The sequence below is a fragment of the Cucumis melo genome, chromosome 4 (assembly GCF_025177605.1).
Source record: "Cucumis melo cultivar AY chromosome 4, USDA_Cmelo_AY_1.0, whole genome shotgun sequence".
Lineage (NCBI taxonomy): Eukaryota > Viridiplantae > Streptophyta > Magnoliopsida > Cucurbitales > Cucurbitaceae > Cucumis > Cucumis melo.
In genome coordinates this window covers 5091730-5163818 of record NC_066860.1, presented here as the reverse complement: position 1 = coordinate 5163818, position 72089 = coordinate 5091730, and the positions used below count along the sequence as shown (strand labels likewise).

At 33.3% G+C, this 72089-nt stretch overlaps 7 protein-coding genes across 9 annotated transcripts in view; 6 read left to right on the top strand and 1 right to left on the bottom strand.

The window, feature by feature from the left end:
* Positions 1-2138, top strand: part of LOC103504031 (uncharacterized) — a 3271-nt gene extending 1133 nt beyond the window's left edge. Inside the window, exons 1-3 of the mRNA XM_008468456.3 lie at positions 1-1075; positions 1445-1640; positions 1745-2138. The exon at positions 1-1075 is cut by the window's left edge and continues 1133 nt beyond it. Coding sequence (XP_008466678.3) covers positions 1-1075; positions 1445-1640; positions 1745-1996 — 1523 coding nt within the window. The 3' untranslated portion in view covers positions 1997-2138. The remainder of the gene's footprint in view (positions 1076-1444; positions 1641-1744) is intronic.
* A 17525-nt stretch (positions 2139-19663) lies between these two features.
* LOC103503934 (agglutinin-like) lies at positions 19664-22166 on the top strand. Its single transcript, XM_008468327.3, has 7 exons — positions 19664-19928; positions 20013-20195; positions 20291-20544; positions 20660-20882; positions 21005-21255; positions 21331-21535; positions 21659-22166. Exons 1-7 carry the CDS (start codon positions 19926-19928, stop codon positions 21914-21916), a joined length of 1377 nt encoding a protein of 458 aa, XP_008466549.2. The 5' UTR covers positions 19664-19925; the 3' UTR covers positions 21917-22166.
* A 4819-nt stretch (positions 22167-26985) lies between these two features.
* On the top strand, positions 26986-27900 carry LOC127148855 (uncharacterized). Its single transcript, XM_051083231.1, has one exon. It carries the CDS (start codon positions 26986-26988, stop codon positions 27898-27900), a length of 915 nt encoding a protein of 304 aa, XP_050939188.1.
* A 4671-nt stretch (positions 27901-32571) lies between these two features.
* LOC103503933 (jacalin-related lectin 3-like) lies at positions 32572-35536 on the top strand. Of its 2 annotated transcripts, none has more exons than XM_051083199.1 (7): positions 32572-32797; positions 32875-33090; positions 33168-33421; positions 33523-33724; positions 33819-34072; positions 34733-34973; positions 35110-35536. In XM_051083199.1, exons 1-7 carry the CDS (start codon positions 32795-32797, stop codon positions 35365-35367), a joined length of 1428 nt encoding a protein of 475 aa, XP_050939156.1. In that variant the 5' UTR covers positions 32572-32794; the 3' UTR covers positions 35368-35536. The 2 variants fall into 2 exon arrangements, with proteins under 2 accessions (XP_050939156.1, XP_008466548.1); XM_008468326.3 differs by having other exon boundaries at positions 32573-32800.
* A 6910-nt stretch (positions 35537-42446) lies between these two features.
* Positions 42447-43337, top strand: LOC127148854 (uncharacterized). The gene is made up of 2 exons (XM_051083230.1): positions 42447-42512; positions 42606-43337. Exons 1-2 carry the CDS (start codon positions 42447-42449, stop codon positions 43335-43337), a joined length of 798 nt encoding a protein of 265 aa, XP_050939187.1.
* A 10145-nt stretch (positions 43338-53482) lies between these two features.
* Positions 53483-56836, top strand: LOC103503932 (uncharacterized). 2 transcript variants are annotated; one of them, XM_017048051.2, is made up of 4 exons: positions 53483-55659; positions 56034-56229; positions 56311-56379; positions 56480-56836. In XM_017048051.2, the coding sequence occupies exons 1-3, from the start codon at positions 53636-53638 to the stop codon at positions 56356-56358; spliced, it is 2268 nt and encodes a 755-aa protein (XP_016903540.2). In that variant the 5' UTR covers positions 53483-53635; the 3' UTR covers positions 56359-56379; positions 56480-56836. The 2 variants fall into 2 exon arrangements, with proteins under 2 accessions (XP_016903540.2, XP_008466547.2); XM_008468325.3 differs by lacking the exon at positions 56311-56379 and having other exon boundaries at positions 53484-55659; positions 56401-56768.
* Positions 56837-57485: 649 nt separating this feature from the next.
* LOC103503931 (tubby-like F-box protein 5) lies at positions 57486-60759 on the bottom strand. Its single transcript, XM_008468324.3, has 5 exons — positions 60239-60759; positions 59548-59929; positions 59363-59450; positions 58338-58470; positions 57486-58234 (listed from the first exon to the last, which is right to left on the bottom strand). Exons 2-5 carry the CDS (start codon positions 59905-59907, stop codon positions 57580-57582), a joined length of 1236 nt encoding a protein of 411 aa, XP_008466546.1. The 5' UTR covers positions 59908-59929; positions 60239-60759; the 3' UTR covers positions 57486-57579.
* Between the last annotated feature and the right edge of the window lie 11330 nt (positions 60760-72089).

The window sequence follows — 72089 nt, the reverse complement described above, 5'->3', positions numbered from 1 at the left end:
GCGAGAAATTAGAAATGAAATTTGCTGGGTATGGCTGTTACGAATGCAATTACTTTACCCATCTGGATTGTGCTGAAACCCAACGCTTCGACCTACAATCTACTCCCATAGTTGATTCGACGATGGATCATTATTCTTCTAACGACGAACATGACAATGAGATTCAATGTTCTGTTCATTCTCATAACTTGAATTTGACGATGGGGATTAAGAGAAAAGGAGATAGAATTTGTGATGGGTGTTTAAAGGGTCTTTTAAGTTCATCTTATGGTTGTCAGCAATGTGATTTCTATGTCCACAAAGAATGTGCTAAATTGCCAAAAATTAAAACTCATTTCCTCCATCAGCATTTGCTCACTCTCATCTCAATCCCGAATTTCATCTTCCATTGCGAAGCTTGTCGTGAATACTTCCACGGCTTCGCGTACCACTGTAAAATATGTCTTTCAACATTCGACATTCGTTGCACTTCAATTAAAATCCCATTTAAACACCCGGGTCATCAACATCCCCTGTCTCTTGACAGAACAAATGAAGAACACAATTGTGAGGCTTGTGGTGAAGGGGTCAAAAACAGAGTATCATTTCGATGTGTTAGGTGCAACTTTTATTTGGATGCGAAATGTGCAACGCTGCCACTTACAGTAAGATACAGATTTGACGCGCATCCATTGAATTTGACATTTGTAGAGGAAGAGGAAAGCGATGAATATTACTGCGATGTTTGTGAAGAAGAAAGAGAGCCATGGTTGTGGTCTTATAGTTGTCGAATTTGCTGTTTTGAGGCGCATTTGGGTTGTGTTCTTGGAGAATTTCCGTTTGTGAAATCAAAGATTCATGAAGCTCATAAGCATCCGCTGAGTATGGTAATGAAAGGGAAAGAACAAAAGATCAATTGTGGGAGTTGCAATGAATGGTGTGGTGAGAATTTGGCTTTTCAATGTGGAACTTGCAAGTTCAATATCCATGCAATTGGGCGTTGTTACCAACAGCAGCTAAAACAGGGGAAGCTTGCTTATACACAGCGGTATTTTTACTCTCGTGGAGTTGAACTCTATGAGCAACCAACTACATAGTAAGCAATTTCACTTTTATGCAATTCTAAAAAATGCAATTTCAACTGTGCAATACGTTTAAGAAAACCAAATATTTTTTTTTAAAAAAAAGGTGTCCACATGTTGTTGTTTGAAGCGTTGTTCAAGACATTTTCCAACACTTTCAAAATGTTTATTTTAGTTCTTTACTTTCAACTTTAATTTATTTCGATATATTTAGAATGTCTATGTATAGACCAAAACGAACCAATGTTGAGAGTATAGAGACCAAAATGAACCAAATTTGATGGAGTAAAGCAGAATACAAGTTATTGTTATTTTTTTAACATCTTTGCATTGTTTATGTTATTAGCCAAACTATAGACTAATTAATGGTTATTTGGAACAAGCTCTCCTATTCGTGAAGGATCGAGGCTACATGGAGGCAAAGGGGGAAATCCGTGGGAAGAAAAGGTTTTCTCAACGATTAGGGCATTTATTGTTTATCATCAACGATGTGTCCATGCCATTCAAATTTATTATGAGAAGAATGGGAAGGCTGTTTGGTCTGCTAAGCATGGAGGAGATGGTGGAACCAAATATGAGGTCTAGTGTCTAAATTCTTTTTACTTTAAAGATTTGTTTGGATTCACTTTTCAAATGCTTAAAAATATCTATAGGATCTAAGTTATATTCAATTTTTGTTGCAGGTGGTATTTGATTATCCACATGAATATCTTGTTTCAATTCATGGCACCTATAACAATGTAATGGAACTTGAGGGAGTTGTTATTGAATCATTGACATTAGAAACCAACAAAAGAGTTTATGGGCCTTTCGGAATTGAAGATGGAACAAAATTTTCAATCCCAAACAAGAGAGTGAAGATTATTGGTATCCATGGAAAATGCAGTTCATATCTTGATTCAATTGGGCTCCTTACTCTCTCAACTCGAGAATAATTTCATGTTTTTTTACTTATGATGATGCCATAGGTTGTTGTAATTGTAATTGTAGGTCATACAAAATAGAAAAATACCACAATACTCGGTTCCAAATGTGTTGTAAATTTAGTGTTATGAATGAATGTCAATTTAGACATAACTTTAACTGCACAGGTTTAATGTTTTGTCAAAGTTAAAAAAATATTTTAAAAAAAAGTGTTAATTATATCAATGTACAAGTGTCTTAGAGCAAATTAATATGACAGAGACAGAGATTTGTGTGTGTTCGTGTGCAAATGTGTGTGCATGGGCGTGTGTGTTAATTATATCTATGTACTACATCAATTCTAATACACACTATCTACTTTCATCATATCATGTTAAATTACCAATCAAATGACTTAAACTCATGTATTAGAGTAGATTTAATGATTTTCTATTATCTATTATTATAATCTAGTTTTTAAAATCTAAATTTGAGGGGGTCGAGGATTTGGATATATAAGATTAAGACACTTTTGATTTTAGTTATATCTTTCTCACATATATATGGGTGGGAAGTTTAAATATTTGACTAAAGAAAATTCCATGTTTAAGTGAATTAATATTTGGAGCACTTGCAAGAAAAGCAAAACAAGTTATAATAATTAAGTTCATAGAACGCATATTTATTATTTGCAAAAATGGCAAAAACAAAATTCAGCCCACGTATAGAAGATATAAAATGTCACAAATACTCTTGTTACGGATATACATTTGATATACCTGATACACACTTGATACATCTAATATTTCTTGATACACTTGATACTCCTTGATACACTTGCTATACATTTTATACTTCTTGATAACCTTGAACCTTGATACTACTACAAGAAATTTTGTATCTTCCAATGTTAGATTAAACCGTCAAGAGATGAGGGATCTCCCAATGCAACAATAGGAGCATCGAGGCATTCTCGTTCTCCCGATGCATCACCTAAAGCATCGGGAGACAACTCCGAACACTTACCCTATAACACGTTAGAAAAATAGTGGGCCGGAAAGAATTATTTAATTAATGATGATGCATATCTCGACGTTGTGCATGTACACATCAAGGGAGTTATAAGTACTCCCGACGCTTTACCAAAAGAGTCAGAATTAATGGGGACCTCCCGACGTTTATTGGGGTCCGTTAGGAGTTTTCTTCTTAAGTACCCTTCTTTAGATCTGTATTTCACATATTTGAAGAAAGAGAATTAAAAATCGTTCGAACGTCAAATGTCACTAGATATTCGTTCTCGTTGTCCATCCACATTGTCCTATACAATGCCACCACTCTCAAAAGTTCTCGACCACTCTTCAGGGATGAAATATGCACGATATTTTTTGGTAGTCGATCGGGTTATTCAAAAGGTCTTAGTTGAGTCCCCAAATCCAAGTCAAGGAAGGGTAGTACCAGTTCTTCGAGTTCAGTGTCTCAAGAAATTCACGATAGGGAGGTGATGAAACTAAGAATACCCTTGAGACCTCACAATGCTGGATTAAAGAACTTGAAGAAGGGCAAAGAATATGATTGTAGAACAAAGATGTACGATGGGAGAACAAAGAAAAACGTCAAAGATGCATGTCCGACAAATGGAAGAAATGAAAAAACAAATGATTGAAGAAATGACACAGCACAAAGAGGACCCTGATCTTAACATACGTATTTTTTAAATTTCTAATTGTTTTTTATCGAGGATAGATAAATTTATTTCAAATGATTGGTTCTAGCTATCCTATAGCTATGACATCATTTAGTTAAATTTAGCTTTTGAACTTTGATTATTAGTTTTGGCTATCGTACAGTTATCATAGCCTTTAGTTAAACTTAGCTTTTGAATTTTGATTATTGGTTCTGGCTATCATGCAGTTATGGTAGCCATTAGTTAAACTTAGCTTTTAAATTTCAATTATTGGTTCTAGCTATCCTACAGTTATGGTAGCCAGTTAAACCTAGCTTTTGTATTCCAATGATTGATTATGTGTAAAGAGTTTGTATATTGAGTCTCTATTGTTGGTTATATTTGTAGAAAGAGTAAAAGTTGAGAGATTGCGTAGCTATGGGGTGTAGTTTAATCATGGAGTGAGTTTGTGGAGGGAGGGGGCATAAACATCATTTTAAATGTTTCAATGTAATTGTTACTCTAGGTGGCACGTCAAAGTGAGTTTATGTGTAAGGAGTCAATGTTTAGTGATTCTATTGTTATATTTGTACGTAGAAAAAGTCAAAGTTGAGAGGTTGAGTTGTTTAGGTAGTTTGATCATGGAGTAAGTTTAGGGGGGTGACTGAAACGTCAATTTGAAGGTCTTAATGTCATTGTTATCTTCGGTGGGTCACGCCGAAGTTAGTTTTTATGTAAGGAGTTAATATTCTACTATTGTTACATTTGTACAGAGTTAAAGTTGCTAAATTGGGTTCTTATGAGATAGATTGATATTGGAGTGAGTTTTATGGGTTGTTATGAAATGGTAGGTTGATCATGGACTTAAGTTTGATTGTTGTTAAGGAAAAAGTTTTAGTTTTTGGCATCCATTTTGGTTTATTTAAAGTTTAAATAACGTATTTTACTTTCATGTAATTGTAAGTGTGGATGTGTTCGAAGATGACGTATGACAATAAGAGATGATGTATTTTTCTTTTTTATGTATTTGTTTCAAACGAACATTATTGTAAAACTTTTTTTTTATGAAATATGTTCTAATTTTGTAAATTCAACTTTGGTATTTCAAAGTAGTTATTAATTTTGTGTTTGTTTCGTTTGAAAATTTTATTAAATTTAAATCGAATTGAAACTAAAAACAGTATCACAGGTTACAAAGAAATGAAGATAATAGTTAAAAAAATAAAAAAGAAACATCATCTCTCGACGTAGAAAGGCTTCGAGAGTTATTACTCAAACTCGACGCTTCTAATAGGTCTCGGGATGGAGAATCTCTCGACGCTTTCGAACCAGCATCGAGATAGAGACCTTTATGACACCATACTTAAGCGCCTCGGGAGTTCTTTACTTCCTACATGCTTCATCCCAGTGTGAGGATCAAAGTTATGAATTCTTGGCACTGCTTCATGTCTACATCGGGAAATACTCTCTCCATGTGTTTCTCCCGACCCATCTCCTGACGGGCCTCTAAAACGCATTTTGATATATTTCTCTATGATTTGATGCATCGAGAGAACCACAATTTCTTTTTGTGTAAACTTAATGGACCATGATACTCTTTGATACACTCGCTACAATTTGAAACACCTTGATACACCTAATACTCCTTGTTATCCTTGATTCTTCTTCATACACTTGGTACGCTTTACGCCTCGATACAATTAAAGGCATCGCAGATAAGTTTGATACACTTGATGCACTGCTAATAAACGTGTTATGCTTCATTGGTACACTCAACAAATTTGATACGTTTGATGCACGTGATATGTTTGATACACTCATGTACTGCAGACGCACTTAGTATTCTTCACTGATACATACATTTGGTTGATTAAATACACTTGATACACTATTGATATATACTTGTAAACTTAATTTTAATTCACTTTACTGATATGCTAATATGTTTTAATAATATATTATTGGTATACTTGATGATGATACACTAAGTTATATCATTTCATATACTTAATAATATTATAATGAACTACACAAAATTTGAAAAAAAAAATCACTTAGTAAGTATACCAACCAACTATACATATAATATAAGTACATCACAACATTGATATACAAAATTGATACAAAATAAAACCATAACAAAACCAATGTGTAAAAAAAATCATTTGACATCATATTCAACTTAAAATACACATCGATGAAAGTAGAGAGAAATCACAAACGAAGTTAAATTACTCCTATCAACAACCATAGATTTCATATTGCAATTAATGTACCATTGCTATCCTAAATTCAAGATTAAGACAGGAAGAACAAATTGTGTTCCCCATATAAGAAAAGATGATTAGGGTCTTAAAAAGTGAGAGAAAAAAATAAGGGATAATTAGGGCATTAAAAAGAGGGGAAGAAATAAGTTATTAACAGGTAGTTTGAGAATAATAACAAATTTAAGATGGTATTTTAAAAAGTGAGAATTTTTCCATATTTGCAAAATTCTAAAACAATGTACTATATTTTCTATATCATATTTTCAAAAGGCTACCCACTGCAATCTCCCTTTATTATTTTATAAAAAAATCAAACGGGTAAAAGTTTTTTGTATAAATCTCACTCCATGAACATCTCTAATAATACGTTGAACATGATCCTAAGAAAACATATGAAAAATTATCAAAAATAGGATAAAATTTTGGGGGTCAAAGAGTTTTGCGATAGGTTTTGAAAATAAAAAGTTTTAGGACAAATGAGGTGGTGAAATATCCAAATTACCCTTAAAAAAAATCGTACAATGTTGGTCATTTTCCTCCCACTTCTCCATCTTCACGTTTCTATATTCTCATACCACAGGTGACTTTGATGAACAATGATTGTAGGCTTTATTCGGCGACAGCAAGGCTTCAGACGACAACGACGAGACTTTAGACAACAACAACGAGGTTTTAGGTTTTCTCAGTGCATATCGGTGGGCGTTAGAGCGAGATTCAAATCTTATTTAAATTTTCAAATCTTTCCAAATCTTATTTTAATTTTTTTATTTTTCAAAAAAATTATTCAAAATCTTCCCAAATTTTAGACCAAATCTTAACTAATTTAACGCCTAAAAAATTGAACCAAGATATAAATGGTGAAGGGAGATTGATTGCAGAAGCTCTATTGTCTTTATCTACAGACTTTATAATCGATTCAAGTTGACATATAAATAGAACTCCATAGATGGTGAGGCATCTGGCCTTGGACATCTAGTAGATGATGGCCCTCAGAGTGATGATAGTCAAGAAATGGAGTCTAGTTCCAAAAGAGGTAGATCATTTGGATTTGTACTTAAGAAGAATAACAACTATTGAGTTTGCTCGTTATAATGAAGGCGATGACAATTTACAAAATTATAGATTGGCCTAGGCCATTCTCTACTACAATGAAGATTGCTAATGATCTAACAAATGGTGTACGAGTACGAGTTACAAAATCTTTAAAGAAGGAGAACGACCTTGGAAAAATAATGAAACATTTAACAACTAAGTCGATAGATAGGAGATACATACGCTCAACTATAGTAGGTTCATAAATAAGTACATATAGTAGACGTAGTATAAACACAGAGGTTTCTTAACCCAGTTTAATGACTCTGCATCTACGGTCTAGGGGTACTTGACCTATGATAGGAGATTTTATTATTAACAAACATACATCATAAGCAAGATCTTATGATTAATAGTACAGAGTTTACAAGTGTTCCTCACTCTATACAGAACTAGTATTGTTAGAATACTCACGACCAATTACACTTAAGTCTATGATTGTTCTAAAACAAACTCAAAAACTCCTCCTTAATCACTACTCCTTGAGTAAGTAAGCTAACGATGAAGATCTCCCCCTTGATCTTTTATCTCATTAATCATCTGATTAGGGTTCTATACATTCGACTTGGTTATACGGGATCTTCATAAGGATTTAAGCATTGCATACATTTTTTTCAATCAATTTCAACACAACTTCATGTTTTGAATCATTCCCAGTTACACTTACGTGCAGCATTGAGTTTCTGGCCTTGCCTGCGTTACAGGATAGTTTCTGCAACAACCAGTCAGAAAGTTTCAACTATCCGTATTAATATTTTATTCGTGCAACAAGCACTCGTGGAAAATCTCAACACCAACTCATCTGAAATATTCTGAATATTCCAAACTAAAATCTCAACAAACCTGTAACCGACAAAGTTGTTGCCTCAAGATCACGTGCAGTATATTTTGAATATATTAATCAACAAATATTCCCAACCCATAATTCTTAACAAACTCCCCCTTGGGACCAGGAGTTATTTATTCCAACATGCACTAGATCATGACAAAGATTAATTATAGACATACCACATCATCCCAACCATACGACAACCATTCCACATATGTACATATCAGTAGACATACTAACTGAGCTATCCACATCTTCATTCATTTATCACAAACATCTTACAAAAAATTCGAAAGTAGACAAAAAAGAAGAAAACATATCAAGTCAAAAAAAGGCAAGCCAACAAAAACACTACAAACAACTGATCAACTGTCACCAGCAGGATCACCAACACCAAAACTCTCCCCCTTGTATGGGAACAAATACTACTCACGGTTCAACAGAGGCCTGAGAGAAGGCTACGGGAGCGCGAAGAGCATGCAAAACAGAGTCTACCATCGTGCGCTTACAAGTTAAAACTAAGATGGCACCCTGCAAATTCGTGATAGACACAGTGAGAGCTCGTGACTCGTCGGAGAGCAACTGCATAACTCAAAGAACTAAATCCCAAGAAAATACAGGCCACCATCTGGAACTGACAACTCAACCCCTAAAGATCCTGCACTCTTATAAGGAGGACGAAACGCTGCAGGAAGGTCTGAGACATGAACTCCTTGAAAAGTTTTGTTGCTAAGAGAAATAGTACGAGGAGCCGATCCAACGACATCATCATTAGTAAATAAGTCTAAATGGTAAGATAACAGAAAGTCAGTGATCAATCGATGGAAGCAGATTGGAATGTTGATCTCATAGGTACACATGTCGAAGGATTTGTTGAAAAATAAACTCCCCCACATCTACAACATGACATGTGCCGATCTGATAAACAAGTTGTACAAGTGTTGTGAAGATAGTGGCCAGATGTGTAGACGGCAACCAATTGGCAATGCCAATCTTATGAAGGATTGCATACTTCACACTCAGTTTAGAGATCAAAAACTGACCATCAGTAGGCTAATTCCTAACTAACCCGTCAGACAGTTCTAGAGCAAGTTGCTCAGTAGTCGGTTAACTGTTCGTTAAGCTTGAAGGAGGAGACACATTCAAAAATTGATTAAGCAGAAGAGGAGAAATGAAGATAGACTTACCATGCACGTGAACCTTTCAGAAATTAGGATTGTGGGGTTCATTGAACTCGATAGGGAGATTAACAATAAACTCACGAACCAGCTTCGGGTAGAAAATCCTATGGTTATTCATGGTGCACATCATTCCAGCCTTAGCAATGAGATCAATAATAGTCGCACATGAGTAAAGTTAATCAGAAACGATCGACTCATCAATAATCCGATGCTTGATCACATATTTCCAACGAAACACACACTCCTTATAGTGGAAAGATATCTCATTGATAGGCACATCGAAAGGTAGTTTCCGATGACCTACCTTAGTGAAGATGACTCAATGCCCCTATGATGGAAGGCGAAACCTATGCTGAACTAGAGCAGGCGAAGGAACATCGTTTGTGCCCATATTGTGGTCAGTAGTCGTAACGGGTGGCACTGCTGAAACCTCTAATTCTGGACAAGTGAGGTCTCTACATTCCGAGCAAGGGAAGGAGGAGGAGGTTAGGAGTGACTTAGAGAGACAGATGGACAGTGAGAGGGACTGCCCACATGTGCAGGTTGAGTGCCAAACTCCCTAAACAACTCATCGATAACTTCATCTACACAACACTGTCATGGCGTGCGACTATTCATTTCTGAACACCGAGATTTTGAAGCACTGTTTAAATCTTGCATGTCCTTCTCAAAGACAAAGAGTTGTCGATACACCTCTACTCCAGTAGATAAATGAGATGGTCGATGTTTCTAGGATGATTCTCTCATACAAGTCTGAGGAGCTTTCCCTTTTTCGAACTTCCAGCGCATAACATCTGCAAGTGCGACATCATCGTCAGAATTCGACTCAACTACCACATGCTCAACTAGTTCAACTAGAGTCTTTGACTTGCACTTCTGGGAGCGAGACTTTTCTCCTTCCATACTTGGGGGGACTAAATGTGTGGAGTCTTGTGGAGCATTCTATTTAGAAACTGGACGATCATGGTGCGGAACAGAGGAAGTCATGGATGATGAGTCCCTGAGCTCTTGAAGTCATTGGAGACGTCGTAAAGGGTTACATACAGGATTCATCTTAATTCTTGGACCTTTCGATCGAGACTAGGGAACATAACGTAAAGGTGTGTTCATCATGGTTGAAGGAAGGCGATAAGTTTTGTTTCTTGTAGACACCATGGGTGCAACCTTGGAGATCATATGACTGCACGAAGAGTGACAATTCAAAAGAGGAAGACGGTTCAAATGCAATAGAGGAAGAATCAAACTTGAATGTGGTCACTTTACCTTCACCTGACTGTTATAAATTTTGAAAGTAATCTTATGGGCCCATGAGCTAAATGTAACATGCCCATCTGCAGTTAGTTGCCAGACTGACAATCTACACACTCCTAACCCTGCACGAAGATTTTCAAATAGAGAATCTTCCAAAGGTTTGGTTAGAATATCAATTAAGTGAACCAAACTTTGCACGTGTTCTAACGAGATAATCTTTGTATCAACCAATTCTCGAATAAAGTGATAACATATGCCAATGTGTTTAGTTCTACTATGTTGAATGAGATTTTTCGAGATGTGAATCACACTCGTGTTGTCACAATATAAAAGCATAGTATCTTGACTAATATCATATTCAGTAAACATTTGCTTCATCCATAGCAACTGAGTGCAGCTGCTTCCAGCCGCTATATACTCTGCCTCAACCATTGAGAGTGAAATATAATTTTACTTTTTACTAAACCACGCAAATAGATTATTTCTCAAAAAGAAACACCCACTTGAAGTACTTTTCCTATCATCAGCACACCCAGCCCAATCGGCATCACATTAGCCAACCAACACAGTAGTAGTATCAAATGAATACCAGATCCCCAAATCAATAATTCCTAATATATTTTAGAATCCATTTAGAATAACGAAGGTGAGATTCATGAGGAACATCTTGATAACGAGCACACACACCAATAGCATAGACAATATCCGAGAGACTTGCATTGAGATACAATAGACTCCTTATAATACTTTGATATAGACTTTTATCGACTTTCTTCCCACCATCAGCATTAGACACTTTGATTTGTATAGCAGCAGGAGTACGTTTTGCCTTGGCCTGATTAAGACCAAATTTGTTGATCAAATTTCGAGCATACTTTTCTTGAAAGGTGAATATCCCTGTTTCACCTTGTTGAATTTGAAATCCCAAAAAGAAGTTAAGTTTCCCAACCATACTCTTTTGGGACTCCTTCTTCATTTGATCAACAAAGGTCAAGATTAAGGAATTTGGGTATTCAACCAAAAACAATGTCGTCCACATATACATTCTTTTGTTTCTTAATAAACATTCTTTTATCCAAACCACCTCTAGGAAACCCTTGTTCTAAAAGAAACATGGATAAGCGATCATACCAAGCACGGGAAACCTGTTTGAGACCATACAAAGCCTTCTTCAGTTTATATACATGATCTGGATATGCATGATCTTCAAAACCTTTAGGCTGTGCAACATAGACTTCCTCTGTAATATATCTATTGACAAACACATTCTTTACATCCATCTAATACAAGGTATTTTGACGAAAGCAAGCAAGGCCCAATTCCAGCCAAATAGATTCTAGTCGTGCTACAGGAGTGAAGGTCTCACCAAAGTCCACTCTTTCAATCTGAGAATATCCTTGAGCTACCAATCGTGCTTTATTTTGAGTAATTTTACCTTTCTCATCAGTCTTGTTCTTGAAGATCCACTTTTGTCCTAATGATATTAACATTTCCAGGTCGCGGAGTGAGTTACCAGACTTGATTTCTTTCAAACTGATTAAGTTCCTCTTGCTTAGCCTCAATCCATTGATTATCCTATAGAGTTTCTCGAATGATACTTGATTCAATTGTTGATGTAAAACACACATTAGCTGATATCTTTGTGTAATCTGGTCTGGTTTTCTTCCTCGTGACAATTCCTCTGTCAATTTCACCAATAACATTGCTCACTGAATGATTCTTCTTCACATGTGTTAAAGGTGCCAACTGTTTAGAATTAGAATCATTATTTGCCGAGGTTACAGAAGAATCAACAGGTAAACATCTCTCTGAAGTATGAAGATTTGTGCCATGAGTCTGATATGATATATCAGCAGGACTCATGTCTGAAGACTCTTGCACTCTATCAGCCTTATCAGTTGGAGATTTCTCTATTCTGTCACTAAGATCTTCTGAACATAACACCTCTTCATCATCGAATACACTCTGTACGGTGGTATTTTTAGTGTTAGGAATACGAACATTTATGGATTTTATTACCGTCTGCGTTCTCTTGTTGTATACTCTATAGGCCTTACTGTGAATAGAGTGGCCAAGAAATATACCTTCATCTGGTTTAAAATCCCGTTTCTGATGATACACTGTATCATTTAGAATATAACACTTGGAACCGAACACATAAAAGTATTTAATGTTCAGATTCCTTCCATTTCACAATTGATAGTTCGTGATTGTAGTTCTAGGATGAAGAGCTATACGATTGTGTATATGACATGTCGTATTTACAGCTTCTGCCCAAAAATGGATGGGGTAGAGACTTTGCATGAATCATAACTCTAGCCATCTCTTGCAGAGTTTGATTCTGAAGGGATAAAAGCCCTTTACACAGCGGAAGAATTAATAGAGACCATAACTCAATTTAATTGGAACCTAAAAAATACCAATACATTGGCAAAAGAAATTACAAAACTAATTTCTAAGGCTAAGCATGCTTTCAAGAAAACACAGACAAGAAGTGCTTACGCTCGTTGACAACTCTGAATCTACCAAACACCAATTTGGAGCACCTTCACTTGGAAAACCTTCCTATTCTCTGATTGAGATGGTTTGTGGGAACCAAATTGGATTGAGAAATTTTTTTTTTCAGAGAGAAAATTTTTCTAGAGAGAATGCGATGTACGAACAAATTCACAGAACTCGCTTCTATTTTGTTACGCAAAGAATTCCCTCTTCTTCAGACGGAAAAAGTGGGAAGTTGAGAGAATAAGTGGGAATGTGAGAAAACCACCCACGTTCCCTATTAATTTAATATTTATTAAATTAATATATATTAAACTAATTAATTTATTTATTTAAATAATTAATTTATTTAATAATTAATTAATCATATTTAACTAATATTTTCATTTAAATCATATTTAAATGAATATCTCTCGCATAACCTATAGTTTTAACTTAAATAATTTAATTAAATCAAATTAAACTAAACTAGAATTAATTAATTTCTAAATTAAATATCTTTTATTTAATTTAATCCAAAATTTGAATCATATTTGAATATAAATTTCTTTCATATCCTATAGTTTTAATATGTATCCAATACACGTTAAATTTTAACCTATAGTTTTAATATGAATCTAATTCACATTAAATTAATATTTGAACTCATTCAAATATTTTATTCTCTCATAATATAATTTTGAATCATATCCAAAATTAAATTTATATAATAAAGTCTAATTAAAATATCAACTTTATATTATAATGTATGTTGATATAATGTATCAACATACATTATAATATAATGAATTAATATAATGTATGTTGATACATTATATTAATTCCCAAAGTAAATTTGAACATTTCAAATTACATCCAATATAAATAAATTTCATTATTCTTTGTGAGCTAGGAAGGGGATCTAATTGACCTACAGATCATAAGCTACAACGATATGAGATTAATTGGGTAAACTCATTAACCACATTAATCAATATTCGTTAACTGTGTGTACACTCCACTAAAGACTCACAGTTGAACTCTTCTCATTGTAGATATATTTTTGTATCCACGGATATAGACTAATACCAGTAAGTTAGTCCTTCACAAGTGTTCGTAACACCAGCTAGGTCAAATTACCGTTTTACCCCTGGGTTACTTCTAGAACAACCTGTTTATGGTCCAACCACTAAACAGAAACCCCTCTCATGCCATAGAGAGGGTAGGGTCTTTTGTTCATGTCTCGGAGACACCATTTAAGGGAAAACTTATCTACTTACTCTAAAGTCAAGAATGAGTGAATTCCATCTTGTGTAATTATGTTCTCAACTCCTCACTCAGTCTTGTCCCCAAAATGATAAGCATATTGAGTCGGCAATCTGGCCACTCTCACCCGTACAAATCAAAGGACAATCCCTCGCAAAAAGTAGTTCATAATACACTCAGGATTAAGACTAAGTTACTTAGGTCATCCTAATGAAATAGAAACTGAACTAGTTAACGGAGTTATGTCTAGTGATTACTATTTCGTGATCCAGTATTATGCAAACTCATTGCATAGGATACCCTTACTCGCATGTCGCATACATGAACGCATTGGATCAATTTTTTTGTATTAAATACAAAGTGAGTCGTATCATAGTGTTACCAAGATAAGGTACCCAACCTTAACCCTATACTATAGACCCTTTAAGCTGATCTTGAACGTTGATCCCCGTATGTCTCTACATATTGTTCAAGACTCATCAAACAGCTTAGGATGTTAGTTTATTGGATTTAGGTTATTAAGACAAAACTAATAATATAATCAATAACACTTATTAAAATTATAATAATAAAACACTTTATTAATAATGGTAAATGGATTATATTTACTATCTACGAGTTTTATGACATAAAATCCAACAAATTCTTCCTTTCAATGACACCATTTTACTGTGGAATCATAGGAGCCGAGAACTCATGAAATATTCCTTCTAATTGACAAAAGTCAGTGAAATACCGGTTCTCAAATTCTTTCCCATGATCAGTTCGGATTCTATGAACATTCTAATCCTTCTCTTGTTGAAGTTGTAAGCACGGTGTTCGAAAGATCTTAAAAGTTTCTAGCTTGTCTCTGATAAATCGCACCCAAATGTATCGAGAGTAGTCGTCTACAAATCACCAGCACATACCTTTTTCCTCTAAGACTATCTACTTGCATAGGTCCAATCAAGTCCAAATGAAGTAACTTTAGAAATTGCTTTAAAGACCCCTAATCATTTCCTTTGTGTGAAGTTTCTATCTGTTTTCGTACAGCACACTCTGAGTAGAATAACTCGTCACACTATTTCAACATGTTAATCCAAGTACAGCCTCTGCCTTTTATGTCTTATGAAGCTTTGTCATACTAACATGACTGAGTCCTTTGTGCGACAGTATTGTTTCAGCATAACGAGACAAGTTGCATTTTAGTTCTTGACTTGGTTTATCCCAATGATAACAATTATCTAAGAACCTGGTTTCTGACGTAAAAGTTTTCTGTTCATCATTCAAGACCATATTTTTCTTTGGAGAACTTTACTGAATATACATGGTCACACAGTTGACTAATACTGATAAGATTTGCATACAACTCTTCTACTAGTCTGACATTCTTCAATTTAGGAGCCTCGGGTAGATCGATGTTGCACTCCATCTCCGAAGGTCACTTGACCAGTCTTGCACTCAATTAGTTCAGTGAACAGAAGAGAGATGCCTATCATATGTCTCGAGCACCCACTGTCGAAATATCGATCATCTGACTTGGTAGCAAGGACTTTAGTAAAAGCAACACAACATTTAACACTTTCTTTTATTCTCTACACCAATTTCTTTAACGTTTGATCAACAAAAATTCTCTTTGCATCATGTCGAGTTAATGTAGTTCTTCGGTGCAGTTTATATCACTAAGGTCTGATATGTCCAACTTTTCCACAGTAGTGACATACTATCTTTCGTGTTGCCCGACAGTTTGTCTTTTGAGTTTAACACTTTGATGATTCACCCACTTCCTCCTGATATTTTTAATTAGTGGCCCTAACAAACGTTGGAGCCTTCTCTTTAGATATTGATTGCTTACAGTCATAGTCGAGACCATCACAATTGTTTCTCAACTTTTCCATACTCATGACATCCTCGAGATTCTGAGTTCCTAAAGATAGTAGTCAGACAGATTTCATGAGATTTTCATATTCTCCTCTAACTTTTCTGAGTTCACCCTTCAGATCACTATCTACATCATCAATTGATGATTGTCGTTGAATAGTGTTAGAAATCTTTCTTGGTGTTGTTCTAGTAATTTTTTGTCTTCCTTCCACAAGTATAACAGTTCTTTAAAATCAGTAGAGGGTATAAGTGGAGGTAGTTGATCTTCTGTTATGTCTTCTCTTTCTAAATCTGCATTTGGTCTTGACTCTATGACAGCTTGAAGTAGCAATTCATCGTTATTTGATAGTTCTGAACTTCCTTCTGCTTCACAACTGATTAACGCTCTACCATAGTCTTCATAGAGTCACTGTCTGACGATGTTTCTTCATCCAACAAGGTGATATTGAGAACCTTCTTTTGTCTCTTCAAATAGGTGGAGCATTCAGCTTGGAAGTGTCTGTATCCCTCACATTCATGACACCTCAAAGGCTTATCAGATTTGTTAGATTTTTCTTTGTATGATGTTCCTCGATCCTGATCACACCTTCGAAAAGGGAAGTCCACGTTTACCAAGCTCGAGTTGGAAGAGTTTAAACTAGCACTATCTTGGTTTTTCTATAAGCCATATCCTCCAGCCTTCTTGTAAAACTTGTTCTTGAACTTGGTGAACCGTTTGGACAACAATGCAACTGCTTCAGCGAGATTTTCATTTTCAGGAGATTTCAGACTTTGTTTAGAGTTGTCCTCTCATACACTTTGAAACGTAATTCCAATTTTTCTTTTTCTGACCTTGATCTTCAAATGAAAGTTCGAACATGTGCAACAATCCAAACAACTCATCTAACTTCATAGTTGTTATGTCGTTAGCTTCCTCAATAGTTGTCACTTTCATGCTAAACCTGGGAGGGAGAGACCTTAGAACTTTCTGCACCATCTTGAATTCAGTGATTTTCTCACCAAGAGCGAACAATTCATTGGCCAAATCCATAACCCAAACATTGAATTCCGCTGTAGTTTCATCGTCGTTCATCTTAAGTGCGTCAAATCGTGTAGTTAGAATCTAAAGTCTTGATATTTTGACCATAGAGGTTCCTCCATAAGCAACTTCCAAAATATTCCAAGCATTTTTTGTTGAATTACATGAATTAATAAGTTTAAAGACATTCTAGTCCACACCATTGAACAATGCATTTAGAGACCTCCAGTTTTCTAGTGATTCTTCATCTTCTTCCTTTGTCCAGGTGATCTCAGGCTTCAGAGTAGTTTTTCCAGCAGCATCTTTAATGGAGGGTGATTCCCATCCAGTCAGTACTGGTTTCCAACATCTGTTATCCATTGACTTAAGAAAAGCGATCATCCTTGCTTTCTAGTAGTTATAGTTTGCTCCATCCAACATTAGAGGTCTAGTCGTTGAGGTTCCTTCACGTACAGAATCCATTGCAATAACCCGCTTTGATACCAATTGAAAAAATAATGAAACAGTCAACAACTAAAGCGATAGATAGGAGACACGTACGCTCAACTATAGTAGTTAGGTTCAGCAATAAGTACATATAGTAGACACAGTATAAAGACAAAGGTTTGTTAACCCAGTTCTATGACTCTGCATCTACGTCTGGGGGGTACTTGACCCGTAATAGGAGATTTTATTACTAACAAACATACGTCATAAGCAAGATCTTATGATTAACAGTACATAGTTTACAAGTGTTCCTCATCCGACCAGGGTTTTGTACATTCGACTTGGTTATACAAAATCTTCATAAGGATCGAACGTTGCATACATTTTTTCAATCAATTTCAACACAATTTCCTGTTTTGAATCATTCCCAGTTACACTTACGTGCAGCACTGAGTTTCTGACTTTGCCTGCGTTACGGGATAGTTTCTGCAACAACCAGTCTGAAAGTTTCAATTATCTTTATTAATATTCTGTTCATGCAACAATCCCTCGCAGCAAATCTCAACACCAACTCATCTGAAATATTTTGAATATTCCAAACTAAAATCTCAACAAACTTGTAACCGATAAAGCATGCTGCCTCAAGATCACATGTAGTATATTTTGAATATATTAATCAACAAATATTCTGGGCCCATAATTCTTAAGAGACCCTAATTGAATGGATCCCTAAAAAGAGAGCATGTTGAGAATGTCCCAGTCTTTGTTTCCCTAGTTGAAAGATTTGTGATTTCTCGGTACAATTTTGAACCCGAGATCCATAACTTTTTCAAACGATAAAAAATAATTAGTTAATATTTGGGGTAAGATGTAGGAAGATTTGAATAATTTCTTTTGAAAAGGTAAAAAAATTGAGCAGAGTTGAAAAATGGTAGAATCTCTCATCGAAAAATCCAAAACAAATCCATATGTTGGAAAATTTTAATATTTTAGAGAAATATCGCTGTCAATTTCACTAGAGATTGGACCGAGAAAAACAAATTTACTAGTTTTAAAAAATGTGCTACTTTTAAAATGTAAAATCAAAATGGACTACTTTTTACCAATTTTCCAAACTCTAGTTCCGGTGAAATTGTTGTTGTCGTCCAAGTGGCCGAAACGGATCTCTTCGCTATTGCTGCGGAAGCCAACGTCACTCCGTTTGATGGTGTGTCGTTGTCCGTTAGTTGGGAGTTGTTCACCGTTATGCAGATGGAGTTGCGTGCAAGAAGTCACCAGCATTTAGTAGATGTTGACAAGGGAGAAATAGTGAGTTTCAATATTTTAGAGCTTTTTTTAAAAAATAAAGGGTAATTTGGACATGTTTCACATGTCCATTTCTCCCAAGACCCCTCCTTTCAAAATTTAGTCTAAAAAATCTTTAATGCCCTAAAATATGTCCTATTTTGGTAATTTCCCAAAACATATCTATGCCTAAATGGTAAGTGGATGTTTCATCCTTGGAGTAAAATAGAAAAGGATAGAAAGGTAACCGAACCACCCGACCACAACTTGAAAGTGACGATAACGAGGCTTAAATAACGGTGATCAAACCACCCAACTCCTACATAGACAGGGGAGAATTTATTAAGGGGTCAGCGGAGGCACGTGCCCCCCTCACATTATCGATTTTTTATATTTTACTATTAATTTTGAAGTGTTAAACTATAATATATATTAAACAATGCTTTATTTTTTCAATATTTTGGTTTTAGTGTAGTGGTTGTGTTCTCATTTTGTAACCTCTAAGTTAGATGTTTGAATCCTATAAATTATAATCATTTTTATTCCAAATATCAATATTTTTGTTTCCTAAATATCAAATTTGTCCCATGATGTCATTGATAAACTTCAAGAGTTGAATAATTGTTTTATTGAATCAAGTACTGAATTGCTTCTTTGTATGACTTGTTTGAATCCAAGTAATTCATTTGCTGCTTTTGATAGACAAAAACTTAGTCGTTAGTTTATCGGTTGCTCACATTGGTGTTGATTTTATTGGTTGCAACAGCTACTTTAGAAAGAACATTTTCTGCCATGAATATTGTGAAGACTCGACTGCACAATCGAATGGGAATTCAATTGATGAATGATTGTCTTATAGCGTATATTGAGAAAGATTTATTAGATAAGTTAGATAATAAACTTACCATGGATGGAGATTGTACTACGTATTAAATTAATTAATCTTTGAATCTATTAATATTTTTTTTTTAATATTTTTAAAGTGTTTATTAATGTAGTGTCACTTGTACAAAATTTATGAATGCCAACCTACATAGAATCATAGAACTTTACTGTGTTGAAGATGAAATGGCGGTGACAAAGTTTTGGATTCGAGGCTGCGCATCTATGGGACGTTGAAAGGATTTATTAGTCAACTTCTATATAATAATACAAGAACAGAGCCGCCCTTAATCCTCAAACAAGTTGCAACCAGTCGGCATTTCCCATTAATATTATATTATTTACTCGCCGGCGGTTGCCAGTTTCACCTACTCTCCCCATTCATATACATACAGATCGCACAATGTTCTTCTTCCCAATTCAAAATCGTAGCCCTTTGCCGCCACAAATCTACACAGCTCATAATGGTATGTTTAAATTTCATTCGTTACTTGTAACTCATGATGAACTTTCACTCACTCAGTTTCTCATTCCATTTTTTCTTACCGCAGGAAGACGACGGTTCTCAGAATCCGGTAGCATCTATCACTTGGGACGACGGAATTTATTCGACAATCAAACGGTTCGTAGTTTACGAGAGAGAGTGGATCTGTTCGATTCAGATTGAATATGATGAGAATGGAGAATCAATTTGGTCGCCAACACATGGTGAAAACGAAGGTTCTATATCGGAAGTCAGTCAGAGCAAAATCCTAGATTATTAAATTAACATTATCTATAATAATCAGTTTGCTCATTCAAATCCCTTCTTTAAACCAATTGATTGTAGGTGGTTTTAGATTATCCAGACGAGTACTTAGTTTCAATTTCTGGATACTATGGTTCTATACGTAATTGGGGAATCGATGGCACCGTGATTCGATCATTGACTTTGGAAAGCAACACTAGATTTTATGGACCCTTTGGAATTCAAGAAGGGAAAAAATTTAAATTCCCAAGTACTGGGGGGAAGATTATTGGGTTCCATGGCATATCTGATCGCTACCTCGATGCAATTGGAGTTCATGTACAAACAATTCAAAAGTATGTAGCGCAAGATGTTCTGCCCTTTTGAATCTATATATTTAGCATCAAATCAAGATATGAATGGCATATACTAATTCAATTTATTGCTTGAATATACTGACATAACATGTAGATTGGGGATCCAGCCTGAGCCTCCGCCGAAGCACTTGAACATGGGACAATATGGAGGCAAAGGAGGAGATCCTTGGGAAGAAACTTTTGAAACAATCAAACGGGTGAGGATTTATCATGGCCTTTGGATCGACTCCTTTCAAATACAATTTCAGGAAGACGATGAAGTTGGAACGTTAGTATGGACCGAAATTTATGGTGGTGAGGGAGGTTTTCTAGCAGAGGTTAGCCCAAATCTTTCATTAAGTTGTTTTTTAGCTAGTTATAGTTTCATTTTATCATGCGAGGAAATTTACAAACAAAAATGTTATGGGATTTGATAATATTGGAATGGAATACTATATAGGTTGTTCTGGAATTAGATGAGCATTTTATTTCGGTTCAAGGCTACTACAGTGACATACAAAAGTGGGGAATTGATGCCACTGTGATTCGATCCTTGACTCTGGAAACCAATAAAAGAACTTATGGGCCATTTGGGATTGAAGATGGAACCAAATTTTCATTTCCATTTCAAGGGCTAAAGCTTGTTGGCTTTCATGGTAGATCTGGCGTGTATCTGGATGCAATTGGGCTTTACTTACGACCAACTCAAATGTAGGCTTATCTAAATTTTGATGATGCCATTGAGGAGTTATGATGCTGAAATGACTAATTGAGTTTCTCATGCAGAAATGGGGTTTGGCCTGAGAAATTTAGCTTAGGAGAATATGGTGGCGAAGGTGGTGATCCTTGGGATGAGAATTTTAATACAATCAGGAAATTGGTGATTAATCATGGACAGTGGATCGACTCCATTCAAATGGAATATGAAGATGAGAATGGAGAGGTAGTCTGGTCTGAGAAGCATGGTGGAAATGGAGGTTCCGAATCAGAGGTTAGCACAAAAATCCCTCATTAAGTTACTTCTTTTTTTGGTTGTCTTGTTAACTTGCTTTTGTTCATCATTAGATAATGAATATTCTAGTTGTTTAATAATGTGCTGAAAATGGAAGTGTAGGTTGTTCTAGATTTCCCAGATGAGCATCTTGTTACAATTCATGGCTACTATGATAATCTACTATACTGGGGATTTGATGGTACTGTGATTCGATCATTGACTGTGGTAACGAACCTAAGAAATTATGGGCCATTTGGGGTAGAAAATGGAACAAAGTTTTCATTCCCTTGTGCTGGAGTGAAGGTCGTTGGCATCCATGGCAGATCTGGTTTGTATCTTGATGCCATTGGACTTCTTGCACTTCCAGTTCAAGACTAGTCCTACCCTCTTTCTACTCCTTGGCAGCCATCAGTAGTATCTTGTATTTGTATGTTTTCAAACTCAGTCTCTTTCATGTGGTTTTTTTAGCACAACAATTGCATAAGTGAGAGAACAACATCTAAGAGAGAAGGTAATGTCGATTATGTTTATCTTTTTGTTATGTAGTTATTAAATCTTAAAATGGCATTTTGATGTATTTGTGTTTTGGAAATATTTGAAATATTTTAACTTATGACTTGGGTTTGGGCATTTTATTGTGGAGCTTGAGTATTCTTTTATCCACCAATGTTTATAATTGGACTATAGTATATTTCATAATTTCTTATGTAATTTTCTTTTTCCAATCTAAACTAAATGAGATGGAAAGTCTCCAAGGGATCTAATTTCCAACTTCTTAAGGGACCAAAGGCCTGTTTTCATCGCATAGCTTTTCGTGGCTTAGCTCCTGGATAATCTTATTTTCATTGCATATCAAAACGAAGTAACAACAATAATATTAATTAAAAGATGGTGTTTTACTTAAAATCTAGCCTATAGGGTTTGTAGTCACCAAAACAATAAACATCTAAAAAGGTTGAACTTGGTTTAGACAAGGAAAAAAAAAATCAATAGTTTATGTATTATCTATACCTCAACTTTTTAACACTTAGCACAAAAAATATTTCTTCTTTTTTTAATTCTCACTATTTGTTATGCTTTCTATTTTAAAAAAAAAATGTTGCATTATTCGATTTTGGAACACATAGTAAAGTTTGAAATGTGCGAAATGCGTGGGATTTAAGAAAGAGAAATAAAATTGATTTTTAAATTTATAGTAAAAATTTGAAATGTGCAAGATAAAACACGAATATTTGAGAGGCTTTCTAAACATGTGTAAAAGCACTCCAAAGCAATAGATATTTTTAAGATAAAAAACGGTTGCCATTTGAAATTGTTAGATACTTGTGAGATAAAAAACAATAATTAAAAAATTCCTTAAAACATGTGTAAAAACCAACCTAAACCATCCTAAAATAATGATAATATATATTAAAAGTAAAAGCAACCTACATGACTCAAACTTTAGTTGCAGGGGGAAGCACACATCCCAGCAATCAATTCGACGAACTCAAAATTGTAAAATAATTATGAATAATATTATATATAACATATTTAAATCAATTGAGGCTTCACGTGGAATTGTTGATACTCAATCAATAAGACCCGAACTTTAGTTCCGATGAAATTGTACTGTTGTCCAAGTCGCCGAGATCAAGTCACTGCAACACCATCTGATGGATTGCCTCCGTTCGTTGGTTGCGAGTTGTTCATTGTTCTACAAATGGTCACATGCGAGAGGTCATCAGTGTGGAATATGTTTATGTGTTGCGCGAGGGAGAAATTGTGTGGGTTTCAATATTTTAGAGCTTTTTTAAACTAAAGTGTAATTTAGACATTCCATATGTCTATTTGTCCCAAAACACGTCTTCTTAAAATTTGGTCTAAACATTCTTTAATTTTGCCAAATTTACCTTGTTTTTGGAATTTTCCATTAAATTTAACTATGAATAACAATTATGACAACAAAATTTAATTTTCATAAATATAACTGTTTACACGAGATTTCAGGATAAATTTAATTCGAGGAATTGAACTTTGTATTGATTTATATAGTGTCATGGATACAATCTATAGTATTTAATCCTTTGATTCTTTCTCTCACATACAATTTAAACTTCGAACTTTTTGATCTTCGGTCTTCAAGAAGTTGTAATTACAAGTCAATTCGAGCTTCAATCTTCTGGAATTCAAGGAAGTTTGATCTTCCAAGTCTTCAATCTTTCAGAAGGATGATCTCGAGGTTGATCATAACTTGCACGTCTTGAGAGCCTTCAGAAGTTTTTGTCTTCAATTCTTTATAGCTTCGATTCTTCCTTCAACCAAAGATCTTCAAAATGAATGGGAAGGTCTCTATTTACAGAGAATCTCCATGGGCTTTAGGTGGGTTTGGGCTTAGGCTTGGACCCATCTGCATGTTGGTTTAGGCTTGAGCCCATCTGCTTCTTAGACCCATTTTTCTTGACAGACTTGGACTCGAACCCATTTGCTTGGTTGGCTCGGGCTCGGGCCAGCTTGTTTGCGCAAGCTCGCGTATATTATTTCTTTAGCCCAATTTTTCTTCACGGGTTTGAACTAGGTTGGATATTAGAAAACTTGACTATCCAAATCTAGTCAAATTATAATCATCTTAATTTTGTTGTGATGACGTGGTGTGATTTAATTGGCCAAAATTTATTGTTCAACAATAACAAACCGTCAAAATATTTACGGTCTGCGTAAAAAAATAAAAAAGCTATGAAGTTGGTCATTTTATTTAAACATTACAGGTTTGCCCTTCCTTTTCATTGTCTTCTTCTCTTCCTTTTTCTGCAATTTTTTCATTTCCATCATTTTTCTTCTCTTCTTCTTCAGTCATTTTCTTTTATATTTTTTTTTTTTTTGAAATAATGATGTTTTTTTAATCAATCATAAATCTTGTATTGTTTTTTTTCAAAGTGTTATATTTGGTTCAAGATCGTGTATCAAATATAAAAGATCTTGAAAAAAAATAGTTGAAAAAAATCCTTAGAGCTCAAAACACGCTCATTTAAATTTGGGTAGCCAAATCTAAACAATCGTGTAGCATAGAATCTTAAAAAAAAATTATTTAGATTTGGTAGCCAAATCTAAACGATTGTGTAACCAAATCTAAGCAATCGTGTACAACAAATCTCAACGATATTGCAACCAAATCTAAACGATCGTGTACCAAATAATCTTGAAAAAAATTCATTTAGATTTAGGTAGCCAAATCTAAATGACGAAATCTAAACAATGATATAGCCAAATCTAAACTATCTTGGTACAAGATCGTGTGCCAAATATATTACATGAGTGACCACCGTTTTTGAAATTGTTCTACCAGTGTAAATATTTTGTCGATTTGTTATGTTTTTTAAAAAACCTCCCAAATTTAATCTAAAATCTAATTAAATTCAATAAAATATTTATAAAAAATTTATAAATATAACAAACCACCAAAAAATTTACAATCCCGTGTAACAAAGCCTATGAATTTAGCCATTTTCTAAATATTCCAAGTTTGCCCTTCGTCTTTCTTCTTCTTTTTGTTGCGATTCCTTTCTATCATCTTTCTTTTTTTTCCTCTTTTTTTTTTCTTTCCATCTTCTTTCTTCATTTCCTCTTATTTTTCTTCTGTTGCAACTTCTTTCCATTGTCTTTCTTCTTTTCCTCTTTTTTTTTCGTTGCGTTTTATTTTCATATTCTTTTCCTTTAATTTCTTTTTTCCGCTACAATTTCTTTCCATTCGTCTTTCTTTTCATTCGTCTTTCTTCTTTTCCTTTTCTTTTTTACATCGTTTAAGCTAAATCTAAAAGATTGTGTATAAATAGTCTTGAACAAAATCAGTTACATTAGAGTAGCCAAATGTAAACAATTATGTAAAAACAAAAAAAAAACAAATCTAAACGATCGTGTATCAAAAGAATTAAAAAAATAGTTTAGCCAAATTTGAACGATCGTATACTAAAGAATCTTGAAAAAAATAAACTATCGTGTATCAAAGAATCTTAAAAAAATAAACGGGCGTATAAACAAATCTAAACGGTCGTGTACCAAAAAAATCTTTAAAAAATTCGTTCAGTCAAAATCTAAATTATCGTGTATCAAATTTTGAAGAAAAAAATCGTTTAGATTTGGCTGAGCTAAATCTAAATGATTAAATCTAAACGATTAAGTTTAAACGATCACCAAATCTAAACGATAAGTTTAAACGATCACCAAATCTAAACGATGGTGTACCAAACAATAACCAAATCTAAATGATCATGTACTGTGCGTTGTTGATGGCGTGGTTGATAGGGCATTTTTAGTATTTTTCATTATAGGTTTGTAACTTTTTCCATTTTCAGAATTGTTCTATACAGTGTAAATTTTTTATCGCTTTATTATATTTTAAAAAAATTCTAAAATATTTGACAAACTCAATATTTATAAATTTGTACTTTATTTTATAGTTGACTTTCAAAACCTGTAGAAAGAAACACGAAAAATCTAAGACAATAAATCAAAATCAATAAATTTTTCAAAAACTGACCCATTGTGACCCTTTGACTATGTGAAATATCACTTTTACCCCTTAATTAAATTTAAAACACGCTAAATGGTCCCCGCCCCCCATATCTTTCCTCTCAGGCGTTTGGTATACATCAGTTACTTTTCTCTTCATCGTTTTCTCTCATCTATTCTGCTTTCAATTCAACGTTCATCCTCATCTTCTTCACTGCTCATCGGTCCTTCGAGATACTTATTGGAAATGACTTATTGGGCTTGGCCCAAATAGCAAAGCTATTAAACTTTGTCCCACATGGATAAAACTTAAAATGGGATGAGGAAATATAAACTTCTATCATTGAAGGGGACTACAAACCAAGTAAGCGGTGATAGTATAACCTTGTCCCACACGCGCGCCATCGCCGCCGTCCGGGCGGGCTTGGGCGACTGTGTTTGTGCGAAAGATAGGAATATAATTTTATTTCTATTTTTATTCTTTGGCAGCTAGGACACGTGTAACCTTTTTAGACAGTCAAGGCATCGACATACGTGGCGCACATTCACGCAATTCAAACATTCGTGAAACGTGACCGACGTTCTCTCTGCCAAACTTTTGCAAAGATCACTCACGTCCTCTTCTTCCCAATAAACGCTCTCCTCCACGCACTGCCTCCCTCACCCCTCTATAAATTGAAGAGAACCCATTCCATCAAAACACACAGTTCACTTCAATCGTCTCCTCTCTTCCTCTCCTTTCGTCTTCGCCCTGTGTTCTGAGCATTTACATAAGTCCTTTGTTTCTATTCCATGTACTTACGAGTGCATGTTCATACTGGGAAGCTGTGTTAACCTTGGGGGAGCAAACGACATAACGATTAGCACCACGGTCAGCCCAAATTGCTTTCAGGGCAGTGGTTCGTCACGGCACAACAATAAATCTGATCGACCTTATCTTCTAACAATTTGAAAGCATTATGTCGATCAAGACCTCCAACAAAATCCTACCTGATCTGTCTAAACTTGAGCCACTTGACGGAACGAACTACCGCCATTGGTCCCAAAAGTTGTTAATCTTCTTTGAGCAACTAGAAGTTGATTATGTCCTCACTACAGATCTGCCGTCCTCTGACCCCCCAACTACCACTTCAACATATTCTAATCCAGAATCATCTACGGGGTCTCCTACTACTGTCGCTGTCGCTGATCAAGTAAAGAAGGACCAAGTGATCGATCCTGAAAAATATGCAAAGGATAACAAGACCGTTCGAGGACACCTGTTAAACCATATGTCAGAGCCGATGTTTGATCTGTTCGTAGTCCAAAAATCTGCCAAGGACATCTGGAGCACCCTGGAATCACGGTATGGAGGAGATGATGCTGGACGAAAAAAATATGTGGTTGGAAAATGGCTACAATTCCAGATGACTGACGACAAGCCAGACGTAGAACAAATACATGAGTACGAGAACCTGGTGACAAACGTCCTGTCTGAAGGCATGAAGATGTGCGAAATACTTCAAGCAAATGTCCTGCTGGAAAAGTTTCCTCCATACTGGAATGACTACCGTAATCATCTCAAGCACAAGAAGAAGGATCTAAAGCTCCAGGAACTCATCAGTCACATGCGCACGGAAGAAGCCAACAGACTGAAAGATAAGTTAGCCTCCCAAAATTTAAATTCAGATAATGCTAACTTAGTCAAATCGTCTTTTGTGAACAGAGACAGAACGAAGCAGGAAAAAGGGCATAAAGGGAAAAACTCAGAGAAGAGACAGTTCAAGACTACTAGGGGACAAATTAAGAAGAAAAAGCTGGTCTGTTACGTGTGCAGAAAGGAAGGACACAAATCATACCAATGCAACCAGAGGAAAAGGAGACCAAGTCAGTAACCAACACCTCAAGCCAATCTAGCAGAACAAGACAGTGAGATCATAGCAGCCATAATAGAGGCCAATCTGATAGAAAACAAGACGGACTGGATTCTCGATACTGGAGCCTCGAGACACTTCTGCACCAAGCGTGAACTTCTCCATGACTACGAAGACACTGCCGATGGAGAATGCGTGTTCATGGGAAACTCAGCCACTGCAGGAGTAATCGGGAAAGGGAAGGTTATTTTAAAGTTAACTTCTGGCAAAACATTATCTTTAAGTAATGTTCTATATGTCCCTTCCCTACGTAGGAACCTGGTGTCTGGGAATCTGTTGAATCGGGTCGGGCTTAAAATTGTACTCGAAGGTAACAAAGTTGTCCTCACCAAAAATGGAGATTTTGTCGGTAAGGGGTATCTGTCTAATGGCCTATTTGTGCTAAACACGATTTCCATGAATGCAAATGCTTCTAGTTCTACTTACTTGATTGAATCTGCTAACTTATGGCATGGTAGACTAGGACATGTGAACTTTGCATCAATTAGAAAACTTAAAGACTTGAGACTCATTAATACTTCTGAGTCGCATGAAACTGGTAAATGCCCCATTTGTGTAGAAAGTAAATTCCATAAGAAGTCTTTCAAACCAGTTGAATATAGAACTACTGATCTGTTAGAATTAATTCACTCGGATCTAGCCGACTTTAGAACCACTACTAGTAGAGGTGGTAAAAACTACTATGTATCCTTTGTTGATGATTACTTTAAATTCACTAAGATATACCTGATAAAAACAAAAAAATGAAGCTGTTAGTATATTTTTAAAATTCAAGGCAGAATCTGAGAATCAGTTAGGAAAAAGGATAAAAAGATTAAGATCAGATAGAGGTGGTGAGTATTCTGATAAAAAGATTAAGATTCGATCGGACGGGCTGGCTGGCTCGGGCTCGGGCAACTGCGCTTGTGCGAAAGATAGGAATATAATTTTAATTCTTTGGCAGCTAAGACACGTGTAACCTTTTTAGACAGTCAATCGTACGTGGCACACATTCATGCAATTCAAACGTTCGTGAAACGTATCCGACGTTCTCTCTGATAAACTTTTGCGAAGATTGCTCACGTCCTCTTCTTCCCGATACACGCACTGCCTCCCTTACCCCTCTATAAATTGGAGAGAACCCATTCCATCAAAACACACAGTTCACTTCACTCTCTTCCTCTCCTTTCGTCTTCGCCCTGTGTTCTGAGCATTTACATAAGCCCTTTGTTTTTATTACCTGTACTGGGAAGCTGTGTTAACCTTGGGGAGCAAATGACATAACGATTAGCACCATGGTCAGCCGAAATTGCTTTCAGGGCAGTGGTTCGTCACAACACAGCAATAAATCTGATCGACCTTATCTTCTAACAATACTTTCATCATTTCTTAAATGCATGTCCATACTTTCCTTCCTAAATAAAAGTTCAGGGTATGCTTAGGTTGTCGAAAGTAATATTTTATCTCAATGCATCTTCATCTAAACAATACTTAACATTCTATTAAGCATTCTCTTAACTATATTAAACAAGTTTTTAATGATCATTTATATTTTATTGAACGTTTAGCTTTATTTTTAATGATTGTTTAACTTTTATTGAATGATCCTTTAATTATTTTGCAAATGATCATTTAGCTGACTCTGTTTTTGTTAACAGAATGGTCCCACCTATTTTATTTCAGTATATTCTTTTAAAGAATTGGTTAAGGCATTGGTTAAGACCTTCCCTTAAAAGCTCGCCCACAAGTAGTTTATAAGATCTTCCCTTATATATTGGTAACTTCCTAAGGATAAATACCGATTACGGTAAATTCTTCTTTGTGGCTTTTGAGTAGAAAAAGAAGAAAAATTGATAGAAGAAAAATTTCAGACAATTGAAGTTGAAGTTGAGTACATCGTTGATTAGTGCTACAATGAATGGGTAGTTTCGTCACACCCTCTAATTAGTTATGATTATTATGTTATAGCATGGTCAAGTTCTGTTGAAACAGTTCTAGAACAGTACGGTAACAATAGCGTAGAAGTGTTGATCCTCTAGTCATAACTATGTACTCGACATTTATTGTATTCGTGATTAATACAATCTTCTATCCCAGGCAAACAGCCCCCCAGATGTAGATGTTCATTCATTGAATTGGGTTAACAAATGTTGATGTGTTGTTTGTTTCTTTTCACCTTACTGTAGATTAGTACTCTTTATGCAACTGTGTGCACAACTGTTATATATCACTAAAACCGTTCATATTTCAATTTTTAATGTATATCTCATGAAAAATATATTGAGAATCACAAATGACTTGTCTCAAGTCTTACAAAGAAAAGATCAGGATATTGTGAATGCAGTGGAAGAGTTTGGTTGGGATTCATTATTGGAAAGAGATAGTCATGACATTGAATTTCTTAAAATGGATGCTATGTTTTTAGTTCGAGGACAAAAAAGTCAAAAATCTCAACCAATTACAAATTTGTATCATTATCCTGATGAAGTCTTCTATGTTGTCATTGATATGCAACTTTAAGAGTTGAATAATCATTTTATTGAATCAAGTACTGAATTGCTTTTGAATCCGAGTAATTCATTTGTTGCTTTTGATAGACAAAAACTTAGTTTACTTGCTTAGTTTTATCCAAGAGACTTTTCGGCTATTGAACTCCCTATGCTTGAGGATCAACTTCAAAATTAGATGTGTTCAGAAATTGTTGAACTAAAAAGCATAGGTGATCTTGCAGTGAAAATGGTCGTTACAAAAAGAGATAAGGTCTATTCATTAGTTTATCGGTTGCTCACATTGGCATTGATTTTATCGGGTTGCAACAGCTATTGTAGAGAGAACATTTTTTGTTATGAATATTGTGAAGATTCAACTGCGCAATCGAATGAGAGATCAATGGAAAAGTGATTGTCTTATAGCTTATATTGAGAAAAATTCATTAGATAAGTTAGATAATAAAATTATCGTGAATCGATTTCAAAACATGAAAACTCATATAGGACAATTGTAATACGTATTAAATTAATTAATTTTTGAAGCTATTAATATTTTTTTAAACATTTTTTAGTGTGTTTATCATATAGTGTCCATCTATACAAAATTTCTGGATCCGTCATTGCTTTGGTGAAATGTTTTCAATCGAGTATATTTTTTTGTCTTCTTCGGAGGAATGCGTCTCTTAACATTTCCACCCTTTTACCAAAATAGTTTCAAAACCACTTTTTTTTTCAAGTTTTTTTCAAAACTTACCCTATTTTCCAAATAACCTCGTGAAATACCATTTTTACTCTTTAATATTAAGCTCTTCATCAAATTGTTTTTCTTATATTATCAGAGACGCATTCACCTTGATTTTTTTATTTTATTTTCAACTTTTCATGAAAAATCATTTCCTTAATCATTTATTTTTATTTTATTTTCAACCTTTTTACTAAAATCATTCCCTAATGATTTTTGCAATCATTTTCTATTCCTAATATTTTTGTTTTTGTTTTTTTTCCCTTAATTATTATAATTATTCTTCTATTATTAATAATATGTATTTCTCCTCAATCTATTTAGTAATATGATATTCGTCTAATGATTTCGTAAAAAATAATAATGACAATTACACTAAATATTTTTTTTATTTGATATAAATTTTAAATATTTGATTTAAGGAAAAAAATATATTTGAATTAATTAATCTCACCAAAATTATGAAAGATCAAACTAAAATATTAATCCAAATAAAGAATTATTAACTAACAGGGAATGGTAGAAAATTACAAATTTAACCAAATATTTACAAAATATAGTAAAATTTCAAATTCTATCAATCATAGATATTGATAGACGTTGACTTGCTTCTATGAATGACATTGATAAATAACAATAAAAATTTATAGATAGAATCCAAAACTTTGTTAAATTTTGTAAAGATTTTAATTTATTTTACTATATCTAAAAATATCTATTTTTAATAGGCTTTATAATTTGGAACTTGTTATCAAAATACATCAAATTTTAATCATTAAATAAAATAAATGAACAAATTGTACTCATCAAAATTTAATGATTTGGTATTTATTTTTTCAATGATTTCAATATTAGCTTTTTACTATTATTGAAATCATTGGACAAATATCAAATCACGATGTCATGAACATCGTTAGTAAATAAATCCAAGAGAAAAGCATACTAGTAAAAGAATAATACTTAAAATAGTTACGATATTTTTTTAAGAAAAATTACACAAATTCATTAAAGATAATAAAAAGATTAGAAATAATAAATGGATGATTTTAGTAAAAAAGTTGAAAATAGTAATAACAATAATAATAAAAAAGAATAAATGATTAAGGGAATCATTTTCGTGAAAAGTTAAAAGAATAAAAAAAAAAAAAAAAAAGAATTCAAAGGTGGATCGTCTCAACACATTCAAATTTGCACAGAATGAATCAGTTAGTGTGAGAAATCTTGGAAGAGAAATTTTCACCCTTAGTATCAAAATAGTTTCAAAACCACCCATGTGTTTTCAAACAACCCCTATTATTTCACGTAGTTAAAACTAAAAGTGAGCCATTTGATAAGTTTTTAAAAATGGATCAATCAACAAAAGTTAAGTTTAAGGATTTTGGATTGTTTTACGACATTTTCTCATAAACATCATCAGACTTAACATTTCCAAAGTTAATTCACTCTTGGAAATTCCATTTCTTCGCCAAGAAAGGAATCGAACCCACCAAATAGAAACGTCAAAATTTCACTCATGTCTTTGGAAAGATTGTCCCCACCCAAACGATCTTTCTAAACCTTCTGTACTGCGTTTGTTCATTACAACTAGTCTTTCCCATTTCTCTAGCAATTTTGAATTTTGCACTTCATCGCTACTCTGCAGAGGATGGTCGTAAGTGTAACTAATAGCTTTGCTCTATCACGGATTACCAACCACATTTGTGATTTCCCGTTTTCCTCCTGCAGGAAGGCGAAGAAGGTTACCCGCAGACGACGGTGAAGATTGAGATGTTTGGAGCCAAAGACGGTGGGCAACCTTGGGATGATGGAGCTCATTCCACCATCACACAGCTTCTAATTTATCACAACCACTGGATCTGTTCCCTTCAAATTGAGTATGATTACAATGGCCAATTAATTTCTCCTTCAAAACATGGCGGAAACGAGGGTTCCTCTTCTAAGGTACCACCAAACCCCTTAATTTTAATCAATTTTCTCATTCTCTTTGATATTTCTCGAACTGGTTTGATGATTCTCAGGTTGTTCTAGATTACCCAAACGAGTACCTAATTTCAATTTATGGTTACTACGGCTACATAGGTAAGTGGGGACTTGCACACAATGTGATTCGTTCCTTAACTTTCCAAACCAATAGAAAAACTTATGGCCCATTTGGGAAGGAAGAGGGAGTCAAATTTTCATTCCCGATTATGGGGGCTAAGATTGTTGGCTTCCATGGAAGATCTGGCTGGTACCTCGATGCGATTGGCCTTTACATACAGCCAATTCCAAAGTAATGTACATTACATACATATGATCTTCTACTTCTACTTGTTTGCTGCAAAATATGAACAGAAATTACTGAATGGATTCCATTGAGATTCTGTGATGCAGAATCGAACTCAAGAACTTCAGGCTGGGGCCTTTTGGAGGCAAAGGTGGGCATCCATGGGAGTATGTCTTTCGGTCAATCAGACGATTTGTAGTTGATCATGAACAATGGATCCACTCCATTCAATTTGAATATGAGGATAAGAATGGAAAGTTATTATGGTCCAAGAAGCATGGTGACACTAATGGAAGTTCCAAATCAGAGGTTATACTTATACCTCAAAATCCTCTTAATGAACTACTCTGCCCATAACTTGTTTGTTGAAATTCCTAACTTGGGCATTTGTTTTCCATGGTAGGTTGTGCTAGAATTCCCAGATGAGTATTTTGTTTCTGTTCATGGCTACTACAGCCACATACGTGTTTTGGAAGATTCTGCCACTGTGATTCGGTCACTGACATTCAAAACTAATAGAAGAACATATGGGCCTTTTGGAATTGAAGATGGAACCAGATTTTCGTGCCCAATTCTGGGGACAGATATTGTTGGTGTTTATGGCAGATCTGGTTTGTTCCTGGATGCGATTGGACTCTACTTAGGAACAACTCTAAAGTATGTCGCCCATCTTTATTCTTTTAATTTTCTGGATATCATATTCTATTTCTTTGATATAAACAAATATAATATGTCTGCCTTTTTTGCTCATTTCGTTTCATTCTGTCGTCTGTATCGTTTTTTTTTTTTTTTTTTTCAGTTTTCTCTTGTCTTTTTCATGTTCCAATTCGGTTTCTAGAACATCATTTTTTTAATCAATAGATATTCAACAATATATATAAACACGCACATATATTTATATAATGTTTATAGTATCGTTAATGAATTAAATTATTAGACATGGTCACGTGGAAGCATTGAGTTAGTAAAATTAAAAATAATGCATGATGTGGATTTTCAAACATGCTGGATTTTTAATCCAAAAACAGAAAACGACTGGATCTGACGATTAGCTTCTTTTGAGCTATATTCAAGTTCAACTTAACAGCTAATCAATATATAAGCAAATTAGTTCAGCAATATATTGAAATTATGGTTTATCATAGGTTACCTTACTTCACTTATAAAGATTTGCTGAAGTTAATTACTGATTTACCTGTCTTAAAATTTTGTTATATTTCCAATCACTTTTTTTTTTTATTATTAATAGTAAATATGTGCTAGTCAACAAATAAAACTTGTAACTGTTTGATAGTAAGAAGTCATTGCTTTATGCAGCATGAAGGCTGAGCCGGAGCCTGTGGCTCCACCAGCACCCCAAATCCAAATGGAGCAATCTAAACTGAGACAATACGGAGGTGAAGGTGGAGATGGTTGGGAAGATATGTTTCAGACAATAAGACGGTTTGTGGTTCGTCATGGAGTATGGATAGACTCCATTCAAATTCAATATGAAGATGCTAATGGAAACTTAGTGTGGTCTAACCAGCATGGTGGAGATGGAGGATCCAGATCAGAGGTTAACCCAAATCTTCCTTTTTATTCCTCTCCCCACAATTTGCTTCCCCTTACTGAAACTATCAAGTTGCCTTTGTTGTTGGGTTACTCTAAAAATAATTGAATGATGAAGTTATGGTGTACAAATGTAATTGCAGGTTGTTTTAGAATTTCCAGATGAGTATCTTGTATCGATTCGTGGCTACTACAGTGATATTCGTCGATGGGGACTTGCAACAACTGTGATTCGCTCCTTAACTTTAGAAACTAATAAGAAGAGTTATGGGCCATTTGGAGTTGAAGATGGTTCCAAATTTTCATTTCCAACTGTTGGGTTGAAGGTGGTTGGCATTCACGGTAGATCTGGTTTGTTTCTTTATGCCATTGGACTTCACGTTGCGTCGATTCAAGAGTAGGTTGTAAATCTTTGGATCATGGATCTACTACAACATTAACTCACCGATTAACTCAATCGCCAATTAATTCAAAAACTTAAATTCATGTATTTTATGTTTAACATTTTAGTTATGAAAAATAATTGTATTTGCATTAGCAAGGAAAAATAAATAATTTTCAATGGTCAAAGTCTGGACTTGTTTGTGATGCTTTTTCAAGATTGAGCAGCTTTATTAGCCAACTTGAATATAATAACAAGAATAGAAAGGTCCCAATAAGATTCAATTGCTGACATTTTTGGTTAAACTTTAGAAGTGTGTCAATATCTATTTCAATATTCTTTGTTTATTTCACTACAAGATACCAATTATTCTCAATTAATAAAATTTCTAAAATATCAAAATGAAAAGAACACGTTATAATCTAAAATACAACGTATGGTGTGGGAAAAACAAAACATATTTTTTCTAGTCTCAAGGATAATATTGAAACATTTTTCTTAAATTTAAGATTATTGGGGCTTTTGCACTATTATCTAAAAAGTATGTTACATTGGTTGAGATGTGGTTCCATTTCCTTTATTATTTATTCATTTAATTATTGATGGTTATATGCGCTTGAAGTTTTTTATTAGGATATTCCTAAATTCCTTTAATTAAGGATGGTTCGGATTTTGCAAAACAAACCAAGATATTCAGCTTTATGTAAGGAATGAAGATTGCTTAGTTGCCTGCGCACTAAAAAAAAACAAAGAATAGAAAGAATTCTGATTGAAGGTAACCATTTCAATATGCACATCGAGATCTAACGTATAACGAAACAGTATATTGGAAGTGATAGATTCATTTACGGGTTCAAGAAGGCTTGAAGCTGAAATTACCCATGAACATTAATTTAGGGGGAGTAATCCTTCTCAAGTCATGATAGTTATAGTTCTTTCTGATTATTGTATTAGTTCATCGTTAGCACAATAAAATGTGTTGAGTGCTAAACTCTATGTCATAACATTCTAATTATCAAGTTCTACAAGAGTAATATAATCTCTTATCATGGGTCTGAGGCGCCCCAGAAGTAAATGTTGTGTCATCGAACTGGGTTACCAAAGTTGCTTGTGTTGCTCTACTTGCCTGTCATGTTTCTATTGTTATTTCCTGTGTTATTAACTTAAGGTTTGACTATATTTACATTTGTAACTGAAGATTCATTCTCAATTGGTATCAGAGCGAGTTTCAAAGCAATTTATGGTAAATGGATCGATTATGTGAAGGAAGCTCAACAACCAGAACCCCTGTGCTTGATAGAGCAAACTATGGGTACTGGAAAGCACGAATGATGGCTTTCTTAAAATCTCTTGACTTGAGATGCTGGAGAGTTGTGATGGCTGGATAAGACTACCCCACTAAAATAATTGAAGATGGTACAATCACTCCCAAGTCTAAACGAAAGTGGCCAAGAGCTGAAAATGAATCTGCTGTTGGAAACTGTCGAGTCCTGAATGCCCTGTTCAATGGGGTTGATCAGAACGTGTTTAAATCAATAAACACATGTACGTCTGCAAAGGAAGCTTGAAACATTCTGCAAGTTGCCTATGAAGGAACCTCAAAGGTCAAGAAATCTCGTTTGCAGATTCTGACATCTCGATTTGAAGCTCTTAAAATGGCCGATGATGAAACTCTAGCAGAATACAATGTAAAGGTTCTTGATATTGTAAATGAATCTTTCCTACTAGGAGAAAAGATTCCCAAATTAAAACTTGTTAAGAAAGTATTGCAGTCTCTTCCTCAACGTTTTAATATGAAAGTAACTGCAATTGAAGAAGTAAATGATATCACCAAGATGAAACTTGATGAATTATTTGGGTCTCTGAAGACTTTCGAACTAACACTCGGAGAGGGTGATTCAAAATAAAAGTCAGGTATTGCATTATCTTAACTGTTAGTGAAGAAAATACACAACCTCAAAAAGAGCCCGTTAATGAAGAATCTCTTACTGAATCTATAGCTCTCTTAACAAAGCAAATGTCAAAAATCAGAATTCAATTTTACAAACATGTTGGAACTAACTTGTTGATGGTTTAAGAGGATTCATTGACTTATAAAAAGGCAATGAATGGTGTAGATATTAATTATCTGACATCAAGAAATGGCTAGCTATGGAATTTCAAATAAGAGATTTGGAAATGTGAAATGTGTTCTCAGTGATCCAAATTGTTTGGAAACACAAGAACCAATCACTAGTCATGACTCAAGCATCTTATATAGACAAAATGTTGTCTAGATATAAAATGCATAATTCCAAAAAGGGATGGATTGTCCTTAAGTATATTATAAAATAGTTTAAGAAATTAAAAGACTAAATACCGTGTATGGAGCTAAGGATATGATCCTTATTGAACACACTAATTCTGATTTCCAAAGATGCTAAAAAATCTACATCAGAATAAGTATTCATTGTAAATGTAGTAGTGTGATGAAGTGTAAAGTAAAATTGTACTACCTTATCTAGGTAATTTTGCATCATAGTAACATTGTAGTAACCTCGATACTAGTTAAGAAAATCATGGTTGTTTGGTTTACAAAGTCTTTCACGACTAAATTGTTTGAAGGTCACCAAAAGAGTTTAGGTCTATGAAGTTTGTGCACTAGGATAAGTGGGAGAAAATTTGGGTATATGCCTTAGTTTTTTGTCTTCATATGTTTATTGTACTCATATGAGTAATTCTCTCACGGTTAAATTCAACATTTTTTCTCACACAAAGAGTTTTAGTCCAACTGAGAGTTTATTGGAATTCATGTCCTAAAACTCGTAGTTTGTAGTTGAATTATATTATATTCAATAAAGTGGTTATTGAGGACTTATTAGTGAAAATAAAATACTATAATCTTGAATCCAATAAACTTAGGTCTTAAGGCTATCTAGTATAGACTTGAACTTTATGTAGAAACATAAACATGGATTAAGTTCGAGTATATAGCCCAAACGTCTATAGTGTATGAATAAGGTTGCGCGCTTTATTTTGGGAACACTATGGATGTGGCCTACTTTGTAGTTAGTACAAATAATGTGATCCTAAATCGTTCATGTAGAGACATGGAAGTGGGGGCATCCTATGTAAAGAGTTTACATAAAACCGAAACCAAGAAATAGTCACTTTTAAGTTATAACACCATTGACTATATAAACTGACTATTTCGATTATGATGACCTAGGTAACTTTATCTTAATCCTGAGCTAATTATGAACTTTTGTTCACACAGAATTATCCTTAGATCTACATAGGTGAGAGCAGCTCAACGGTGCTGGCCTAACAAGTCTCCCATTTCAGGGGTAAGATCAGGTGGATAGCTAGGGACATAGGGTGTAAGACGGAATTCACTCCTACCTAATTTAGGGTTAGTAGATAGGTTGTTCCCTTAAGGACTAAATCCAAATCTTAAACAAGGGTCCCCACCCTCTCATTGGCCCGAGAGGGATTCGGTTTAAAGGTTAGACCTTAAACCAATTGTTCAAATAGTGGATCAGTAGGACTTAAGGAACAAGATGTAATATCAGGGGTAAAACGATATTTTGACCCAGTCGAGGTTACGAACAACCTGTGAAGGATTAACTTACTGATCACGGTTGTATCAGATAAACAAAAATATATCTATAGTGAGGGGAGTGCAACTACGTGACTTTAGTAGAATGACTCGTTAGTTAACGAATGTTAATTAGCTCGGTCTAAAAAGGTTTAGCCAGTTAATCTCGGATCATTGAAGCCTATGATCTATAGGTTCATTAGGTTCCCCTGCTAGCTCATATGGAATTAACTTAGAACAATATGTTGGAATGATTCAAATTGTTCAAATTAGGTAAAGAGAGAGAAATCGACAAATATATTTTATATAACCGTCAGCTATATGTTAGATAGAGCTTTATGTTTAAATATGATCTAAATATTAAAAATTTGAATACATATTCATATTTGGAAGCTAAAAAATGATGGAAATGGTCAAAGTTGTAAAAAGTCAAAATGTTGACTTTTGACTTTGAAAAGTCAAACTTTGACCGACTTTATCCTCAAATGTGATTTGAACTTTAGAAAAAATGAATACGTATTGATGCTAGAGTGGTTGAAATTAGTCAAGACGGACAAAATGGTAAAAACTCGAAATGTTGACCTTTGACTTAAAAAGTTAAAGTTTGACTTGGAAAGTCAAAGTTTTACTTTGACTAATGGTCAAATGACCATTTTGCCTCTTGTGTAAAGTTAGTAGGAAAATCGAACATTTTCTTTGATAATCCCACCAACTCTTAGTTGGCTAAGTGGATGTTCATGGTGATGACACCAAGCCCACTAAGAGAAATTGAAATAGTGACTTATTCCACTAATTGTAAGTGGAAAGTGAGGTGTTGCATTTGATAGAACTAATTATGTGCAATAGTTGCATGTAATTAGGTTATTTAAATGGTTATTCGAAAATTGGAGAACTTTTTGGCAAACTTTTGTTTGAAGAATTTCAAAATTATACCAAATTTGTTTTGTCTCCCAAATCTCAAACCAAAATTCCTTCTCAATTTCCATATATTTTTCTCTTAGTTGCTTTACATATTTGGTTCTACCACCAGGTTCTAAGTTCGGAGAATAACGGGTCAACTCTATTGGAGGTCTCGATTCGAGTTCCTGAGGTAATTATTGAGGATTACTTTATTATGTACATCCCATAAGGACTAGAGTTTTAGTCCAAGTGGGAGTTTGTTGGGTTTTATGTCCTAAAACTCGTAGATAGTAAATATAACCAATTGACTGCCATTAATAAAGTGTTTTATTATTATAATTTCAATAAGTGTTATTGATTATATTATTAGTTTTGTCTTAATAACCTAAATCCAATAAACTAACATCCTAAGCTATTTGATGAGTCTTGAACAGTATGTAGAGACATACGGGGATCAATGTTCAAGATCAACTTAAAGGGTCTATAGTATAGGGTTAAGGTTGGGTACCTTATCCTGTTAACATTATGAATACGGCTCATTTTGTATTTGATACAAACACATTGATCCAATGTGTTCATGTATGCGACATGCGAGTAAGGGTATCCTATGCAATGAGTTTGCATAAGACTGGACCACGAAATAGTAATCACTAGATGTAACTCCGTTAACTAGTTGGATTTATATTTCATTAGGATGACCTAGGTGACTTAGTCTTAATCTTGAGTGCATTATGAACTCTTGTTTGCAAGGGATTGTCCTTTGATTTGTACGGGTGAGAGTAGCCAAATTGCCGACTCAATATGCTTATCATTTTGAGGATAAGACCGAGTGGAGAGCTGGGAACATAATCACACAAGATGGAATTCACTCTTTCCCACCTTTAGGGTAAGAAGATAAGTGTTTCCTTAAATGGTGTCTTCGAGACTTGAACAAAGGGCCCTACGCTCTCTATGGCACGAGATGGGTTTCTGTTTAGTGGTTGGACCATATAAATAGGTTGTTCATTAGAGGAGCACTGGTATTTAAGGACTAGAGGTAACCCAGGAGTAAAACGGTAATTTGACCCAGCTTGTTACGAACACTTGTGAAGGACTAACTTACTGGTATTGGTCTATATTTGTGGACACAGAAATATATCTACAGTGAGAAGAGTTCAGCTGTGAGTCTTTGGTGGAGTGTACACACAGTTAACGAATAATGATTAATGTAGTTAATGAGTTTAGCTAATTAATCTCATATCGTTGTAGCTTCTGATCTGTAGGTCCATTAGGTCTCCTTCCTAGCTCATAAATAGTAATGAGATTTATTTATATTTGTTGTAATTTAAAATGTTCAAATTTACTTTGGGAATTAATATAATGTACATTGATACATTATAATATAAAGTTTATTAGACTTTATTATATAAATTTAATTTTGGATATGATTCTAAATTAAATTACGAGAGAATAAAATATTGAATAAGTTCAAATATTAGTTTAATTTGAATTACATTCATATTAAAACTATAAGTTAAAATTTAATGTGTATATGATACATATTAAAACTATAGGTTATGAGATAAATTTATATTTGAATATGATTCAAATTATGAATTAAATTAAATATAAGATATTTAATTTAGAAATTAATTAATTAGAGAATTAGTTAATAGTTTAGTTTAATTTGATTTAATTAAATTTGATTTAATTAAATTAAAACTATAGGTTATGCGAGAGATATTCATTTAAATATGATTTAAATGAAAATATTAATTAAATATGATTTAATTAATTATTAAATTAAATTAAATTAATTAATTAGTTTAATATATATTAATTTAATAATTATTATTAATTTAATAGGGAACGGGGTGGTTTTCCCACGTTCCCATTTATTATCTCCAACTTCCCACTTCTTCCGTCTGAAGAAGTGGGAATACTTTGCGTAACAATCAAAGGTGTGAGTTCCGCGAAGAAAAGGACTCTCCATTCTCTCTGAAAAAATTCTCTCCGTAGAGAAAAATTCCCTTATTCCAATTTTGGTTCCCATAAACCATATCAATTAGAGAATAGGAAGGTTTCCAAGTGGTGGTGCCCAAATTGGTAATTGGTAGATTCAGAGTCGTCAACGAGCATACGCTTTCTTCTCTGTATTTTTCTTCAAAGCGTGTCTAACCATCAAAATTGTTTCCGTAATTTTTGCCAATGTATTGGTAATTTTAAGGTTCCAATTAAAATTGAGTTTCTGTAACTCTTCTGCTGTAAAGGGTTTTCATCCCTTCAATTGATATCAGAGCCATCTCAATTTTAATTGAGAAATTTAAAAATTTACATTGGTTAGGTGAGATCTCTGCATTATGAATGTGGTTTTTGCAATTGAATGTTTCTGTAATTTTGGCCATAGATTTACTGTTTTGATAAGATCAAAATGTAAAGGCCCCTGCATTTTTTGACATTTTAATTTGTAAATCTGTAATTTAGAGTCCAATTTTTGGATTCGGGGTGTTTTTCTGAGTTTTTTTACATCAAATTTGCCCAAAACGGACAACCAAAAGGCCATGAACGGGAGTTTTTTCGATTCTGTACGGAAACCGAAGCCCAAAACCGTGGCTGGAGGTTGAAGAAGGGATGACGTAAGCATGACATCATCGGCTCGTATGGAAGCTATGTTAGCACGGTCAGCCAAACTTGCTTTCAGGGCAATGGTTTGTCACGGCACAGTAATTAAGCAAACGATGTCGAGCTTGATGGAACGAACTACCGCCATTGGTCTAAAAAATTGTTAGATCTTTTTTTAGCAACTAGAAGTTGATTATGTCTTCACCAAAGATCTGCTGTCTTCTGATCCCCCAACTACCACTTCAACATCTTCTGATCCAGAGTCATTTACAGGGCCTTCTGCTACTGCCGCTACCGCTGACCAAGTAAAGAAGGATCAAATGATCGATCTTGAAAAATATGCAAAGGATAACAAGACCGTTCGTGGACATCTATTAAACCACATGTCAAACCCGATGTTCGACTTGTTCGTAGCTCAAAAATCTGCCAAGGACATCTGGAGCACCCTTGACTCACGGTATGGAAGAGATGATGTTGGACGAAAGAAATATGTCGTCGAAAAATGGCTGCAGTTCCAAATGACTGACGACAAGCCAATTGTGGAACAAATACATGAGTACGAGAACTTGGTGGCGAACGTCCTATCTGAAGGCATGAAGATGTGCAAAATACTTCAAGCAAATGTTCTGCTGGAAAAGTTTCCTCCATCATGGAATGACTATCATAATCACCTCAAGCACAAGAAGAAGGATCTGAAACTTCCGGAACTCATCAGTCACATGTACACGGAAGAAGCCAACAGACTGAAAGATAAGTTAGCCTCCAAAAATTTAAATTTAGTTAATACTAACCTAGTCAAATCGTCTATTGTAAATAGAGACAAAACCAAGCTGGAAAAAGGGCATAAGGGGGAAAACTCAAAAAAAAGACAGTTCAAGGTTCCTGGGGACAAATTCAGAAGAAAAAGCTAGTCTGTTATGTGTGCGGAAATGAAGGACACAAATCATACCAATGTAACCAAAGGAAAGGGAGACCAAGTCAGAAACCAACACCTCAAGCCAATCTAGCAGAACAATACAATGAGATCATAGCAGCCATAGTAGAGGCCAATCTGATAGAAAATAAGACGGACTTGATCCTCGATACTGGAGCCTCAAGACACTTTTGCACCAACTGAGAACTTCTCCATGACTACGAAGACACTACCGATGGAGAATGTGTGTTCATGGGAAACTCAGCCATTGTAGGAGTGATCGGGAAAGGGAAGGTTATTTTAAAATTAACTTCTGGCAAAACTTTATCTCTTAATAATGTTCTATATGTCCCTTCCCTACGTAGGAACCTAGTGTTTGGGAGTCTGCTGAATCGGGCCGGGCTTAAAATTGTACTGGAAGGTGACAAAGTTTTCCTCACCAAAAACGGAGAATTTTTCGGTAAGGGGTATCTGTCTAATGGTCTGTTTTTACTAAACACAATTTCCATGATTGAATCTGTTAACTTATGGCATGGTAGACTAGGACATGGGAACTTTGCATCAATTAGGAAGCTTAAAGACTTAAGACTTATTAATACTTCTGAGTCGCATGAAACTAGTAAATGTCGTATTTGTGTAGAAAGTAAATTTCATAAGAAACCTTTCAAACCAGTTGGATCTAGAACTACTGATCTGTTAGAATTAATTCACCCGAATCTAGCCGATTTTAAAAACACTACTAATAGAGGTGGTAAAAACTACTATGTATCTTTTGTTGATGATTACTCTAATTTACTAAGATATACTTGATAAAAACAAAAGATGAAGCTGGTAGTATGTTTTTAAAAGTTAAAGCAAAATCTGAAAATCAGTTAGGAAAAATGATAAAAAGATTAAGATCAGATAGAGGTGGTGAGTATTCTGATAAAACTCTTAAAGACTTTTGTGAGTCAAACGGTATTATCCATGAATTTACTGCTTCTTACTCACCACAACAAAATGGCATAGCATAACGAAAAAAATAGAACTCTTAAAGAAATGATGAATGTCATGTTATTAAGCTCCGGTCTATCTAATAATATGTGGGGAGAAGTTGTGTTATTTGCGTGTTTTGTTCTTAATAGGATTCCCCACAAAAGGCTAGACAAAACTCCCTACAAACTCTGGAAAGGACATGCACCAAATATTTCCTATTTGAAGGTCTGGGGATGCTTGGCTAAGGTACCATTTCCTGCATTGAAGAAATCTACGGTAGAGTCTAAAATCTTTGACTGTATATTTATCGGGTATGCTCAAAATAGTGTTGCATATAGGTTTATGTGTTTAAATGATAAAACTATAAACGAATCTAGAGATGCAGAATTCTTTGAGCATGTATTTCCATTAAAGCAATCACTGTCTATTCCTAGCCTATCTAAAAGAATGCATGATCCTAAAAATCCCTCAATCATTAGTGAAACACCTGTTTCTGAAACTGTTAATACTTCGAACTTAAGATGTGAATTAGAACTTAGGAGAAGTAAAAGACGGAGAACTGAGAAAAGTTTTCGGTCCAGATTTTCTAAGCACTTTCATAGTGGAAAGGCACAATGAAATTAACTGTAACTTCACAGACTTGTTCTTAATAGATGAGGATCCTAAAACTTACCAAGAAGCGCTGAACTCTGTAGAGTCAAGAATGTGGAAAGAGGTCATTAAAAGTGAACTGGATTCACTGGTCATGAATCATACATGAGACTTAGTGGACCTTCCTATGGCAAACAAGTCAATTAGATGTAAGTGGATCTTCAAAAGAAAAAACCAAATGGATCAATAGAAAGATACAAGGCTAGATTAATGGTAATAGGGTATACCCAGAAACAAGGCATTGATTACTTTGACACATATTCCCCTGTAACTAAGATAACCACAATTAGGGTCTTGATTGCATTAGCTGCCATACATAGCCTTCTTATTCACCAAATGGACATAAAAACTGATTTAGAAAAAGAAATTTATATGACACAACCAGAAGGCTTTAAAATTCCTGGCTAAGAAAACAAAGTGTGTAGACTGAGAAAATCCATATACGGTCTTAAGCAAGCTCCCAAGCAGTGGTATGAAAAGTTTAATAATACTTTGCTAAACAATGAATTTAAAATGAATTCATCACGCAAACACAAATTATTAATTTATCTAAGTTAAGACCTGTCTTTCCTCCAAGTTTTTGGAATGCCCCAAATTCTACTTGAGCGTCTAAATTTGGGTCATAGAAAAAATTTTCTGATTCATTTTGATTAAGCTTCCTTCCTATTAATCTGGAAGTTCTTCTCAGATACAAGGAAATGATTCAGTTCCAAAGCCAAAGATATCAATACTTTTGGGGGCTAAAGCCCCATCCCAATGGATAATTGTAACTCTTGAAAACGGAATCCGCTAAATTTTTTCTTACATTGAATCAGTCATTTATTTTATATATGATTGGATAAGATATCGATTTTTTTTTCTAGATCCAGTTGGTTCGTTTGATTTGTGCTCGAGCACATGTGTTTATTCAAAGGTGTTTGGAGTTGATTGCATATTAATATGTCTATATGTTGATGACATGTTAATATTTGGAACAAACATGGAGTTGATAATTGATACTAAGTTATTTCTCTCATCACACTTGGAAATGAAAGACCTAGGAGAAGCAGACGTAATCCTTGGTGTTAAAATCAGGAAAAACAAAACTAGTTTGTCTCTATGTCAATCTCACTACATGGAGAAAATACTAAAGAAATTTAATTCCTTTGATGTTTCTCTAGTGAGAACTCCCTTTGACGCTAGTAAACATCTTAAGAAGAATAAAGGAAATAGTGTGTCTCAACCTGAATATGCAAAGATCATAGGTAGTGTGATGTATTTAATGAATTATACTAAACCTGATATTGCATATGTGGTCAGTAGATTGAGTAGATATACACATAATCCTGATAGATACCACTGGGATGCTTTACGCCATCTATTGAGATATCTTAAAGGGACGATAAATTACTGTTTGCACTTCAACAAATTTCCTGCCGTATTAGAAGGATATTGTTGTGCAAACTGGGTCACAGATAATAATGAGGTTAACTCCACTAGTGGGTATGTATTTTTGCTCGAAGGTGGAGCAATATCTTGGAAGTCTGCAAAGCAGACTTGTATAGCTAGATCCACGATGGAATCCGAGTTTATAGCATTAGAGTTGGTAGGACAGGAGGCTGAGTGGATCAAAAATCTACTAGGAGATGTACCATTGTGGGGGACATCTGTACCTGTGTCCATACAGTGTAATTCGCAAGCTGCGATATATACTGCCAAGAACAGTGTTTATAATGGTAAAAGTAGACATATACGTCTTAAGCACGCATTCGTAAAACAACTGTTAAAGGAAGGAACCATTTCCTTGGAATTTGTTCGATCTGAGAATAACTTGGTTGATCCTTTAACCAAAGGACTAACAAGGAAAGTGGTCCTAGATTCCTCTATGAACATGGCTTAAAGCCCTTGGATATCCATAGCACTTGATAATTAGGTGGTCTATTGCGATAGACTTGATGGTCCATAGCCCATGGTGTGGACAGTCCTTAAATGGACTAGATGGATGATCCAAAACCTTTTATGGGTCCATAGTTGGTATGGATAATATCAAAGTCTCCATAGCTCTTTTTGAGTGGTTTGACTTGGCAAACTTGATGGAGCATATAACGTGATAATGAAGGTGGGGTCGCCTTCTATGAAAGAGTTTAAAGGTCTCTTTCTAGAGCTTTCACGTCAACCCAAGGTTCGGTCTATGTGCATAGCTATAAAGGCACAATTTTACATTGCAAAAACAAAGGCTCTTTCTAGAGGTAGAGCGTGTCGTAAGGGTCTCAACCAAGTGTTACAAGGAGTTCAAGATATAATTCACTCCTTCTAAACAAGGTTGTTGCCTTACTTCACTACGCATCAATTTAAATCTTCGGATATTGGTGTGTAAGCTTAATATCTCTTCTATGCTCAGAACAAATCTAATTCTTCTTCGCTTACCCAGAAACTTTGCTGCTACAGTCATTTGTGGGGGATTGTTGGAAATGACTTATTGGGCTTTGGCCCAAATAGCAAAGTAACAAAAATTGTCCCACATTGATAAACCTTGAACTGGGAAGTGGATATATAATCTCAAGTCTTTAAAGGGGACTACAAACTGAGTAAGTGGTGATAGTATAACCCTGCCCCACACGCGTGCTGCCGCCGTCCGTCCGGTCGCCCGGGCGGGGGCTTGCTCAACCGCGCTTGCACGAAAAAAGGAATATAATTTTATTTCTTTTTTCTTTTATTTTTTGGCAGCTATAAGGACACGTGTAATTCATTTACACAGTCAAGGCAGCCCGACTTCCTTGTTCTAAGGTGGCACACATTCGCGTTATTCAACGTTCGACGTGCAACATGTTTGTCTGACGTTTACTCTTTGCCATATCTTAACGATCTTCGCTTGCGTCCTCTCTTTGCCGATAATCTTTCTCCTCCACACTCTACTTTCATCGCCTCTCTATAAATTGGACAGAAGTCGTTCCATCTTTCACACACAAAAAACAATTCCTCCTCTCCTCCTCTCATCTTTCCTACCTTTCTTCATTCTGAGCATTTACAAAAGTCTTTGTTTCTATTCCCTGTTCTGACGAGTGCACGTTAGTACTGGGAAGCTGTATTAACCTTGGGGAGCAACCGGCATAACGATTAGTACCACGATCAGCCGAACTTGCTTTCAAGGCAGTGGTTCGTCACGGCACAGCAATTATCCCGATTGATAGTTTTAGCATATTTTCTGACATATTTTATCTGGAAACTGCAGTAGTCTTCTACCTGCTTAAATTTATGCTTTGGACTTCGGTAATTCCATAATTCAATATTATTATCATTGGTTTTTCTTATTAAAGCATCCTAGTTCTAGGTATCTGTAAAAGCTCTCAACACTATTCCCCTTTAGAATAAAATGAATTCAATAATCATCTAGAATTTCTTAGTGGGAAGAAAAGATATGAAAATGAGGCTCTAATCTCCGTTGATGCCAATTAGTGATTTTATCCATCTTCTTCTGCATGGTTTGAAGTGGGTTGTTATTTGTCTTTGTGTTTTCTTTTGTTCTCTCTTTTCTTTGTGTACCAAAAAAACGTTTATGACTTTCACCAAAACTATTTATTAAACAACTTAGTTGACCCCTTACCAATTAGTATGGAATACTATTAAATATATGACTTATTTTTTAGGGATGTTTTAAAAAATATAGCAAAGCCGCAAAATATTTACACTGTATAAACCAATTCCGAAAAACGAAAAAAAGTCAACAGGCCCATCGTAAAAAATACCAAAAATGCCCGTTAACTACGGTGTCAACAACGCATGCATAATATATTTGGTATACGATCGTTTAGATTTAGCTATTGTTTGGTACACGATCGTTTAGATTTGGTCGTTTAGATTTGGCTACAATTTATTTTTTCAATTCTATCGTTTAATTTTATTACACGATCGTTTAATTTGGTTACGTTTAAATTTGGTTACACGATCGTTTAGATTTGAACTCAAATCTAAACAACTTTTTTTTCAAAATTTAGTACATGATCATTTAGATTTGGCTAAACGATTTTTTTTTAATTTTTTGGTACATGATCGTTTACATTTGTCTACATGATGATTTATTTATTTTTACACGATTGTTTACCTTTTTTACACAATCGTTTACATTTGACCACTTCAATCTAAATGATTTTTTTCAAGATTCTATATACACGATCTTTTAAATTTTGATATTTTTTGTACATGGTCGTTTCGATTTGGGTTTAGGTAGCCAAATCTAAACGACATTTTTTTCAAATCTTTTATATTTATATTTAGTACACGATCTTGTGAACAATCAAATAAAAGTTTGAAAAAAATAGATCTTTTATATTTGATACACAATCTTGAATCAAATAACAGTTTGAAAAAAAAAAGTGAAAAAGAAGAAAGACGATAAAATTCGCAGCGAAGAGATGAAGAAAGACATAAAAGAAAGACGATAAAAGGAAAGGACAAACATGGAATATGTAAAAAATGGCTAAGTATATGGGTTTTGTTACACGTGTCGTAAATATTTTATGTGTTTGTTGTATTTTTGAAAATTTTCCTATTTTTTATAATGCTAAAAATAATTACATAAATTATCTTTATCGATTGGTTACAATGACACCATTAAATTTTAAAGGAAAATTACATCAAATGACATAAAAAATTAGAAAAAGAACAACCCATAGCACCTCTTTTTTGCATATTGTAAATATTACATGTAATCAGATATATCAGAGGGTATTAGAGAACTATCAAAAGATTATCATAGAGCTATCTACTTTTAATTTTGTTATTTTTGCAATTTAGAAAATGCAATGACATGGGCCCTATTATCATCAATTTTTTTTTTTTTTTTTGCAAACTTCTCAATTTTCAAATTAACAATTATGATTGGATATTTTAAATGGACATTTTTAAAAATAGCAAAATAAATTAAAATATTTACAAGCTATAGCAAAAATTTTGGATTCTATCAATGATAGAAACTGATAGATTTCTATCACTGTCTATTAATGGCACTAATAGAAGGATATCAGTGTCTATCAAACGTTTGTTATTGATAAAATCTGAAATTTTACTATAGCTTGTAAATATTTTATCATATTTTCTATTTTTGACAATTATCCTGTTTTAAAATTAATAAATAAATAAATATAAAGATTTTCTCAACATATCTCTTCCTCTTACTCTCCACCATTTTCTCAAAAACAACATTCATAAAAAATGGTAAAAAGTACAAAAAAAAAAAAAAAACAATATAACAATTAGGCTATTTTTTGAACAAAATTTTAACAGTTCTATTCAAAATCAATGGCAATGATATTTTTTAATTCATTTGGAAAGTTTTAAGGGTATTTTTCTAACTCTACCGGTATTTTCACACAACAGGTAAAATTTAAAGACATTTTTTATAATTTGACTCTTAAATCAACTTAAAAGAACACATAAAATCATTTTTCAAACTTTAGAGATTAAAATATAACTTCTGAAACTTCTTTAATCAAATAGACATTAACATTATACCCTACTGACTACATATTTTTATTCAAATAACATAAATCCTTTTTGGTCTACTGATTTAAAAAAACAAATAACCTATTTTTATATATATAAAAACCAAACATAAAAACTAGGAAAACGTCACAATATAATAAACGAATCACAAACTTAAAAACCAAATAACATTAAAAAAAACTTTATAAAATCACAACTAACCATAACCAAAAATTTAGGTGTGTACTCAATCTCCTAGGCAAAATGCTCAAACTCAAGTCATTGACATTTGATATGAAAAAAATAATTGAGCATAACTTACTTGGTTTTCACATGAAAACAGCAGAGAGAAGAGAAAATTCATACAAAATCTCTCTATCTTAACCATTTAAGAAGGATTTAGGGTAAATTATCTAATAACTCTCTCCCTCTCTTCCCTTCGACGTAGAATAATTTCTAAATTAAATCTATATTAATTGAAATGAGATTAATATTAATTTCAATAATATTATATCTCATGTAATATAAACTCTACATTATATTATATATAATATAACCAATAGTTTAGTTCTTTCGTATGATTTATAGTTTTAATACAAATTGAATCCATATTAATTTTAATCTATAGTTTATTTATGAATCTTATTCATATTATTATTATTATTTGAATCATATTCAAATATTAATTTCTCTCATAAAAACTTTATAATATAATGTATCAAATACATTATATTAATTGTATCATATACAATTTATTTCCTTTAGTCAATTTGAATAATTCAAATTAAATCAAAATAAATTTGTTTCTCATTTATCCTAGCTAACAAGAGGACCTTATATGGATCTATTAGATTGAAGCTCCAATGGTATGAGATTAATTAATTAAACTCTTTAATCAAATTAATCTTTATTTGTTAACTATCAGTCATTTCACTAAAGACTAACAATTGCACTCTTCTTACTGTAGATATATTTGGACCATGAGAGTGTTTGCCCTTTCGTTCTTATTTTCATTATGTTTGAAAACTCAATGAGTTGTAGATTAAAAATAAAAAAAGTTAAGCCCCAAAACAAAGTCAGATTCTACATTTTATCCAATTTTCGATCTCAATACATAAATTTTTAGAACTTTCTATTGAATGAATGGTGCATGATTCTACATTAACAAACACTAAGAAAAGAAGAAAGAAATTATATTATAGACTTGCTTCATTTTGATACTTATTGTGAAATTGTGTTGTTGCATCATAAGAAGGATAGCTATCATCTAAATTGGGAAATTTTCATAAATATAACAATTCGATAAATATTTACGACCCGTGTAACAAAATGAAAAAGTCCATGAAGTTGACCATTTTTTAAAATATTTCGCGTTTTTCCTTCCCTTTTATCGTCTTTCTTATCCTCTTCCTCTGCGATTTGTTTTTCCATCGTCTTTCTCCTCCTCCTCTTGTTCTTCTTTTCCAAATTGTTATTTGGTTCAAGTTCGTGTATTAAATATAAAAAATCATTGATTTGGCTATCCAAATCTAAACGATCAAATTTAAACGATCGTCTACCAAACAATAGCCAAATTTAAATGATCGTATACCAAATATATTACACGTGTTGTTGACGACGTGGTTGACATAGCATTTTTTGTATTTTCTATTGTGGGCATGTAACCTTTTTCCGTTTTCAGAATTGTTCAATACAATATAAATATTTTACCTTTTTGTTATATATTTGAAAAAACTCCATCTAAATTTGATAATTATTTGGTTTAGGGTTTGTTTTTTTTTTTTTTTAAGATTATGTCTATTTCATTTATATTTCTTGCAATGATTTGCATATTTCTCTTAAGTGCAATGATTGAACTTTTATTTTAAAAAACAAAAATAACTTTTTGAAACTATATTTTTTTTCTTTTTAGTTTTCAAAATTCAACTTGATTTTTTAAACCAGGGGTAATCAAGAAAGAAATTTAAATGTGAAAACATGATTTATAAGCTTAATTTTAAAAAACAAAAGTGAAAGAAGGATTCAATTCTTCAAATTTATGTTTTATAATAAAATTAAAAACATCTAAAATAGAGTATGTGTTTGGTAATAATATGTATTTTATAATAAATAGAGTATAAATTTATTTCGCTTCAAATTAGAACACATTCCCATCCCCAACTTAGGTGGGATGGGAAAACTCCATGAAATGAGAATTCTTAAGTTATATTTTGTTTATAAAAAGTTTTTTTTTAAAAAAAAAAAAAAACCTTTTGGACAAAATAAATTTTAAATTTAGTGATAGATAACCACCAATATTAATAGCAATTGAATGTATCGAAGAATAAAAGGTCATCATATATAATTAGAAGTCAACCAAGCTATATAAAAGAATTCATTATAACAAAAATAAAAGTAATTAGATTGATAATCATATGAAATGATTATCCCACAAGCCTAATCAAAATTCATGGGCAAGTTTCCAATTTTGTTATTTTTGTAAAAAAAATCAAACATTTTGATCATGAATTTAATTTTTTTTCAAATATTTTTTTTACAATCTTTCAATTTCCCTTTTTATTTTAGTACAACCGAGAGTAAGAAGATTCAAAACCGCAAACTTTACGACTATTCGTATTTCAATTGAGTTATTCTCGTTCAACATGTTCAAAAAATATAATTTGAAAAAGAAAATTTGGAACTTCTATATTCCCTTCGAGATAATGTGTGTATAAAATGTTTTAAATCTAAGTTACCTTTTTCAAATCAAAATCATCCTTCTTGGTTCATCATCCCCTAATAGAAGCATAATTATATACTTTTCTTGTTATAGAAGAAAGTATTTGTTCCACCAACAATGGATTGAAACCACTTTTGTTTTGAAATATTTCATATTTAAGTGAATGAGTTAATTATAATTAATTGATAGATAATATTTCATATTTAAGTGAATTTGAGTTAATAAATGATAGATTGCAACTAATAAGCAGTAAAGAATTGAGCTATGAAAGGGTGCCACGTGGCCTACCTATACACTATTTGCATAAAAAACTAAGGTTAAAAATATTTTTGAGGTTTGATCGGATTGGGAGATGAAATGAATGCATGAATTCAATTATTTCACTCTTTGGATCGTCACTCTCTTCTTTAATGGCAGCAACTGGAAGCCCTACTTTCTTTCATCTTGCTTTTGTTTCTCATTTCTGTGTGGTTCCTTCCACATAGTTAGACATGGATTTTGACCTTCTCAACAAACCCCATCCTCACCCCTTGTTCTTCTTTGAACAAGGCATGAATCATGAAGTGGTTTTCTGTACTAGATGCCGTCGACAGTTGCGTCCCCCGGCCTTCAGCTGCTCAGACTCCCACTGCAACTTCCATATCCATCAATCTTGCATCGATCTTCCTCCTCAAATCCACAACCGCTTCCACCCTCAACATCCTCTTTCTCGGACCACCAACAACTACCTCTGTACTCCCTGTTGGCAAATGCCGTCAGGTGATGTTTATGCGTGCTCTAGATGCGGTTTTCAGATTGACGTCAAATGCGCTATCGCCGACACAAAAGCCAGTGGTCTACGGTGGATGACCGGTAACCAGTTTCGCCATTTCAGCCATCCTCATACATTGACCCTTCAGCGAGAACAGAACAGAGAAACCGATGAAATTGATTGTCTTGTTTGTGGATTGCTTATAAAATCAGGTTCTTCTTATTACTTCTGCTATTTTTGTGATTCCTACTTTCATCAACAATGCGCTGAGCTGCCGCGTGAGATGTTAAACTCTGATTTTCATGAACACCCATTATTTCTTCTTCCCTCTAGCTCTCCCCAAACTATTTGTAATAGTTGCAAAAATGACTGTGGAGAGTTTGTCTATAATTGTTCCTTGTGTGAATTCAATCTTCATATCGCTTGCTTACAATCTTTCAAACACAAACACAGCTTCACCCAATATAGGAATAGGACACAGTTTGTTTGTCGTGCATGTGGTGAGAAAGGCAATGGATTCTCATGGTATTGTATCATTTGTCATCTTTCTGTTCATAAAAAATGTGCTAAAATGCCGTTAACTTTGAGGATATTTGGACACCGACTCCATGATCTTAGCCTCACCTATTTTCGAGATGCGGTTGATTTTGTTGGCAACAAGATTGACTGCAAGATCTGCGGGGAGAAAATAAGGACCAAATATGCTGCATATGGTTGCTACAAGTACAATTGCAACTACTTTGTCCATTTGGACTGTGCTCGAACCCAAAGTATCGACTTTAACTCGACAGTGGATGTTCTTGATTCTACCAATGATGAAAACGTCAAGATTGAAATTTCTGGCTCTGAGATTCAACATTTCATTCATCATCATAGCTTAAATTTGTATTCCCCTGAGGAGGAGCTTGGACAGGACAGAGTTTGTGATGGCTGTATGAAGCGCCTTTCAGATCCATCTTATGGCTGTGAGGAGTGTGATTTCTTTGTCCACAAAGAATGTCTTGAATTGCCTAGAAAGAAAAGGAACTTCCTCCATCAGCATAGCCTCCATCTCATATCAATCCCAAATTTCGTCTTCCAATGCCAAGCTTGTCTCAAATATTTCAATGGCTTTGCCTACCATTGCAAAACATGTCTTTCCACATTCGACACCCGATGCACCTCAATCAAAATCCCATTTAAACACCCTGCTCACCAGCACCCCTTATCTCTCGACCGGACCAACGAAGACCACAAATGTGAAGGTTGTGGGGAGGGGGTGAAGCACAAGGTAGCGTTTCGGTGTGTCGATTGCAACTTCCATTTGGACGCAGGATGTGCAACTCTTCCACTTGGGGTAAGGTACAGATTCGACCCACATCCTCTAGATCTGACATTTTTAGAAAATGAAGAAGAAGAAGAGTATTGTTGTGAAATCTGCGAGGAAGAAAGAGAGCCGGGGCCATGGTTCTATGGCTGCCAAAAGTGCAATTTTGCTGCACATTTAGACTGTGCTGTTGGGATGTTTCCGTACGTGAAGTTAAAGAAGCATGAAGCTCATAAGCACACTATGAAACTGGGAGTGAAAGGGAAAGAAGAGGATTGTGTGGCTTGTGATGAATCATGTGCTGAGGATTTGGCCTATGAATGCATTTCCAATTGCAAGTTCAAGGTGCATGCCACTGGGCCGTGTTACCACAGCCAGGTAGTTTTGGGAAGCCTCGCTTTCACCAACCGTTGCTTTTACTCTCGAGGAGTTGGACTCCCCCAACATACGATTCAAAAGTATACCCATAATCCCCTTAGCTCTCTTTTGTGAACTATCTTGTATTTATTTTGCTAATTTTTTTCAAGATCTTTATTCCAGAAGAAAGTAATTATGTTAGATGCTTTATCCATTGAGCCATACTCCGACAACTTTTTAGGTCGTTAGAATATGTAAATAAAGGTCAATAAACACTTTTGGTAAGGTGTTTTATCCATTGAGGCATGCACTTTAGTTTGTAACGATTTAATCTCTATAACCTTGAATTTTGTCATATCATTTTTAATATGTAACAATTTAATTCTTGTTTTGGTTTATTTTCTAACGTGAAAGTTAAAGGACTAATGTTAGTTGTGATGTAAAACATAAAATTAACCTTTGGTCAATTTGATAGTGAGCGCATTCTGATTACAATTGGACCCTATGGAGGTGGAGGTGGAAATGCTTGGAAAGAAAAGATTTTCACGTCAATCAAAGGATTTGCTATTGATCATGCAGCATGGATCTACTCTTTCCAATTTCATTATGAGAAGAAGGGTGAGTTGATATGGTCGGTGAAGCACGGTGGAGATGGTGGTTCCAAATCTGAGGTTTCCTCTAAACTCTTCACAAATCTCTTATTGTTAAATTTGTTGGCCTCAATCAGATTGAGATTCTAATATAACTTGCAGGAGATTCTTGATCTATCTCATTTTATGAAAATAGTTTCCAAGACTTAAAAGAGATGGAATCTGATTGAAGTAAGTGATGTGCAATTGCAGGTTGTTTTTGATCATCCAGATGAATATCTTGTTTCAATTCATGGCTATTATAGTTCCTTAAGGAATTGGGGATTTGCAGGCTCTGTTGTCCGATCACTGACATTGGAGACAAATAAAAAAAGTTATGGACCGTTTGGTGAAGAAGTTGGATCCAAATTTTCAATCCCAATGGGAAAGAACTTCTGTGGCCTCCATGGTAGGGCTGGTTCTTTTCTTGATTCAATAGGAGGCTACGCTATTTCAACACAACACCCTCATCCTCTTTAGAGAAAGTATATTGAAACTCAACACTTCAATTTTTTCTCATGCTTAATATGTTATACTCTTAACAAAATAATAATGATAATATAATAATCTCTGTTCATACATATTTGTACAACTTATAGTGTAATTTATAAACAAACATAATTTCTTAGTTTTATTCGTCGTGAAGTTATTTAGAGGTGCTCAAATAGAACATAGCTCAACAGACATTACGTGTTATCAACTACAAAATCTGTTGTTCAAATCTTCCAACCCTTGTTATATTTGGAAAAGTGTTATTCAATCATATTAATAAAATTTTGGATTAAAATAGTTTTTGAGTTAGTTGCAGATATAGCAGTAAGCCAGTACCAAAAGTTGCTATATTTGCAATTCGATAAAATTGTTGTTCAGCACCTCATAGCTAACTCATTCCAATTTTTCAATAACTTTACAAAATTTGAAGTCTAAAATAAATAGATAAAAAAAAAGATTATTTCTATTATATGATCTATTATTTTATTTAACAAGTATCATATGAATACTTTAAGTAAAACGATAGAATGGCTGAATAATAAATAATGTATAGAAATGACCAAATTTTTGTAAAACTCGTATGTTTGATTCCAGACAGTTGGAAGAAAAAGACTATTATATATCAATAATTAATCAAATCCTCTATTATTAATTATATTATGTTGTTTATTTTGTCATATCATATTGAGGAAACAGATATATGAAGATGAAATCTGGTGTATTCCATGAATTGGATAACGAAGATTTGGGAGCATGTGCTCATTTTCATAATTTACTACCCACCAACGTCACTAATCATTGCATAATTATTGAATATAATGTCTATATTACGAAGCTTCTTTTCCACGATAATAATATATACAGTTGGAAAATGTTGGAGCAAAGTTAAGCCAATGGAATTCATTCACAGGCTGGCTTCGTATCAAAGCTACTAAGACAAATTGCGAAGGCTTGGAAAGCTGAGAGAGGATACCGATAATCCATCGTAAAAATATCCTTCCCAATCTTACCAAACTGCAAAATAACTCTCTCTTGTTCGGCTGCCGATACGTTTTGATTCGTCTCCGCAGCAGCAACCAGCTGGAAGTTCTTCACTGAGGCGACCGTGACACGCCCTTTGAAGTTTAAGCACCAACACTGAAGCTGCTCGTGCCATCTTGGAGCTTTGTTCTTCAATATCAATGGAGCTACCGATTCCTGAGAGTCGGGGGACTCGGTTGGGGACTCGGTTATCGCTTTCTTTCCTTTGGAAAGTGGTGTTGAGGAATGATATTCATTGATACAGTCTTTAAACTCTGTCGGAGTTGGGGCAGTCCCACCCTCCTCCACGGACGCAATAGGTATTGAATGCATGGTGCATCGCATTCTTCTTGGACCTCTCGTACGGAGGACGTTGAGCTCGTAAGCTACGGCAGCGACTTTATAGTTTGTTGGAGTTCTACTTGGAGAAACCTGTTTCAAATGGATTCTTCTTTTTGATCTACTGGTTCGCAATTTTGGGTCATGAGGAGGCTGACTGTCATAAATTGAAAACTTGGTCCCCAGAAAATTTGACCTGATTCATCATTAACACTCAGCGCGTCAGTTAAAAAGAAAATAAACCCCCTGCAGTTCGTCAGGTATATAAAGAAACAAACCTAAATTTGGCCGTGTCTTACCTTAACTTTCCCAAGTAATTGTTGCTTGCTCGAGAGAAGTCGTCTGGAATTAATGATATAATGAACTCTGTACTCATTGCTCGTCGGATTCTTTTTGCAGTTAGCAACAGTTTACTAAGATTACCCGACAGGGCTGTAATTGAAGCACAAAAGATGTGAATTAGATATAGATTATATAAAATGGAGAGGCAAAAACAAGAAAAAAGGTTAATAACTTGGTCCTTGTTTGATAAACCGTAAACCATTTGGTCGTTCATCTTTTATTTTGCAAAAACAAAAGCCTGAGTTTCTTTTGCTATTCTACTGTCTAGCATGTTTTCAAAATCCAAGAGGAAGACTTGAAAGTTCAGACAGACTTTTTTAAAAGAAAATACAAGTTAAAAGAAAGTAGAAAAAAGAAATACTTGTTTTTGGTATGAAAGTTGGCTAACAATTTGAATATGTTTTTCGAAAAATGTGAGAATATAAAAAGTAGGAAGAAACAAGCACAGTTTTTGAAAACATAACTAAATTCGAAATCTTTATCAACTAGTTTGAAAACGAAATGGGGAAGTTTGGATTTTTTCAGTGAAGTGAGAGGCAAGTATCAAAGATCTATTAGGATCAACTTTCGAAGTGCTAAACTTCCTTTTTTTCACTTTGAAATACTTTTTTAAATAGAAAATCAATTCAAACAAGCCTAATCTGCCCCACTTTTATAATACAAACTTAAACCATGAACCAAAGACTCCTTATAATTCTAACAAACATTGGTCTCTTTTAACCGATATAGAATTAGAAAGTACTGACTTCTGCTCCAAGACTTTCTTCAAATTTTACTTGATAAAGAAAAAAGGGTTTTGAATATCAAAAAGAAGTTCTCAACACACTTTGATACCAAACTTCACAATGACAAAGAAAATTAGCTTTATTCTCTACATAGATGACTTTCACTAGAAGGACGCGTAATATCCACAATCTCAATTGACAAGAGCGATCCTTGAAAGTAAAAAATAGTTCATAGAAGAAGAAACAAAGAGTATTACCAGGGCTTAGCCCGAGATAGAGTCGAAACGTTGAAGTTGCCCTTTCTCTCTTAATGAAGCACTGGATCGGAGTATCTCTTGGTCCCGGCTAAAAATCGACCCAAATACAAAGAAGAACAGAGCAAAACTTAGATCCCTGTTTGTTATGGAATTCAAAAACGGCCATGAAAGCAAATTGAAAATACCTGCTTCAGAGAAATTGGGAACGTGATCCACCCACTCTGTTCAGGAGTCCTAACAACTTCCTTTGTAATCATCCGCCATGACCTGCAAACTGAAGCACAAGCAACAACATCCCGACGAGAAGGCCAAGAGGTTTCACTCGCTTCCACTCGTTGAATTACGTCCAATAGAAGCTCCGGAGGAAAATTCGCCCAACGGCTCTGTTCAACCGGAACCGGAGAAGATAAAGAAGAAGGCTGTTCTGGAACAATATGCGACTTCCCGAGATGACGCATTTGAACTCCCTCCCTAACTTTCCTCGATGAATTCCCACTGCTTTCGCGTATTTCAGTCTTCTCACAAATTATGCCTCTCAGAGGCATCGTAACAGCAGTACTCAATTCACTAAACACAAACACGATTGAAATTTAAAACTACGATTCAAATCTCCAACAAACTCAACGAAAAACAACGACAAATTCGCACGATACATTCAAATCATGAATACTAGATGAGTAGGTTCGTTGAGATAACAGATTAAACACGTAAAACAAACAAAAATGCTCATCAAACGATACGAAAGTAGAAACTAAAAATTCCAATCGCGTTCCGCACCTATTCCCGGTGCATTACGAAACCGAAAGGGAGAAAAAAAAAATCATTCGACGGAGAAATAAAAAGGTAAACAGACGAAGAAAAGAAGAATCCACATACCGCAAAAAATGAGAACAGCGAAGAAAATCACGAGGAAACAAAATCTCAATGTGATTCTAAAACTCGGAGGATTTTGATGGATGGAATTAGAGAAGATAGAGCAATTAGCGTCTTCCCTCCACCTTGAATCTCCCTTTTTTAAATCGAAAAGGCAGCAATGTCTCGGAAGTTGCAAACGGCCTTTGAAGGAAAAGAGGGAGGGAGAGAGAGAGAAAGGCTAAAAGATAAAAAGGTAGAAGAATTCTTTATTCCACAACAGTAGGTCGTCTACTCCCCGTGGTCACAGTTATCCAGCCGAACGCTGCTGCCGTCTGGCCGTCGCCGTCGCCGTCGCCTTCCCGGTCACGGCGAGAGCGAGAGCGAGAGCCAGGAATACGGCTCTTCGATTTTCGTCGCTTAGAATCTCAATTCCTCATCGTCATCGGATTATAGGATTATTTAACCACCCCGTTTCTCGGTTCTCGTCCGTTCAACTCATGGACGATTCTTCTCTGTGATCGCTCAATCATCCGAAACATCCGTGCTCGGATTGTCACCTGCTGATGTGGAGTCTATTTATTGGGCAATTGTGGTGAGGTCCACGTTTGGTTGTGGTGGTCTCTCTGCAGGAAGTGCGATGCACGTTCTTAGCCATTGCATTGAACCATGGCCCGCCCTCACGTGAATGCTTGCATTATTAATATCACAAATTCCACAAATTGGTCTCAAAACATATTTTTGGAATCACCAATTTGAATATTTTTCAGAAACCAATACTAAATTATTGTGATGGTTCCAACTATCTTACTGAGTTTCAATTTTCAATTTTTTTCTATGATTTGAAACCAATTTCTATTCTTATTCTAATTTTAAGGTTTAATTTTTACTATTGAACATTAATAGTATGACAGTTAGGTAACTTTTACAATTTTCCCTTATAATATTATAACCATTGATAACAGATAAGAGGAAGCATTGCATCATCTTTTTCTACCCTTCAAAATATACTAAGTATGGTTTTTTGTTATATAACAAAAAAAATTAAAATATAATCACATGAAATATTGATAGTTTAAGAAATTGGAATATATTGAACCACATTAGATTTTAGTTATTCAAATTTTAAAAGAATATGTTTGGTATTCTTTGTGATATTTGCTAAAAGAAAATCTAATATACTACTATAATATATTGTGTTTTTTTTTTTTTTTGGGGGGGTGGGGGGGAAGGGGAAAGAAGTTAAAAGGAACTTATAAATATAAAAGAAAAAAATAGTTGGGAATGTGTAGTGCAAGGTGGAAGGTGGAAGGTGGAAGGTGGAAGGAAGGATGTGGAAGCTCCCAAGGACATGTTTGTTACTACTTGTTTAGCAGCTTCTGCCAAATCACTCTCTCATACATATATATCTCTCTCAAGTCCACATCCATGTCTAATGTACCATAATTTATATACTATCATTCTTTTAATTCTTATTTTTATACTAATTCTTATATTACTTATTTAATCTTATTTTAACCCTACAAAAATATTCCATTTTAACTTTTAGTAGATAGCTCTTTTTTAAATCATATTTTAAATTTATGTTTTAAAGAGTGTGTTCTCCCACACATTTACTCGATTCTATTTTTAAATCAAATAAACAAATTTATTTAACATTCAATGTTTCAACCGGATTTTTCCACATACCCCCCTAAGTCAATTATTTGATTCAAAAACATCAATCTCATTCAATCTAATCCAAACTTATCATGTTAATTTCATGCATCTCTCTCTCATGACAGCTTCAAAATGTTGGTAATATTGTAAATTTCTAACCTTTTTTAAGGACAAAGATAATTAGAAAATCATTTATTTGAATAATTAACCATACACATCTTACCTTATTGAAAGTGTTTTTTGTTTGTACTTTTGATATTTTTGTGGAATTTTATTTTCGGATAAAAGTTTGATACCAAATTTAATATTGATTCTTGATCACTTGTGTTTTAGTAAGTAATAATGTGATTTTGGTTTCTATATACAAATTTGAAAAATTAAACGCGAATATTATATTTTTGAAGAGTTAATGATAATGTATATCTATTCATAAAGGAAGTGAATTACTTATTAGATTGAGTAGGGGAGATGGGAAATTTAGAGAGAATTTAATACTTGAGATTGCATTGAAAAAGGGGATAATGAATTTATTGAAAAAAGGGAAAAAGAGAGAAATAATAAAATGATAAAAAAAAAAAGGATGGAAATGGAGGGAGCAGCGAAGCATAATCGAAAAGAAAATGGTCCTAAGAAAATGTATGATTTGGTTGAAATGGGTCCACAGTCCACTTGAAAGTTGAAAGCAGTGTTGGTTAAACAACACTCAGTTCCGGTTCGTGTTCACTGAACCAATGGATTCGTTACTACAATCATTGGCTTCCATGCTTTCTTTCAACTCCTACACTTTGCACGCGCTTCCTTAACACGTGTACATCCATTTATATATATATATATATATCAAAAGGTTCAAATGTGGAAATTGTTATAATTAATTAGATTCCATTAATATCTCTATTTTCTCAAAAATCTTATATCTTTTTTAATTTTCTCTTCGGTTCCCATTTTTTTAATTTTTAAATAGATTTATGATAGATTAATATTGCATTTTTAAGTGTTTAATTTAAAAAATAAGTTATTTAGAAAAATTAAGATGTCACTCAAGTCTTTAAATGTATTTCAAATAGTTTTTCATAAAAAAATCAAATAAAAATGAATTTCTTGAAAAAAAATTTCTTTTAAGTCATTGAGAAGAACAATTATTTTAAAAATTTTAAAAAAGATTAAATTTTGCAAGTAAATAAGTATACTTTATAAATATTTTTCAATATTGCACTATTTTCATAGGGCTTACATGTCAAATAGCTTTTAAAATGTTTGATTTAAATTTAATAGAATTTTTTTTATAATTATTTTCCCTCAAACTTCACCTTTTTGTTGATAAGATAAGTTGCAAAGTTGATAAAGTTGAGAATGTGTTTTTAAGTCCAAATTTAGGCAGAATAACATAACAACCACATTAATTCATATTTAATAACCCAATGTAAACTCCCAAAATTCCGAAAATTGTTTATTAGAGAGTTGAAAGTTAAAGATGATTTTTGAAGGTATGTTAATAATTAAAAAGCAGGGAAAAACATATAGAATAGGTGTAGTGTAGGTGCCGATAAAATGCAACCACTCCTTTCACCTTTTCCTTTTTTTTTCTATTATTATTATTACTTTTCCTTTCATCTCCATTGACCCATAAATGGTGCCATTCTTGTACCACGTGCGGGTGGACTTGTGTGTTACACGTCCTGGTTGCTATGACTCCTCACCATCCAATCTCTACATCACACCTCTCCTAACTTCTCCTCTTTTCAAACATATTATTCCCTCCTCCAAACTTTATTGTAAATTGTTGCTCCTCTCCCCAATATGTCACTACGTATTTTCATAATACTTAATACCATTGTGTTCACTAAATATATATATATATATACACACTTTATGCTTAAATCTTGTTTTACTTCCTAAACTTCATATATAATTTTATTTAAGTTTCTAAATTTAAAAAATGTCAGCTTTAATTTTAAATTTAAAAGAAAGTTTACTTTGGTTACTATAATTAGGATTTTGTTAACTTTTTTAATCAATGGTGATGTAATTTGTACATTTGGATGATTGGACTCTAGCCTCTTCACGTTACTTTTAAAAAGTCAAAGCATAAGCTAAAAATATGAATAGAATGTTAATGTGCCAAAATTGTGACGATCAAAATTTTAAAGGTAAAGTGATTCTTAGTTCTCCTATAAAGCATTAATTTACTATCGACTGTTAATTAAAATATTAAAATCTTTTAATTTTTAAAAGTGATTATCTTATTTGGTAGCATAGTCATATATATATATATATATGTCACTTTTATGATTTTGTTAAAAAATTTACAAAATTCTAACAAAAACTGGTATGGTCAAAAATTTAGAGATGAAAATAAAATTAAAATCAATATTTAAAGGAAAATAAAAAAGTAGAAAGTAAAAATAAGAAAAGAAAGGAAGTATGGGGAAGAAAGAGATGAGTATGTGAAATTGGGAATTGAGAAAAGAGACAAAGGGGAGCGAAGTGTGGGAGAGGGACATACAATTGCACGTGCACTCCACTGCCTAGGTTTCAAGTTTCAACAACCAAGAAGTCCACGTCAGAATATTATTATTTTTATTACTAACATTATAATGATGTGGTTTGACAGGTGTCCATTTTCAATCCCCTTGATTGAGCCGGCCGGTCCAATGCATGCCAGCTAGACTTTTACAAGTATCCCCCCCCCCCCCCCCCCCCCCGGCTCAGGCTCTCCTCCCTGTGGCCCCCTCCAATTCTCTTCTCCCTATTTAAGATCAAAGTATAATCATTTTTTGTTATTTTAGTCATTTGTTTTCTAATAATTTTTTTCATTTACTAAATAGATTTCTATTGTTGTTTTTTTTTTTTCTTTTTCCCTCCAAATTCGTTCTAATTTTTAAAAAGTAAAATTTCACCCATATGTATCACAATTTCTTTCTTACTTTCATGTTTTTAGTCAATTTATTATTATTTTAGTTAATCACATTAAAATACATATAATCAATTAAGTCACAATCCCCACTTATTTAAAATAATATTGAAGGAGTTGGATGCTTCCATCCTCCACAAAAGCTAAAACCAATCGATTATGAATTTTCCACTCATAATTACACACCTAACCCATAATGGATTCTTATTCTAGAAAAATACATCTTTTTAAATTTATGTTAACAACAATAATTCTTTCTCAATTTGAAAATTAACAAAAATACCACACTTAGAGTTTGTTGGAACTGTTTTTGTTATTTGACACTTTGAATAATCATATTATAGGTTTCGTTACCAAAGTTTAGAGATAGATAACATACGTCTTGGTGGGATTTGGATGTTGCTCTCAAAACATAAATTGTATTATATTCTTATATGTCATATTTACGTCATTTACGATATATACTTACATTCAGGGTTTAAAGAAGCGAGTTATGTAAATACTCTAACTCAAAAGATATTTTTAATTTGTAAATGAACAATTCTCTCTAATAAAAAAAAAATTGTTATCCCTTTGCTTATTGACATAGTTAACACATTGTTAGTGAACTACACATATATCTGTGTGTCGATTCCTCTTTCATTTTAAGTTTGTTGCTCATCTTTTCGATTGTTAATTCTTGACAAATTGGTATATTGTTTGAAATACAATCAAAATCTCACATTGGCTAGATGAAAAGAACAATGGGGTGAAACAACCAAAAGCAAAGTCACGATGGTTTTTATAATTAAAATAAACAGCATCATATCAATGTAGAGAGATATTTGAAAATTTGTTGTGAAATTAAATGATCATATACTTAATATCTAAAAACTTCAATTTCATCTTATTTGAATTTAGAAGCATTTTCTCCCAGAAAGAAAAGACAAGACATGAAAGGATTGAAATCAAAGAACTAAAAGAAAAAGAAGTTTCAATATTAATGAATAGTGTCTATACGTAGAAACTTGGGAGATAGTAATGATAGAGAATTGGTATGACAAAGTAACAATATAGAAAATTATGGACACATCAAAGAAGAGTAGTGAAGAGATTGAGAATATAATATATAAAAGAATGGAAAGAAGCAATGAACAAAAACATAGAAAGAATAAAGCTGAGAAAAAGAAGCCATATTTCAGGTGGATGGTTCGGTGGGTGTCTATTTAGATTTTAGTACATGTGGGCATTTATTAGATAAACCAAACACATAATTCCAAGAAAAAGAGAAGGAAGAAAATATGCCGATTTGAAAGGAGTCGGATCGTGAGATCGATAAACAACTAGAAAAAGTTAAAAACAAACGCTTCGCTACACACCATAATACATCATTTAGATTAATTAAATTATCATTAACGAATAATATTTTTAATTAATAATAATATGTAGGGGTTTAAGTAATTAGCAATGAGATTTGATGTAGGTGAAAGGGCATTATTGTTATTGGTTGGATTTGGAATGGAAGTTGGAAGTAGCCATAATCAAACCAAAATGGAAGAAGCCATTATTTTTTTTCTCTTGTCCTTTCATTTTTGATTTGACCTTATTTTTCCTTCACACCTTCCATTTCCCATTTGGATAACCCTTTTTTTTTTTTTGGCCAACCCCTCCTACTTCATGCCTCTTTTCAATTATTCCCCTATCTCTAGCTTTATATTATTTATTTATTTATTTTCATACTTTTCATATTTAAAAGTTTTGGGAAAAGTACCACTTTTAACCAATAACTTTTGTGTTCTTCAAACTTTTCATTTTGTCACTTAACCATAATTTCAACTTTTTAACAAAGTATTACATTTTAGTACCTCTTTAAAAAGAAAACTTGGCAAAGAAACAACATATAGTAAAGAGCATTTTATATTATACAAAATTTTGATATAATCAAAACTTGAGTTGGACAATAATCAATTCAATACAAAAATCCGAACATCATAAAATTGAAAAGAAAAAAAATATAGGAGCTAAAGACTAAGAGTGTTCAAAAAACTCGATAACCCGATCAACTCGGACTACCCAACTCAAACCAGGTTGAAGAATTGAAAAAAAAAATGGACCAGGTTGTCGGGTTGGAGAAAAGAGGGTCGGGTTGACCCAACCCGACTCAGTTTAGGGTTTATATATATATATAACACCCCTACTTTGTCATTTTGCGTTTTTCCCTACCCAACACATTTGCATTCGGCGTCCACCCCATCACAATCTGTTCGACGCTCGCGCATTCAACTGGCAACCCCTTCGCGTTCGCAATCTGGTACCTCACATTCCGACACTCACATTTCAATACTCACGTTTGCAATCTGACACTCAGGTTCGACAATTCAGCTTTCTTTCTCCACTTCCAATGGGCTTTTCGTTTCTTGGTGAAGGCCAACATTTTTCAATTTGCAATCAGAGATTAGAATTTGAAATTTGGAATATATATACATAATTTTAAATTATTTTTATATACATATATATTAAATAATGAAAAAAAAATAAAATGGGTGTGACCCATGTGCAACTTTTTGAAGTCGTGGACCCGTTCACGACTTCCCAACTTCGCATGAACTACCCATATTTTTCCCCATACCCTATTTTTTATATTAGTTTTAAAAAACACATTACTTTAAAAAAAGATTCGGTTTTAATTAACATCTAAAATATTTAGTTTTTTTCTCTCGAAATAGGGTATATTGGTCTACTTGAGTATTTTAGGGCTAAGTTTAAGTGTTTTTTTTTTTCTTTTTTTCATTTTAATAGAATGATTTGATTCGTTTTCAAGTACAATTAACTATGGGATTGGAGATTAAACTTCCAACTTTTAAAGGTGAACTGCATAATACCACTTAGTCAAGCTTACTTTGGCAATAGAAGCATAATTTTAAATTATTTTTGTGTATTTTTTACAATATCATTTTTGTTCATGTTTAGAGTTATTTGGATAAGATGCCCTAGTCTTTAGAAGGGGTGTACATAAGCCAAGTTAGAGGAAAAATATGGACCAATCGGGTTGGCAAAATTTGAACACTATCAGTTCTATATTCAAGGGTCAACCCAACCCAACTCAACCCAAAAAAATTGGATTAGGTCGGGTTGGGTTGACAGGTTGGCTTTTTTTTTTTTTTTAATAATTATATTCTTCTCAATTCATTCCTAACATTTAAACATTTAGGCTCCACTTCTAATAGTGAAGGCATACATTGCTTTCCACATTCTTCGACTCAAAGCCCTAAAGCAGAGGGATTAATATCCAAAGACAGAGATTTTAGAAATGCATCCAAGGGTTTGTTATCTCTAGTGGAAGAGAACTCTCACACTCCTTGTTTTCTTTTTCTTCAATTTTTTATTTGATGTTGAAATAGCACTTTTAATTCCATTGCGCACAAACGGTAGACAATTGACATAGGCAAAAAAGTTACCAACAATTTAAATGAATGCATTTGACAACCAATACTTAATAAAACTTGACAACAAAGAAAACAAAGGGAACAACTAAACTAAGGGAGATTATTATGTTACAATACTATATCATTATTTTATTTATTTTGTATTATTGAGAACGGAAAATTTTAGGAGAGCAAATCATGAAATTTGTTTTAGAAATGAAAAGCAAAACACCTCAATGTAAGCAAACACAAAACAATTGAGGGGAAAACTTCTGAAGAGCCCAACCAATTATTCATTTAAAAAATATATATATTAACAAAATATGTTATTAAAAATGTATTAAACAAATATTTACAATCCACCGATATTGACAAAATATCTAATTTTTTTAAAAATCAAAATGAAAATATTTATGCCAAGAATAATTTTATTGTATGGAAATTAGAATATCTAATTTTTTTATAATCAAAATATCTAATTCTATTGTATGACAAGAATATCTAATTGTCTCTTAGAATCAAAATGAAAAGAGTTATGACAACAAATTATTTTGTTAATATCGGTGGATTGCAAATATTTGTTTGTTACATTTTTTTAATAACATATTTTGTTAATATAAATCTTTTCTAAAGAAAATTGGAGATTGGAATTTGAATTTATTTTAATAAGAATATATATTTTTTAAAATTGAAAATTTGAAAAATATTTAATAAAAAATATATTTTTGAAAATTAGAATTTGAATATTTGAATATTTAATATATATATTAAATAATGAAAAAAAAAGAGTGGAGTTCACGTGCCCTATTTGAAGACATGGACTCCGTCTACAACTTCCTAACAAAGTCGTGTATGAGGTACACGACTTCACCGTCAATTTTTTTTCTCCTACTTATTTATTATATTAGTTTTGAAAAACATATTATTAAAAAAATTCATTAAAACACCCGAATTAAATCTAAAACAAGTGAACAGAATATATAATTAAAATTATTAGTATTTAAAAATTGTTTAATGTAATATTGGTGTGTGCCTACTCATCCATCTTCTCTACTAATTATTTTTTTAATTAAAAGGATGTTTGATGTAAATAATCTAATGGCTATGCTTTCAATGGAATAGCTAACGTTTTTGTTATTTTCTAATTATGATAAATGTACGCAAAATCTAATTATAGCTTTAATTGTTTTATTACATTATGCAATATTTTTTTATTTTATTTTTATTATATATTATATAAATTATGGCATAGTTACACAATATGATGTATTGTTTTTTTTTATTAATTACTATGCCTTTTATTCCATTGAACTTTTTTTCTTTGTATTTTCTCTCAACTTGGGATCTACTCTTTTTAAGTAGAAAAATGCAAGTATTTATTTTGTTTTTCTTTTATACGTGCATCTCACACATATATCGGAGGAATCAATGCACCCCACTAATTCGATGTGCTATAAACACCACCCTGAAGAGTTAGATGCATCTAAATAGCATCTATTGCATTTTATCTCGAAGAGAGTAGCGTCTCGTCATTTTCAATTGCACTCTAAAAGTAACCTTTAATATCTTTCAAATGGATACTTCTACACTCAAAAAGTCGCAACCACTCGAGATAAAGGACATCACTCGGAAAGTTATAACCATTTGATGAAGTGCAATATAAAAATTCATATAAAATGTAAGGATAAAAGAGGCATGTAAAGATTCTCCTCATCTGATATAATAGAGATGAAAATTAACTAATTGATAGTACCTTATCATTTATTTCTAACATGTTTATTAATGATTACGGTAAAATCACTTTTGTGATTTTCAAAATGACTTAAAAACTATTTCTAAACTCATTTCAAAGTAAAATATTCATGCCATGACATTTTTGTTTAAACATAAAAGCTTAAACATTGAATTAACTTTGAAAAAATGAAAGATGTATTTCGAACTCACAGAAAGTGATTTTGATCATTTGACAATTATTTCCATACGCATACTACTTTCTATAAGAAGAAAATAGTTGCCGTTGTAGCAATGCCCAAGATACTAGTACATATAACATAATGTGAAAGAGAGTTTGTGGATATAAGAAAATTTAAATTTAGATTACCATTAACAAAAATTTAGGATTGATTTTTGGGAGTTAATTTAAAAAATCTAAACCTTTTTATATTGTTTACCATGTTGATTTCTTAGGATCTTTAAAATCTATTTTTCTTAAGCTTTTACTTTAGATTCTTACGAAATCTGTTGTCAATTTTAGTAATTTTCCACTTTTTAATTATATATTTTGTTTTTCTTATATTTATTAGATCATACAATAGATTATTATTTTAAAGAAAATTAAAGTTATTCTCCTTAAATATTCAACCATTATTTGTACCACAAATAGTATATAATATTTTAAACCATTTTAATATATATATTTTTTAGTTATTATATTTAAAGCCAATTATTATTTTACCAAACCTTATAATCAACTATTTACCAAATACTAATTTACATCTTGTACATATTTTACTATAATTTGTTATGCTATTTAATGATTAGTTTTAAAAGTGTTAATACAATACAATTTAAGGAAAAAAAGAAAAGAAAAGAAAAGAAAAGAAAAGAAAAGAAAAGAATACCCTCTTACATACAAAGGTAACTATCAAACTTTTTTCTAATATATTTATAATATTTATTTTCTTAAAAGAAAATATTCTACATTTACTCATCTAAATCAATCCTAACTCTTTCCATAAATTATACAAATAAATAACTCTTTTACCTATTTTTTAAATATAATAAAATGGTTAAACTTATTTATAAATGTAACCAAAATTTATTATTATTTTTTTATTAGAAAATTACATTTTTTTTAGTCTCCACGGTTTTGATGAATATGTGTTTGGTTATTGTGTTTTAAAAATAGACACTTTAGTCCTTAGATTTATAAGAATAGACTCACTTGGTCCTTGAGTTATAAAAAAAATTACCTTTTCTTAGTCCCTGAGTTTTTTAAAATGGGTTTAAAAGACTCCTCAAATTACACTATACTTTTATTTTAAATATTTGTATGACATTTTAAATTAAGAGAATAACTTCTAAAAACTATATCCTCACTAAAACTATAATTTAAAATTTTAAATATTATATAATTATTTTTAAAAAATCAAACATAAAATATTTTTAGGATCTTATAACCCTATTTTTTAAAATTCAACGACTAAAAAGGAGCATTTTAAAAATTTGAGAACCAAATATGAGTTTATTGTTATAAACGGAAATTTTAAAAATATCAATTTTAAAAATTCAAAGACTGAAAAGTATTTTTTTTTATCATTAAAAAATTATTATTTTTAAAAAATAATTACATTAAAAACTCTTTATACAATTCAATGGATATACTTCAAAATAATAATAATAATAATAATAATAATAATCATAAAGAACTAGCTCATATGAATGCTAGATTTTCATTAACAAGGTTGGTTTAGAAATTAAATGTACCCCTACATGAATTTAACTCTATGAATTAAGGTAATGAGACCTACTATAGTCAAAATCAATGACGGTCCAATTAGATGGTCAATTCATATTAATTATTTGATTACATCATGTTTATAAATTATAATAATTATTTTTTTAATTATTATTATTATTATTATTATTATTATTATTATTATTATTATTAAAAGCAAAAAACATACAACTAATGGTTGTCATTGCAATCAAATCCCATTAAAAATGGAAGTAACGCCCTATCTTTAAATTGTACTAATATTTTTCCTTTTACATAATTGATTGCATCAAATGCATGTCCTCATAAAGTTTAGGATTGTGATCGCTTAAATAGAAATGTTATGGCACAACCTTTTATCATATAATAATAGTGATTTTATTTCCTAATTTTTGAAAAAATAAT

Bases quoted from the DNA above. Each gene is read 5' to 3' on its own strand.
- LOC127148855 (XM_051083231.1), top strand. From the start codon at position 26,986: ATGTCGATCAAGACCTCCAACAAAATCCTACCTGATCTGTCTAAACTT.
- LOC127148854 (XM_051083230.1), top strand. From the start codon at position 42,447: ATGACATCATCGGCTCGTATGGAAGCTATGTTAGCACGGTCAGCCAAA. The intron at 42,513-42,605 runs GTTTGTCACGGC...ATCTTTTTTTAG, and splicing joins AACTTGCTTTCAGGGCAATG to CAACTAGAAGTTGATTATGT.
- LOC103503931 (XM_008468324.3), bottom strand. From the start codon at position 59,907: ATGCCTCTGAGAGGCATAATTTGTGAGAAGACTGAAATACGCGAAAGC. The intron at 59,451-59,547 runs GTATTTTCAATT...GTCGATTTTTAG, and splicing joins TCCCAATTTCTCTGAAGCAG to CCGGGACCAAGAGATACTCC. The intron at 58,471-59,362 runs GTAATACTCTTT...CTTCAATTACAG, and splicing joins CTATCTCGGGCTAAGCCCTG to CCCTGTCGGGTAATCTTAGT.
- LOC103503933 (XM_008468326.3), top strand. The intron at 33,091-33,167 runs GTACCACCAAAC...GATGATTCTCAG, and splicing joins ACGAGGGTTCCTCTTCTAAG to GTTGTTCTAGATTACCCAAA. The intron at 34,974-35,109 runs GTTAACCCAAAT...ATGTAATTGCAG, and splicing joins ATGGAGGATCCAGATCAGAG to GTTGTTTTAGAATTTCCAGA.
- LOC103503932 (XM_008468325.3), top strand. From the start codon at position 53,636: ATGGATTTTGACCTTCTCAACAAACCCCATCCTCACCCCTTGTTCTTC. The intron at 55,660-56,033 runs GTATACCCATAA...TCAATTTGATAG, and splicing joins CCCCAACATACGATTCAAAA to TGAGCGCATTCTGATTACAA. The intron at 56,230-56,400 runs GTTTCCTCTAAA...GTGCAATTGCAG, and splicing joins ATGGTGGTTCCAAATCTGAG to GTTGTTTTTGATCATCCAGA.
- LOC103503934 (XM_008468327.3), top strand. The intron at 20,545-20,659 runs GTATGTAGCGCA...CATAACATGTAG, and splicing joins CATGTACAAACAATTCAAAA to ATTGGGGATCCAGCCTGAGC. The intron at 20,883-21,004 runs GTTAGCCCAAAT...AATACTATATAG, and splicing joins AGGGAGGTTTTCTAGCAGAG to GTTGTTCTGGAATTAGATGA.